The sequence below is a fragment of the Nicotiana tabacum genome, chromosome 15 (assembly GCF_000715075.1).
Source record: "Nicotiana tabacum cultivar K326 chromosome 15, ASM71507v2, whole genome shotgun sequence".
NCBI classification, from domain to species: Eukaryota; Viridiplantae; Streptophyta; class Magnoliopsida; order Solanales; family Solanaceae; genus Nicotiana; species Nicotiana tabacum.
This window is the reverse complement of record NC_134094.1, coordinates 26,629,262-26,701,350: the sequence shown is the minus strand read 5'-3', so window position 1 is coordinate 26,701,350 and position 72,089 is coordinate 26,629,262. Positions and strand designations below refer to the sequence as shown.

Sequence of the window (72,089 nt, the reverse complement as noted above, 5' to 3'; positions counted from 1 at the left end):
TGTTATTAATAAATTTAAAATTGTTTTAAAAATGGATAATATTATTCTAACGTTGGCTTGCCTAGCAAGTGAAATGTTAGGCGCCATCACGGTCCGAAGGTGGGAATTTCAGGTCGTGGCAGTCCTTTAGCAACTCCAACGATCTCCTCTACCTCAAATTTAGATCCTTTTGTTTGAACAAGTGTTAAAGACTCTGATGATCCATAAATACCTCACAAGACACACCGTAGAGATAATGCCTCCGAGTCTTCAATGCATGAACAATGGCTGCCAACTCCAAATCATGGATGGAGTAGTTCTTCTCATGAGGCTTCAACTGACGCGAAGCATAAGCGATCACTCTACCCTCCTACATCACGACACACCCAATATCGATCCGAGAAGCATAACAATACACTATATAAAAACCTGAAGCTGAAGGCAAAACTAGAACTGGAGCTATGGTCAAGGTAGTCTTGAGCAGCTGAAAGCTCTCTTCACACTCATCCGACCACCTGAAATAGACAAGAAATAAGTTGGTATTCAACTACGGACCTCCAAATCATAATCCGGACACTCTCCTAAGTCAAAAATCACCCAACGGAGCTAACGGAACCATCAAAACTCTAATCCGGAGTCGTTTACTTATAAGTCAACATCCGGTCAACCTTTTCAACTTAAGCTTCCAACCTTGAGACTAATAGCCTGTTTGACCAAGCTTCTCCAAGTTGAGAAGCAATGTTTTTTCAAATTTGAAGTGTTTGGCCAAGCTTTTATAAGAAAAAAAGTGCTTTTGAGTAGAAGCAGAAGCAGTTTTGGAGAAGTAGAAAAAAGTAGCTTCTTCCCAGAAGCACTTTTTTGAGAAGCACTTTTGAGAAAAATACACTTAGAAGCACAACGCAAATTGCTTCTTAGAAGTGCTTTTCAAATTAATTAGCCAAACAAAAACTGCTTTTCACCAAAAGTAATTTTGAAAAAAATGCTTTTGAAAAAGAAAGCACTTCTCAAAATAAGCTGATTTTTCCAACTTGGCCAAACAGGCTATAAATGTCTCAATTCATTCCGAAACCTCTCAGCACCCGAACCAACTACCCCGACAAGTCATATAAGAACTGTAAAGTACAAAATAAGCATTAAATTGGGGGAATGAGGCTAGAACTCTCAAAATGACCGGCCGAGTCGTTACATCCTCCTCTTCTGAAACAAACGTTCGTCCTCGAATGAGTCTAGAAACGTACCTGGAGTCTCAAATAGGCGTGGATATCTACTCCGCATATCCCGCTCGGTCTCCCAGGTAGCCTCCTCAACTGGCTGACCTCTCCACAACACTTTCACTGAAGATATATTCTTGGACCTCAACTTTCGAACCTGCCAATCCAAAATGGCCACCAGATCCATATAGTAAGTCAAATCACCATCCAACTGAACCGTGCTGAAATCCAAAATATGAGACGGATCGCCGACATACTTACGGAGCATAGAAACATGAAATACTGGATGCACCCTCGACAAACTAGGTGCCAAGGCAAGCTTGAAAGCCACCTATCGAATTCTTTGAAGTACCTCAAATGGCCCAATATACTGAGGGCTCAACTTGCCATTCTTCCCGAATCTCATAACACCCTTCATGGGTGAAACCTTGAGTAGTACCTTCTCTCCAACCATGAAAGCAATATCACGAATCTTTTTATCGGCGTAATACTTCTGTCTGGACTGCGCCGTGCGAATCTACTCCTGAATCAATTTAACCTTGTCTAAAGAATCCTGAACCAAGTTAGTACCCAATAGCCTAGCCTCACTTGGCTCAAACCAGCCCAACGGAGATCGACACCGTCTCCCATACAAAGCCTCATACGGATCCATCTAAATGCTCGGCTGGTAGTTGTTGTTGTAGGCAAACTCTGCGAGTGGCAGAAACTAATTCTAAGAACCCTCTGAAATCTATGACACAAGCGCGTAACATATTCTCCAATATCTGAATAGTGCGCTCGGACTGTCCGTCCATCTGAGGGTGAAATGTTGTACTCAACTCAACCTAGGTGCCCAACTCTCACTGCACGGCTCTCCAAAACTACGATGTAAACTGCGTGCCCCGAGCTGAAATGATGGACACTTGCACACCGTGAAGGCGAACAATCTCGCGGATGTAAATCTCAGCCAACCGCTCTGAAGAATAAGTAGTCCCAACTGGAATGAAGTGCGCGGACTTGGTTAGCCGATCCACAATCACCCAAATAGCATCGAACTTTCTCCATGTCCATGGGAGCCTAACTACAAAATCCATGGTGATACGCTCCCATTTCCACTCTACAATCTCTAGCCTCTGAAGCAATCCACCCGGTCTCTGATGCTCATACTTCACCTGTTGACAGTTAAGGCACCGAGCTATAAAACCCACTATATCCTTCTGCATTCTCCTCCACCAATAATGCTAACTCAAGTCCTGGTACATCTTCGTGGCACCTGGATGAACAGAATACCGCAAACTGTGGGCCTCCTCAAGAATCAACTCATGTAGCCCATCTACATTAAGCACACAAATCTGACCCTGCATACTCAACACCCCATCATCTCTAATAGTAACATCCCTGGCATCACTGTGTTGAACCGTATCCTCAAGGAAAAGCAAATGGGAATCATCATACTGGCTCTCTCTTATGCGATCATATAAGGAAGACCGAGAAACCACACAAGCTAGAACTCGGCTGGGCTCTGAAACATCTAATCTCATGAACTGGTTGGCCAAGGCCTGAACATCAACTGCAAGTAGTCTCTCGCCAACAAGAATGAATGCAAAGCTACCCATACTCACCGCCTTTTTACTCAAGGCATCGACCACCATATTGGCCTTCCCAGGATGATACCGAATAGTGATATCATAGTCCTTTAGCAGCTCCAACCATCTCCGCTGCCTCAAATTTAGATCCTTTTGTTTAAACAAGTGCTGAAGACTTCGATGATCCATAAATACCTCACAAGACACATTGTAGAGATAATGCCTCCAAATCTTCAATGTATGAACAATGGCTGCCAACTCCAAATCGTGGATGGGGTAGTTCTTCTTTTGAGGCTTCAATTGACGCGAAGCATAAGCGATTACTCTACCCTCCTGCATCAAGACACACCCAATATCGATCCGAGAATCATAACAATACACTATATAAGAACCTGAAGCTGAAGGCTAAACTAGAACTGGAGCTATGTTCAAGGCAGTCTTGAGCTTCTGAAAGCTCTCCTCACACTCATCCGACCACCTGAAATAGACGAGCTTCTGGGTCAATTTGATTAAGGGCGATGCAATAGACGAGAAACCCTCCACGAGACGATAATAACCGGCCAAGCCGAGAAAGCTCCGAATCTCCATAGCTGAGGACGGTCTAGGCTAACTCTAAACTGCCTCTATCTTCTTTAGATCTACCTGAATCCCCTCACTGGACACCACATGCCCCAAGAACGCCACCGAACTAAGACAAAACTCACACTTGAAGAACTTGGCATAAAGTTTCTCCTCCATCAGCCACTGCAGCACAATCCTCAAATGTTGGCATGTTCCTCCTAGCTACGAGAGTACACTAGGATATCATCAATGAATACTATGACAAACGAGTCGAGATAAGGCTGAAATACACTATTTATCAGATACATGAATGATGCTGGGGCGTTGGTCCACCCAAAAGACATCACAAAGAACTCATAATGACCATAACGGGTCCTGAATGCTGTCTTTAGAATATCCGAGTCTCGAAGCTTCAACTGGTGATACCCAGACCTTAAATCAATCTTAGAGAACACCCTCGCTCCCTGAAGCTGGTCAAATAGATCATCAATGCGCGGCAAAAGATACTTGTTCTTCATTGTAACTTTGTTTAACTACCTATAATAGATGCACATCCGCATAGTGCCATCCTTCTTCTTCACAAATAGAACTGGTGCACCCCAAGGCGTCACACTAGGCCTAATAAACCCCTTATCAAGAAGTTCCTAAAGATGTTCTTTCAATTCCTTCAACTCAGTCGGTGCCATAAGATACGGAGTAATAGAAATGGGTTGTGTGCATGGCACCAAGTCAATTCCAAAGTCAATATCCCTGTCAGGCAGCATGCCCGGCAGGTCTACAGGAAACATATCCGGAAAGTCTCTACCAATGGAACATAATCAATAGTAGGGGTATCAGTACCAACATCCCTCGCAAAGGTCAAATAAGATAAACAACCCTTCCCAACCATCCATTGGGCCTTCAAATATGAAATAACTCTACTGGGAACATAGTTTAGAGAACCACTCCACTCGATCCTTGGCAAACCCAGCATCGCCAACGTCATGGTCTTAGCGTGACAATCCAGCATAGAATGATATGGAGAAAACCAATCTCTACCCAAAATCACGTCGAAATCAACCATACTAAGCAATAAGAGATCAACTCTAGTCTCCAATCCCCCAATAGTCACTACACATGACCGATATACACGATCCACAATAATAGTATCGCCCACTGGCATAGATACATGAACAGATGAGACTAAGGACTCATGGGGCATATCCAGATAATGAGTAAAATACGATGATATATACGAATAAGTGGAACCAGGGTCAAATACAGTAGCATCCTTGTGGCATAGTGAGACAATACATGTGATCACTACATCTGAAGCAACATCATCTGGCCTGTCAGGAATAGCATAGAATCGGGCATGTCTGACACCTGATCGGCCTCCCCCTCTTGGGCGACCCCTAGCTTCCTGAGCCCTACCCCGAGCTGGCTGGGCGGGTGGTGAAGTAACTGGTGCTAAAGTCGTGGCCTGACTCCTCTGCTGAACTTGACCTCCGGTAAGGCGGGGACAGAACCTCTTAACATGACCCAACTCTTCACACTCAAAACATCCCCTCTCAGAAAATGGTGGAAAATATTGAGGCGGACCCCAAGAACTAGAATAACTACCAAAAGAACCTGGTGCAAATGAACCCTGAACTGAAGGTTCACGAGATAAACTCTGAGCTGGGAGGGCATTGAGGGATGGTTGGCTCGGTCTAGCACTGTATGAACCATGGTTAGATGATGCACCATGATGGACTGGACGAGCCATCTGAGTAGGCCTATAAGGACGACCCCTGTGGTGGTAGAACTGACCCCTAAAAGGAACACTACCGAAACCACCTGATCCACGACGCCTCTTGGCCTCCTTCTCCTCGTGCTCCTAACTATGGACCATCTCTAATCGTCAAGCAATATCAACCACCTCATCGAACTGAACACCAGATACACTCTCCCGAGTCATAGAAAAATATAACTGATAGGTGAGGCTATCAATAAACCTTCTAATCCTCTTCCTCTCGGTGGGAACCAACCAAATTGTGTGACAAGCCAACTCTGAAAATCTCATCTCATACTGGGTCACAGACATGTCGTCCTGGCATAGCTGCTCAAACTGCCAGCGCAGCTCCTCCCTACGGGTCGGTTGCACAAACTTCTCCATAAAGAGAGCAGAGAACTCACGCCATGCTAGTGGTGTAGCATCGACTGGCCTTCTTTTCTCATAGGCCTCCCACCATCTGAAGGCAGCCCCAGTGAACTGGAATGTAGTGAATGAGACCCCACTGGTCTCCAGAATACCCGTCGTGTGAAGTATCCGCTGGCACCTATCCAAGAAGTCCTGGGCATCCTCAGACTCAGCCTCACTGAATGATGGAGGTTGGAGTCTACCAAACCTCTCAAGTCTCATCTGCTCATCATCAGTCATAACGGGACCCACCTAGGCCTGAGCAGCTGCAACCGAATGGGATGGCAATATCCCCGGCATCTGAAGTCCATGCATCACCTGCTCTGGAGTACGGGCGATGGGAGTCTGAGTACCTCCCCTGGCCTGAGAAGTGGATGGCGCGGTCTGAATAGAAACTTCCTGAGCAAGGCTAGTGCACACCGTCAAAATCTGAGCCAAAGCCTCCTGAAGGACTGGGATCACAATGGGCACAGCTGGTGCCTGAGCTGGCCCCGCTGGCTCAACCATATATCGAACCTGCTCCTGAGCTGGAGCAACTGGTGGATCTGCATGTGCTGCTCTAGCTGCTGTACGAGCTATACCTCTACCCCTACCATGGCCCCACCGCGACCTTGGCCTCTCGTGGCCCTGGCTACTAGTACTGGTGGCAGTCTGTCCTGTCTAGTAGCACGTGTCCTCACCATCTGTGAGAGAATAAAATAATAGAAGTTTTGATTTCCGGAATCAACAAATTCACACGACAAGAATACAAGAATGTGAAGTTTTCTAAGGGTTCGGCAGTCTCTTGAAGATAAGTACAGACGTCTCCGTACCGATCCGCAAGACTCTACAAAACCTGCTCATGACTCGTGAGACCTATGTAACCTAGGCTCTGATACCAACTTGTCACAACCCAAAACCAACCCGTCGTGATAGTGCCTATAATGGTACTAGGCCAGCCGACTATTCAGACATTTCCAACACTTTAAATCCTTGAAAGATACCAAAATAGTTTAAATAAACGAAAATCTCTTAAAACGGGATAGGAAATAATCACTCAATACATAAATTCTACCCAAAACTGAAGTGTCACTGAGTACATGAGCATCTACGAAATAACAAAGTCTAGTACACTGTCTAGAAGTAAAACTGAGTAAATAAATAGAAAGATAAGGGAGGAGAGTCAAGGTCTGTGAATTCCAAGCAGCTACCTCAATGATCTCCGAAGGTCTGGCCTTTGAAAATCAACAACCGCCGAAACCGGAAGCACCTGGATCAGCACACGAGGTGCAGGGTGTAGTGTGAGTACAAATAACTCAATAAGTAACAAATCTAACCTTTGAACTGAAGTAGTGACAAGTCCAATTATTACGCTCCACTTTCAACATTTAATAGTATGGAAAGTTACAGAAGATATAACAATGATATCTTAGATATTTATATTCTACAAGTGGAGGTACAAGAATTTAGACATGCTTTCAACAAGAACTTAGACATGCTTTCAGATTTCACAACAAAACTTAATACATAACAAGGTAGATCCAGCCCACGTGCAAATAAAACAGGGAAGATCCAACCCAAATGTCATAACTGCTAGTATTGCGCCCACTGTGGATGTGCAGACTCAGGAGGGGCCGATCCATCCCAAGCGCTATAATAAGCCAAATCCTAGCATCAATCAATAAAGCTTGTTGCGGCATGCAGCCCGACCCCTTAACTATCACTCACAATAGGCCATCATCCCCACTCAATCTATAACCTCTCCAGTCTCTCGGGCTCACTAAAAATCATGATAATCAGTCCACAATGATGATATGATATAAAATGTAAAGACAATAGAGACTGAGACATAATATGCAAGTTATAATCGTGACTGAGTACAAATTGACAGATTAAGCAATTAGTCCTACAGCAAAGAATGACCACTATGGGTCCCAATAGTACCATCATATAGCCAAAGCAGGGTTTCTAACATGACTGACACCTCACTAGAACTAGCACATGGTGAAAATACGAGTAATAGCAAGATTTAACAACTATTCAGTTCCATGGAATTGACCAAGTCACAATTCTTACTATTCACGCCTACATGCCCGTCACTTAGCACATGCGTCACCTCAACACCAATCACATAATACGAAATTCGGGGTTTCACACCCTTGGAATCAGTGTTTTAAAAGGTGTTTCGGGGCGAGGTGCACTAAAAACGCCCCGAGGAGATGGTATGGGGAGAAAGTCTCAAGAGGTGTACACCCAGCATTTAGGGGCATACGCCCGAGTGTTTGAGGCGTATTTTTTTAGTGAGGCGTAAGCCCTAGAGACCTTTTCAAATTAAAATAAAATTTGTTGGATAAGTCCTTCATATAATACCCAAATTCCTAAAAGTCAGCTTGGTAATTACTCAAAAGTTTTAAAAAGGAACTAAAATGTATTAAATTTAAAAGTCAAGACCTTTTTTATTGATTGAAGACCTAATTCATAGTCTTTCCCAATTCTTTATCTTGTCCACTAGTTTACTAATATCTCCCAAAAGCAACGAATATTCAATTTTGTTTTTACAAATACAAAGAGAACTTCATTCTCCTTCATAGCAACAAGTTCAAAGTTCAAATTGTAGGTTAGTCATCCTTTTTGTTCCTCCATGTAGAAAACTTTATTCTTTTAGACTCAAGTTACTTGTGCTTATAAGTAGCATATAATAGATTATTTTGACTAGTTTTTGTGGGGATGGAGCACATCTATAGCATATAATAGATTGCTTTGACTAGTTTTTGTGGGGATGGAGCACATCTATATATATACACCACATATTTATAATTTTCTTTAATTTTTATGTAATTTTACATGTTTATAAATATTTACTCTCCGCTTCTGCGATCCCACACGAGCAGGTGTGAGTCCGCACCTGCGAAAATCCTTCTGCATCTGCGCTCCACAACCCCCAGTCCAAACTCCGCTTATGCGCCTCCCAGCTCGCACCTGCGACCAAAGCTCTGCATGTGCGATTACCCCAGCAGACTCCTAGCTTCAGCAATCATCCAAACTCCAAATTCGATCTGTTAACCATCCGAACTCCACCCGAGGCCCCGGGACCTCAACCAATTATACAAATAAAATCCTAAAACACGATACGAACTTAGTCGATCCCTCAAATCACATCAAACAACATCAAAAACACGAATTGCACCCCAATTCAAGCCTATTGAAACTAAGGAAATTCCAACTCTATAAACGCTACCGAAACCTATCAAATCACGTCCGATTGACCTCCAATTTTGCATACAATTCACAAATGATGCCACGAACCTACTCCAACTCCCGGAACCCCAATCCGAGCCTGGTAACCACAAAGTCTAACTCTCAGTCAAACTTCCAAATTTCCAACTTTGCCATTTCAAGCCTAATTCAACTATGGACCTCCAGATCACAATCCAGACCCGCTCCTAAGTCCAAAATCACCCGACGGAGCTAATGGAACCATCAAAACTCCAATCTGGAGTCGTTTACACATAAGTCAATATCCGGTAAACCTTTTCAACTTAAGCTTCCAATCTTGAGACTAAGTGTCTTGATTCATTCCGAAACCTCTCCAGACACGAATCAACTATCCCGGAAAGTCATATAAAAACTATAAAGAACAAAATCAGCAGTAAATGGGGGAACGGGGATACAACTCTCAAAAAGACCGGCCGAATCGTTACATGTTACTTTGAGATAAAGTTACTGTCTTGTAAAGACGCACAATCATCATCCTCGAGGAGCTGGTCCTTAACCCTGAGGAGCTGGTTCTTAGAGTGGTTAAGCAGCTAGGTTGAGGACCTGGTTCTTAGAACATTTCATCTGAATAAACTTTGTTAATCATCAAAATCTCAATACTAAACAAATTCCTCCTTTTTGATGATGACAAACTTTGTTCATACTAGAACCAAGTACTCATACCAAATCATGATCATCAAACACATCACATCACACAGACAGACATATCCACACCAACACAACATCCCCAACTCTATATTCCCCCTTTTGGCATCATCGAAAAATAACAAAAAGATGTTAGACATATTAAGCACGCAGTTAATGAAAGATTCATGGCCACTTAGGCTACATCACAAGCTCAATATTTATCAAAGCAAACAAACTAAGTTGATGATCTAACCATGTGCGAAGCATTAAAACATTATAAGAGAAGTCATTTAGCAGTGCCAAAATAAGCCCAGGGCCTTGTCTTAAACTATTAGAACAAAATAAACTAAACATGTTGCAACCAACTCAGACTGGAACAGAAGAAACAAAAACTAAAGCATCACTGGATAACACAAGAAAATAAGGACACTGGAGAAGGACCAGGTTCGTGGGTGAGAGGCAGAGGGGCTCAATGCTTTCACAAGGGTGGCAATCTGTTAGGCATGAGCTTCTCTTTGCCATATGAGCTCTTCCCTAAGCTGCCTGATTTCTTTTTTCAACTCATCATTGTATTCTCGAACCTTGGCATTCTCTTCAACAGCCAACTCCAACCTCTTAGTGAGCTCTGTTGACTTGCTACTACCAGGTAGAATAGAAGAACATGTTAGTCCTCTAGCCTTGATCTCCTCATAGCCACACTGCTTGAGGGTAACATCATCCCAAACATCATTGTGATTTCCAAACTTAAGCTCGTGCAAGGCAATATTGAGCTTCTCAAACAACTCGGTCAATATGAAGCCATAAGGCATAGCATGCTTAGGCTAGGAAGTGTTTGCAGCTCTTGCCATGTGTTGAATCATCAGACTAGGGAGATGGGTAGGTTTACCAGTGTCAAGCAGTTCCATCACAGCCATATTCAACAGGGTAGCCTTGTGTCTTCTCTCAGACCTCTGCAAAATACAGGAATTGACAAAGTGAAACAACTTGTCGAAGGGGGTCATATCAGTCTTATACACCTTATGGGGAGCATCCAATTTAAATTTTTAAGAGAACTTCCTTGTGACCACAATTTCTGTGTCCACATCATTATCTATGGCTAGCCACTTTTTCTTCAAGTAATTGTCAAAACCTAAAGAGGGAATATTCAGATGCATCCCCATCCCCTCAGCATCAAACTCCATCTCAAACCCCCTTACATTACTCTTGACCACCGTTCCATCAAACTGGAAGTTTGCATAGAACTCCTCCACAATAGGTACACACACAGGAGGGAAAGCCTTGACAAACATGTGTTTCCAGTTTTTCAACTAGTTGAGCCATCCCTTTTTCATTAGTATTTGCAAGAATCTTCCAATTCAGTACATTTATGTTCCTGAACTCAGTGAGTTTATCAACCACAACAAGCACACTTTTTCTCTTCTTTCCTCTACTGGTACTTGTAGATGGGGTATAAGTCTTTGTAGATTTGACAACCTTTCTCTTTTGTGTTGATGACTTTTCTAGCAGAGCAAAATCAGACTCATCTTCTCCATCCAACTCAACAACAGGTTCCACAACTGAAACTTGCTTCCTTGGTTTCTTGGCACCTCTGGACTCTTTCATGATTTATTCATCAACAAACTTTCTTTTACTCCTTGTGAGATGAGTTCTAGCAGGAGGAGTCATTTCTTTCCTTGCAGGGATAACAGGCTTTGTTGCTTTCACAGGGGTCTTCCTGGTTTTTTTTCCTACTGCATACAAGGGCAATTTATCTTCATCACTACTGACCTCCTCATCTCCAGTGAAAATAGTTAACAAGGGCCCAGTTTCTTCAGTCCTTTTCTCTCCACTTGCTTCCTCTGAAGGGGCTATGACAGTGTTCCCAATAGTCATAGAGCCTTCTGATTCCCCACTTGTATTATCATTCTCTTCCTCACTCTCTTCATCCTCTCCTTCACTCTCACTTTCTTTTTCTTGATCCTCACTTTCACTCTCAGAATCACCTTCTTCCTCACTATTCTTTTCTTCCTCTCCAGAATCATCCACTTGTTCATCTATCTTATCTTCTATCTCACTCTCCTTCTCTTTACTAGAATCTCCCTCATTCTCACTCTTTTTCTCTTCATTAGCCATGTCCTGAGTCTGATGTTCCTCATGACTGGCCACTATTCCTCCTGCTTCCTCACCTTCATTATCATCCTCATCCTAAGTCCAGCTGAAAGAAAGACCATCAGATGCATCCTTTTATACTGGTTCTTTACTACCTTCCCCCTGAACCATAAGCATAACATCAGTGGAATCTACCCTTCTTCGGAGTTGCAATGTTCGTTTCTACAGTAGGTTCCTCCACTTGTGATTTATCTCTTTTGGGTGGGACATTATCTAAGGGTACAACATCTATAGCAGATAACACAATATATAACTTTGATGGAGGGAGTTTTACCTGACTTGTTGTAATTGACATTGATTCCCCCTGAACCACATGCTTCATTAACTACTATGTCTACTTTAGCAGCAGCATCAAGCAATACCTTGTCACTCTTTATAGATTTTCTTAGAGTAGTTTTGATCTTGGTTGACTTAGAGGTGTTTTTCGAAGCAAACACATATGCATGGGTGGTTGGTATTAGAAGTGAAGGCCCAGTATAATTAGGAACGGTGAGTGCATCAAGAACAAGGGATGATGGTATAGATACAGTGGAGGATATTGATGGAGAAGGAGCAGGTGTGGGTGCAGGTTCACTTGATGGTTTGACATTTTTCTTTGATTTGGGCTTCATGGTCTTGGATTTGTCTTCAGTCTTGGATGATGATTTTTCTTTAGAAGAGGTTTGGCTGGATTTAGGCATGATGATGAGAGAAGAGAATCGATGAAGGGAAAGAGAGAATTATTTCTTGATTCTTGCTTAGGGTTTGAGAGGAACAGTGAGGTCTGACAAATTGATCATAATGTGCTTTTAAAGACGTAACTCCTGATTTGACTAGAAGAGAGAGTAACCAAATTTGACTTCTAACGGGACTCTAATAACGGTTACTTTGACTGTTAGGATTTCAGGAGTAATTAAACTCTAATTGCTCTAGGATTCCCCCTTACTCTTTGACTAGATGACAACTAGAAGTGATGCTAACAGGATTAGAAAGTTTAAGCATAGCAGTAATTTAAGGTATTAAGCCTCAATGAATTAAGACAAGATGGCACGTACCTGAGTCAAAGAACCAACTCCCTAGTAACTCCTTAATCATTTCTGCAATAAAGCTTCACCACTACAAGTTAGTATCATACAACGTAGTTATCAGCTAGACTTTTCTAGGCAAGTGTGTGTGCTTAATACAAGCATGAGACTGAATCAAACACATTGTACTTGACTATCTACATCTAATTATACTTTTTATAGACAATCATTGGGGTTCGATCTAGTTGGAAGTATTAGTTAGACCTAGTTCCAGTTCATTCCTTTCAAAGTGATCCCTACTCAAAGCTTTAGTAAATATATCAGTAATTTGGTTTTCAGTTTTACAGAAGTTAATTGAGATATTTCTTTTTTCAACATTGTCTCTGAGAAAGTGATGTCTAATGTAAATGTGCTTGATTCTCTTGTGTTGACAGGGATTTTTAGCAATGTTTATGGCACTAGTGTTATCACAGAAATTAGGAATACAATCAATAAAAATATGATAGTCTCTTAGTTGTTGTCTTATTCACAGCAACTGAGCACAACAAGATGTTGCTATCATATATTCAGCCTCAGCTGTGGACAAAGCCACCGAGTTCTGCTTTTTTTTGTTTCCCAAGACACCAGACAAGAACCTAGAAAATATGCTATTCCTGAATTGCTTTTCATGTCAACATGAAAACCTGCATAGTCAATATCAACATAACCAACTAGATCAAAGCTATACCCTCTAGGATACCATAGACACAGATCATGACTCCCTTTAAGATATCTAAGTATCCTCTTGATAGCCTTCAGATGCGACTCTTTTGGATTTTCTTGAAATCTTGCACACAGTCCCACACTTAATACAATATCAGGCCTGCTTGTTGTGAGATACAACAGTGACCCAATCATTCCTCTATATAGCTTCTATTCAATACTTTTCCCTTCTTCATTAAGGTCCAATTTTGTTGCAATGGCAATGAGAAATTCTATGGACTTAGAGGATTCCATGTTGAATTTCTTCAGTAGTTCCTTGATGTATTTTTGACGATGTATCATGGTTATAGTAGGTGCTTTCTTGATTTGCAACCCCAGAAAGAAGCTCCATTTACCCATTATGCTCATTTCAAACTCATTCCCCATCATCTTAGCAAATTCATTGCACATTGCTTCATTAGTAGCTCCAAAGATAATGTCATCCACATATACTTGTACAATGAGAACATTTTTACCTTTGCTCCTCAGAAATAGTGTGTTGTCCACCTTTCCTCTTACAAAGTTATTAGTTAAGAGGAATTTTGAGAGTCGTCCTACCAAGTTCTTGGAGCCTGTTTTAGTTCATACAGGGCTTTGTCTAACTTGAACATATAGTCAGGAAATTCTTCACTCTCAGACCCAGGAGGTTGTTTAACAAACACTTCCTCCTTCAGATAACCGCTGAAGAATGCACTCTTTACATCCATCTGATACAAGTTGAACTCCATGTGTGTAGAAAAGGCTATTAGCATTCTTATAGCTTCCATTCTAGCTACATGTGCAAATATCTCATCATGGTCAATGCCTTCTTCTTGATATTATCCCTCAACCACTAGTCTAGCCTTGGTCCTTGTGATATTTCCTTATTTATCCAGCTTGTTTCTGAACACCCATCTTGTACCTATGATAGTTCTGTTCTTGGGTCTTTGTACCAAGTGCCAGACCTTGCTTCTTTCAAACTGATTTAGCTCATCTTGCATGGCTATAATCCAATTTTGATCCTTTAGATCTTCCTTGATGGTCTTAGGTTCAACCTGTGAGAGAAATGTTGTGAGTGCACATAGATTTCTCAGAGATGACCTGGTTTGCACTCCTGCATTTGGATCAAAGATGATGTTCTCAAAAGGATGTGAACTTTGATGTTTCCATGGCCTAATCTGCATTCCTAGAGATGGTTCACCCAAGGAGTGACCCAAAGGAATAGGGTCAGTAGGTATAGCTTCATCAGACTAGTTAGCAGTCAGAGTAGTTCTCTATTCTTCTTGTTCCTCATGATCACTCTCAACTTCCTTAGGATCTCCGGATCCATCTTCAAGTTGAAGTTTAGGTTCTTTAGGATCTCCTTCATCAATGAGTCCTATGTCATAGTCTTCAACCTACAGACCTTTCTCAGCCAAGTTGTTAGATTCATCAAAAATAACATGAACATTTTTTTCTACACACATATTTCTTTAATTAAAAACTTTGTAGGCATTACTATGTGGAGAGTAACCCAAAATAATTCCCTCATCACTTTTGTCATCAAACTTACCTAGAGCTTCTTTGCCATTATTGTGCACAAAACATTTGCACCCAAATACTCTTAGGTGAGTGATGTTGGGCTTTCTCCCTCGAAGTAACTCATAGGGAGTTTTCTCAAGAATAGGTCTGACCATGCATCTATTTATCAAGTAGCAAGCAGTATTGACTGCCTCATCCTAGAAGCTTTTAGGAAGTCCACTAGCAATCAGCATGGTCCTCCCCATGTGTTCTAGAGAAATATTCTTTCTTTCTACAACACTATTTTGTTGTGGAGTTCTAGGTACAGAGAAGTAATGGTCAATACCATGTGTGTTACAAAACGCAAGGAATTTTGAATTTTTAAACTCAGTTCCATGTTCTATTCTTACACTTAACACATTACAGCCCAATTTCTGTTGGATCATTCTGACAACAGAAAATATCAAAAGTTTCATCTTTAGATCCCAAAAACAAAGTCCATGTATACCTGAAAAAGTCGTCTACAATGACAAACACATACCTCTTGCCTCATCTACTCCTCACTATCATTGGTCCACATAGGTCCATGTGAAGGGGTTTCAGAGGTTTGGAGGTGCTGACAACCTTTTTATATTTGAAAGGTAACCTTAAATGTTTCCTCTAACACATGCATCACATACCTTGTCTGAGTAGAAAAATCTTTTAGTAGGCCAAGGACCAGGTCCTTTGCTGCTAACTTGTTAAGTTGAGAAAGACTGTCATGACCAAGTCTTATATGCCATAACAATATATCATCTTACACTATATTTAAGCATGTGTTCTCACTCTTTGTTATGTCTCTTACTTTTTAATACAACTTCATCAGTATCAAGTTTAGTGACAGTGCAGATTTTGGAATTGAATTTTACCTTATTTCCTTTATCACACATTTGAGAAATGCTAAGGAGATTATGTTTCAGGCCTACGACATAATACACATCTTCTATAGTTTGAGAGAGTAACTTACCGACCTTACCAATACCAGTTATCTAGCCTTTTTTCCATTTCCAAATGACACACTCCATCCTTGGAAGGCTGTCAGTGAGAGGAAGTGTTTCTTTTCTCCAATCATATGTCTTGAACATCCACTGTCTAGATACCAGACTTGATTGTTCCCTCTCACTTTAGCCTGCACCAGAAATCACATGTTAGTCTTGGAAACCCAGACAAGCTTGGGTCCTTTTTTATTTGAAAAATGATGAATGAGATCTCTTCTTGCCCAGAAGGGAAGAGGATTAATAGGTGTTTATTTGTTAACCTTAATCCACTTAATTTAGACAAGAGGCTTGCCTTTTGGTTCCTCTTCATTCTTCATATTTTTAGCAAGATAAAAGGTATTCTTAAACTGAGCATGAATTAAGGCAAGGCTGGTATCTCTAAAGTTTCCTACCTTTCCACAATGAGTGCACATTTTGTTATGAGAAATTCCTACATATTTTGGATCAAATTTGGGAATAGGTTTTCTATAGCCAATTCCTGATTTGTTAGTGCTGCAGTTTTCATTCAGCCAATTCAAAGCATCTGAGGATCTATGCCATTTGTTTAGTCTAGATAGTTCATAATTATCCTTTTCTAGATTTTCTTGCATAACTTTATTCCTACATTCAGCATTACAAAGATTATATTTAGCCCCTTTTAGTTCCTTTTCAAGCTTACCTTGCAGATCACTCATTTTTTCCTTACCATGTGTATCAGGTGACTTCTCATTTTTAGAAGTGAGCTCAAGAACCTGGTTCTTAAGGTCTTTGACCCGTCCTTCAAGATCAGCTTTGTCAGATTCAAGTTCTTTGAGATCAAGTTTGACACACAAAAGATTGCTTATTAACTAATCATTTCCAGCACTCACTTTGTCTATTTCACTCATCATGGTCACAATTATAGTCATCAGTTATTTTTTAGACATAGCATGAATGTTTTCTTTCAAGTTAGATATACTTACCTAATTTGTTTCATCTTTAGTCTCTGATTCACTCATGGCCATCATTCTTATCACTTCTTCTGTTTGACTTTCTTCAATTGCCATCAGTTCCACTTCAATGTTTTCATTTCCAAAGTCATATTCCAAGGTCTTCCATATATCATGGGTAGATACAAGAGGACACCTTGTAGAGAATACTTCTGGACAAACTTCTGTAGAGCAAGTCCTTTTCTTTAGCATTTTTTTGAATTAACTGACGATCTTCATCATTATATTCCTCTTCTATCTTGTTACATTTGTTACCTTCACCATCCATTTTGGTCGGGATGATAGGTCCATGACTGACAATTACCCATAGGTCAAAGTCAGTGGCCTGAAGGAACGTTTTCGTACACATCCTCTATTCATCATAGTGATGTCCATCAAATAGAGGAGGTCTTCCGATGTGCATTCCAAGCTGTACTAGAGGTTCTGTCTTCACTGTCTGATGTCAATCAATAATAGCATAAAGACTTATGGCCTCATCCTCCTTCTATTCCTCTTTATCACTTCCAGTGTCCTCATATGCTACTAGAAAGGCCTGCTTAATTGCTTCAGTAAATTCTTTATCTAGGATTTTGTAACGATCCGACCGGTCATTTTGAGCTCTAGTACATTGTTCAGTGGTTTGAGGCCTTGAGTAGTTTCACTTCAGGTATTATGACTTGTGCGTATGGTCAGAATTTAATTTCGGGAAATTCGGAATTGATTTGGAAAGAAAATTTTAATTTCGGAAGCTTTAAGTTGGAAAAATTAACTAAGGTTTGACTTTTAAGCAAAAGACCTCAGAATCGGGATTTGAAGGTTCCAATAGATTCGTATGATGATTTCGGCCGTGGGCGTATGTTCGGGCTAAGTATTGGATCACCCGGGAGCATTTCGGCGCTTATTGAAGAAAGTTGGCATTTTGAAGGTTTTAGAATTTCCTAAGTTTGGTTTGAGGTAAAATTTGGTGTTATTGATTTTTTTGGGGTTTTCGAGCCTTGGAATAGGTTCGTGTCATGATTTATGACTTGTGCGTAAAGTTTGGCATCATTCCGGAAAGTTTAAGTGTAATTCGGACGCGTTCGGCGAAGTTTGAATGTTTGAAAGTTTAAAGAAGGTTTCGATCGTCAGTTCATAATTTTGATGTTTTTTGACGTGGTTCGAGGCATTGACTAAGTCTGTGTCATGTTTTGGGGTGTGTTGGTATGTTTGGACGGGGTCCTGGGGGCCTCGGGTGCAAATCGGACTGGAACGGAACGAGTTTGGACTAGGAAAATTGCTGAGGTGCACCAGGTCTGGTGCGACCGCACCTGCGAAGGAATTGGTCGTAGGTGCGAGACCGCAAAAGCAGGCAAGGGGTCGCAGAAGCGGTCCTGAGAGAGCTGGGCAGTGGTCGCAGGTACGAGAAGGATTTATGCATCTGCGAGCCCGCAGATGCGACAAGGCTCCGCAGATGCGGAGTTGGAGAGGTGTGGCTGGCCCCGCAGAAGCCGAAGGGTTTACGCAGGCATGGAAGCATCAAAGCCAGATGAGGGCCACATAAGCGCCCTCATAGGTGCGAGATTTGGGCCGCAGGTGTGGCTGGTCGGGGCCTAAGCGACTTCCGCAGGAGCGGATATTTTTTCGCAGAATCGGAGTCGCAGGTGCGAACACGCTGGGGCGGAATATATGTTGCTCAATCGGGATTTTTGCTCATTTCACTATCTATGGCAAGGTAAGTTATTTCCACCTATTGTAAGTTAAATACATGGATTCTATAAGGATTTGGACATGGAAATTAGTAGAAATTATGGGAGTTGGGTAGAAAGCCTAGAATTTGGTATTTTTAGATTTTGGCAAAGAAATTGGATATGGAATTAGGAATAAATCATATAATTGAGTTAGTATTGTTATGGGTAATATTTATCTTTAAAATTTTCAGAATCCGAGCACGTGGGCCTGAAGGTTGACTTTATTGACTTTTCGAGCGAAGTTGGAAATTGTTATGAATTGATTTATTATGAGTATTAGAGTACATTTTTATTGGTTTGCACATTGTTTGACTAGTTTTGGAGAGACAGACATCGGTTTGAGGTGTTTGAGTGGCGTTGGAGCCGGTTATGGAAACTTCGGAGCGAGGTAAGTCTCATATCTAACCTTGTGAGGGGGAAACTACCCCTTGGTGATATTTATTGTTATGTACAACTAGTTGTGGGTGCTACGTACGCACGAGGTGACCAGAGTCGGTACATATCTAAAGCAAGTTTATGTTCGGGTAGACTTAGGACCTTATCATATAATATTTGAATTACTTGAACTCATTCTGCTAGCTTAATTAATTGAAGTTATAATTGAAATTGATTTAGAAATAAATATATGTATACTAGGCCGAGCCTTATCACTTTGAGTTGTGGGAAAGTTATTTGAGAAAGGGTAAAGATTATATTCACTTTGTGCTCATGTATTGTATTGTAAGCATGTGTCTCGTAATTTAGTAACTCCCTTCCTTTCTTGTGGAGTGGGCCAAATGCCTCAGTAGTATAATAGATGCATCTATGGTTCATGCCGCTCGACCCTCGGCAGTGTACATATTATTATGGATCGGGTCGAACGACCTTGACAGAATCATGCGTTATATCGCTAGTAGTCCGAATATTCACGAGATAATCTTTCCACTAATGCCCAGCATTTTATATGGTATTCGTTATTTATTTGATAGTGGCACTTGGTATTTTCTGAGTTGTTAAGGTAGAATACAAGATCAAGAAATTCATACTTAAAAAGAAATATTTGGAAGATTATGTATTTTACATATTTACCCCACTATCGCTGTGCACTTCATATCTGTTATGAATTATTATATTATTTTATTGAACCTCTAGTAAGCGTCGATGTCAACCCCTCGTCACTACTTCTACGGGGTTAGTCTAGATACTTACTGGGTACGCGTTGATTTACGTACTCATGCTGCACTTCTGCACTAAATGTGCAGGATCTGACAGGTTCATTTGGCGATCATCTTGGCGCGTAGGCGCATCTATTGAGGAGACTTTATGTGAGCTTCAATCCAGGCTATGCATCGCAGTCCACCGAGTCTCCATCGTACTATTTATTTTATCTTGTCTTATTTACATTCTGGACAGATGTATTATTATTGTACTCCTTAGAAAATGCACATGCGCTTGTGACACCGGGTTTTGGGGCTATATTAGTTGATGCTTAGGGTTTCGTACATTATTATCGCCTTTCATTTATTTTATAAATTACAAATGTTGTACGTTCCCGTGATTTAGAAGTGTAAATCTCCTTTTCTTATTAAAATTTGTGATTTCGAAAGTAATAAAATGAGTAATCAAATTGGTGAAGCATAGTTGGCTTGCCTGACGGCAGCGTTAGGCGCCATCATGACCAATAGTGGATTGTGGGTCGTGATAGTAGGGTATCAGAGCATTAGGTTCACTTAGGTCTCACGAGTCATGAGCAAGTCTAGTAGAGTCTTGCGGATCAGTACAGAGACGTCTGTACGTATCTTCGAGAGGCTACAGGGTTGTTAGGAGCACTTCCCTCCTTGATTCCTCTTCGTGTAATTTGATCCCATTTGAGCTTATGCCTTTATTTCCTCTCTACTCAATCTTATACAACATGGAGCACTTGTTATCAAGTGGGAATTGAGGAGTTGTAATGGTACTGCAGATGTGGTGCATGATATTTTTCCCTGCGTACTCGAGCGAGTTATTATCGTCGTCTTGTGAAAGGGAGCTATGCCGTTTCATGCCCTGTATCAGTAGTGCCTATGGTTTTGAGGCTATGCACAGGTTGTTGTGATGTTCATGCTTTATTATCGCACAGTATTAGTGTGATGGTAGGGTGCTTATCTATGTGATGAGGCAGTGAATAACTCGAAAGGAGGATTTCTCTAGCGGAGAAAGACAATCGGTCTATGAATTCTTAGGCTTTGGTTGATGGAGTAGCGAGACTTGATATTTTTGAGTGTGGTGGAATTCTCATTTGTGATGAGGTGTCGTCGTCCTTGTTTGAATGCATTAAGGTTCGCCGGTGTTATGGTCTTCTTAAATTTGCCTTTGTGGCAGGATGTTGGGAAGTGGCACCTAAGAAGTGGTTGTCAGAGGTAGCAGTGTGTAGCGGTTCAGAATTGAATTAGTATTTCTAATGTTGATGGCTCGAGAAAGATGATCTTCTAGGAGGTTTAGAGTTGGTAGCAATTTATTAGTTAAGGTGCTACAGAGATGGGTTTTGATTTGAGGCAGCATTTGGACAACGAAGGATGAGGAAGGACATGGTGGGAGGTGTCTCGTGGTGGTTGAATTACTAAAAGGTCAAGTATGAAAAGCATATGTCGAGAAGTTGCTTAAAGAAGATGGCTTAACTGAAGTGGGAGTGGAAGAGTAGCATATGGATTCTGTGGTAGGATAGCCAAATGTTTAGAGCGATTTGGGGATCAAGGTAGACGGTGACTAGGTCTACGGATTTTAGTTGGAATGGTGGCTACTGTATTAAGGAACACTGAATATGGTAGAAAGGAGTTTGCTTGAAATGAAAAAGGGTGGGTGTGAAAACTTGATTATTGTTTGGATGCAACATGACTTCAAGTTTGGAATGTATTGTCGCACTTTTAGTTGATGTCAATGGGGAATGAACGGACTTGTACAGGTGGTGGATGAGCACGGGCTCAGGAGGGTTTACTGATTTCGTGGTAGTTGTACCCAGTGCAGCGTCGTTGGTAGATGTCGGTATGGAATTCCACAGGTGGGCTATCTCTTGTGGACAGGTCAGCGGTTGTGTGATTTTGATAAAGCCTCTTTGAAGAGTTCTACTTACTACGAAGCGGGAAGTCGAGCATACGATTATGGCTGATAATTCGGAATATTCATGAAAATTTAGTAAGAAAATACAAAATATTTGGCGGGTTGACGGTGCGAGATCATGGTAATTGAGAAAGAGGAATCATTGTGGGATCTACATTATGGCAAGCTAGCTTAAAGCTAAGTGGGGGAGCCCCACCATCTACGATTGAATCGTGTGGTTGTCTGCTAGTGTGGTTTCTGGTTATCGGTGTATTGGTGGGTTATTATGACTAAAGAAAGAAAACACCAGGGATAATTCGAGGAAAGAAATTGATAAATGTGCACTATATTTCGCCTTATCGATTGATGTGCATGTTTTGGGAAGACTCAGAGTTTATGCTTCTTGTGGATGTGATGTACAAGGAAAAGAAGTCAATCGGTTGCTTCTTTGAGAGGGTGTTCATGTGCTAGCAGAGGGTTGAATTTTGGTTATATTCGGGATTAAGTTAGAGTGGGTGACTCTTAACAACAGTCCTAGTGGGTTCAAGAAATAAAGTGCAATGCCTAAGGATTTCGGGTCCATTGTGTGGTTAAGGATCGAGTTTTCACAATGGATTACGAACGGGACTTGGAATATTTTATGTTATCATTGGGTATGCGGTGTAGTATTGGAGGAAAGGAATAAATATCTTCGGATTTGCGGAAGGTCTTGCAGAATGGGTGCACCAATTGTAGATGCTATTGTGCACATAAGGAGAGTATGAGATGGTTCGTGAGTATTGAGATGATATGGTCTCGTGATGCGGGTCACTCGGGATGAGTGAGGAATTGGTTCGTTACACTTCGAAATGGATCTATTATTAGTTCTAAGGCAAGTCGAGAGTAAATTAGAAGAAGTTGGGTCGGCTAGTAATGGCCGAATCAGCATGATTGTGGCAAAGATCAGCTCCTTCAGCGTGTGAAGTTACACATGTGGTTTGTGGTTGTACGTGCGGGCTTGACAGCCACCATAACTTGATTGATTTGGGAGGTATCTGATTCAAATGGCCTTGTGGGTAAATGGATTCCAGAAGAGCCATGGCGGTTTAGATCACGACTTTAGGTTTGTATTTTCTGCGGTTTGGGAATTCAGTTGCGTGTGCATTGGCTCTTCTGAAATGAGCTAAGTGAAAGGTTTCTAGCCAATGAAGTGTTTATTCTACTGGTAGTTCAGGGGTTATGATGAATTCTTGTATTCTCGCATAGCGGCATGATAGGTGCAGTGATCAGCATGGGAATTGAAAAGTTGAGGATCAAGGTTGCAGTTCAGTGTTGACAAAAATGTCACGATCTCGGGTGAGCCGGGAAGAATTTAGATGTTCAGAGTAAGCTGACATTATCCTCGTGTCGCATGGGAGTGGTGTTTTGTGGAAGGAGCATTGTGTATTGACTTGCGGATCCTTGAATTGCTTTACAGATTAGTCCGGTTGGTGGTATGGAGGTACAGACTTTGCTACCTAGTGCGGAGGGTCATGGGAGTGTATCCCATGGGGAAACTTGTATAAGAGAGGCGTGTTAGTCACCTGATTGTTAAAGGGTTGAAACCAAGTACAGAGATTTTTGGTAATATCATTAATGCGAGAGTTTATGCCTGGGAGGCGCTCTTTTCCCTTGGTTGTGAACTGTGGAGTTGGTCCGGAGTGGACGGCTACTCGCGTGTGTCATAAATGGGGCCACTGTGGATCCTTGGAAGGTTATTGGCCCAATATGGTATGATCAGAATCAGTTTGAGGTCCGTTGGTGGGTCTAATGTGAATGTGTGCTCTACGTCAGGTTGGATGTGTTCATTCGTCATAGCATTGCTTATGGAGGATTTGTCGGGCATTAGATGGTATTCTCGTCATCATCTATTCCATGTAAGTCTCTATTGTACCATGTAGGTTGTGAGACGGCTTGATTATTCGCACATGTGTTGAGGTCCCGTGTAGCTTGTGGTGTTATATGAGCAGGATGGCTCTCGAGATGCAGGTCATTTATTGCACCTTAGTTGTACTTGGGTTTCGTAGCATATGGCGCTATCCGTCTCCCCAGGATTTGTATTATGCACTTGGCGTGCTCGTGGTCAATATTTGGGCATTTGGTAAGTATAAGCGTTATGGCTTGATGTGTGTGTTTTCTTCTTGATTGTTATGTGCGGATCGGGTGGCACGCCGCCACGGGTATATTGTTTGGATCGGGTGGCACGCCGTCATGGGCATATTGTGTGGATCGGATTGCATGCCGCAACAGTGTCATATTGGATCGGGTTGCACGCCGCAACAGTGAGATGTTGAGCATAGTTCTTTACACTCATTTTGTGTGTCTTGTTTTCATCCCTGAGGTAGGTTCACAGCATTATTTGGCCGTTTTATTCGTTACGCGGGCTGGGTAGTCTTTTTTTTAGTGTTCGTTTTTCCTTATGTATCACATTCGAGTTCGTAGCTTGTTGGCGCATTCTGGGCGTCATATGAGATTTTTGGCAGTGTTTGAGGTGACTTATTGCCTGAGCAGTTTGTATTGGGTGAGACGAGATTATTGGACCTGAAATTAGTGCAATCAGATCTATATAAGGTACATTAAAGAGAAAATATCATTATTCAGTTCAGAATGAGGTAATGGTTCTTGTCAGGAGGAGAGACTCTATGATTTATTGTTTCAGCAGGTGGTTATGAGTTTCTACACATCTCTTTCGTCGTGGCAGTATTGCGAGAATTGGGACAGGGCTCACATGTATTATGAGGCGTATTGTGGGCATCAGATTCGTGAAATTTCAGTTGTTGTGGTCGGATGATATATTATGGGCATGTGAATTATGCGTTGCATGGTGTGAATTCAGCAAAGGTGTACGATCATGTTTTGGTACAGTGTGTGGTGATTGATATGGTGTTTGTATGTTAGAATCAAGTCTTGTAGAGAAATTCTGAGGTTGGAATTTGGTTTTAAGGCTTATTGCCAAAATAAGAGGGGGGATCTTCAGTCTGACTCGAGCTAATGTGTTCAACTGGGTTGTGGTGGCATGGGTAGGTGCACGAAGTGTTAAACAGTGATTTTGGACGACCCCGCAGCAGTTCTTCGCACGTTCAAGGATGAACGTATGTTTAAGTGGGGGAGAATAAAATGACTCAACCGGTCATTTTGAGCTCTAGCGCGTCGTTCAGCGGTTTGAGGCCTTGAGTAGCTTCACTTCAGGTATTATGATCGGAAATAAATTTCGGAAAGTTCGGAGTTGATTTGGAAAGAAAATTTTAATTTCGGAAGCTTTAAGTTGGAAAAATAGACTAAGGTTTGACTTTTGAGAAAAAGACCTCGGAATCGGGATTTGAAGGTTCCAATAGGTTCGTATGATGATTTCGGACTTAGGCATATGTTCGGATTGAGTATTGGATCACCCGGGAGCATTTCGGCACTTATTGTGGAAAGTTGGCATTTTGAAGGTTTTAGAGTTTCCTAAGTTTGGTTTGAGGTGGACTTTGGTGTTATCGAAGTCTGTTTGGGATTCCGAGACTTGGAATAGGTTTGTGTCATGATTTATGACATATGCGTAAAGTTTGGCGTCATTCCGAAAAGTTTATGTGTAATTCGGACGCGTTCGGCAAAGTTTAAATGTTTAAAAGTTTAAAGAAGGTTTCGATCATCAATTCATAATTTTGATGTTGATTGACGTGGTTCGAGGCTTCGACTAAGTCTATGTCGTGTTTTGGGATGTGTTGGAATGTTTGGACGGGGGCCTCGGGTGCGAATCGGATTGGAACGGATCGAGTTTGGACTAGGAAAACTGTTGAGGTGCACCAGGTATGGTGCGACCGCACCTGTGAAGGATTTGGTCGTAGGTGCGAGACCGCAAAAGCAGCCAAGGGGTCGCAGAAGCGGCCAAGGGGTCACATAAGCAGACCTGGGAGAGCTGGGCAGTGGTCGCAGGTGCGTGAAGGATTTACGCATTTGCGAGCCCGCAGATGCGACGAGGCTCCGCAGATGCGTAGTTGGAGAGGTGTGGCTGGCCCAGCAGAAGCGGAATGGGTTATGCAGGCATGGAAGCGCAGAAGCGAGAGGAGGGCCGCAGAAGTGCCCTCGCATGTGCGAGCTTTCGGCCGCAAGTGCGGCTGGTCGGGGCCTAAGTGACTTCCACAGGAACAGACATTTTTCCGCAGAAGCGGAGCCGCAGGTGCGGCTAGGGTGCCCGCAGGTGCGAACACGCCTAGGCAGAATATATGTTGCTCAATCGGGACTTTTGCTCATTTCACTCATTTCTCTCTTGGTTTGGGCGATTTTTGGAGAGCTTAAAGGGGATACTTTCATCATCTATGGCAAGGTAAATTATTCTCACCTATTGTAAGTTAAATACATGGATTCTATAAGGATTTGGACATGGAAATTAGTAAAAATTGTGGGAGATGGGTAGAAAACCTAGAAATTGGTATTTTTGAATTTTGGCAACGAAATTGGATATGGAACTGGGAATAAATCATATAATTGAGTTCGTATTGTTATGGGTAATGTTTATCTTCGAATATTTTCAAAATCCGGGCTAGTGGCCCCGAGGGTGGATTTTATTGACTTTTCGAGCGAAGTTGGGAATTGTTATGAATTGATTTATTAAGAGTATTAGAGTACATTTTTATTGGTTTGTCACATTGTTTGACTAGTTTTGGAGAGACGGACATCAGTTTGAGGTGTTTAAGTGGCGTTAGAGCCGGTCATGGAAACTTCGGAGCGAGGTAAGTCTCTTGTCTAATCTTGTGAGGGGGAAACTACCCCCTAGGTGATAATTTATTGCTATGTGCAACTAATTATGGGTGCTATGTACGCACGAGGTGACGAGAGTCCGTACGTAGCTAAAGCATATTTATGTCCGGATAGACTTAGGACTTTATCATGTAATATTTGAATTACTTGAACTCATTCTGTTGGCTTAATTAATTGAAGTTATAATTAAAATTGATTTAGAAATAAATATATGTATACTAGGCCGAGCCTTATCACTTTGAGTTATGGGCGAGTTATTTGAGAACGGTAAAGATTATATTCACTTTGTGCTCATGTACTGTATTGTAGCATTATATCGCTAGTAGTCCGAATATTCACGGGATAATCTTTTCACTGATGCCCAGTATTTTATATGGTATTCCTTATTTATTTGATACTAGCACTTGACATTTTCTGAGTTGTTAAGGTAGAATATAAGATCGAGAAATTCATATTTTTAAAAAACTATTTGGAAGATTATGTAATTTACAGATTTACCCCACTATCGTTGTGCACTTCATATCTGTTATGAATTATTATATTATTTTATTGGACCTCTTGTAAGTGTCGATGTCGACCCTTCATCACTACTTCTCCGGGGTTAGACTAGATACTTACTGGGTACGCGTTGATTTACGTACTCATGCTGCACTTCTACACTAAATATACAGGATCTGACAGGTTCATTTGGCGATCATCTTGGCACGTAGGCGCATCTGTTGAGGAGGCTTTATGTGAGCTGCAATCCAGGCTACGCATTGTAGTCCACCGAGTCTCCATCGTACTATTTATTTTATCCTGTCTTATTTATATTTTGGACAGATGTTGTATTATTATTGTATTCCTTAGAAAATGCCCATGCATTTGTGACACCGGAATTTGGGTTTATACTAGTTGATGCTTAGGGTCTCGTACATTATTATCGCCTTTCATTTCTTTTATAAATTACAAATGGTGTACGTTCCCATGATTTAGAAGTGTAAATCGTATTTTCTTATTAAAATTTATGATTTCAAAAGTAATAAAATGAGTAATAAAATTGGTGAAGCACTGTTGGCTTGCCTGACGGCGGTGATAGGCGCTATCACGACCAATAATGAATTTTGGGTCGTGACAGATTTTTTCTTTGTTGGGACCCTTTTCTCTCATTTTTTCTTGTTTCTCCTTTTCAGCTCGTTCTTTCCTACACTCAATTTTCCATATTGGGCAGTCCTTAACCATGTAGTCTAGCTTGCTACACTTGTAGCGCCCATCATAAGTAGCTTTGTCGATCTGCTTAGGCTTACCGATGGTCTCTGTTAGATGCATTTTTGGAGTTCTTCATGAACTTCTTAAACTTAGAAAACATTGCTAGGTCAGGATCATCACTGTCAGATTCATCTTCCTCAGACACCTTAATGACCAACGTCTTATCCCTCTTTGGTTCTTCCTTGCGCAGTTCTATCTTTCTCATTTCATGAGTCTTTAAGTTTCCAACCAACTCATCAAGTGAGATTTTATCCAGCTCCTTGGCTTCTTGAATAGTTATGACTTTTGATTCCCTTGAAGTTGGAAGGATCCTTAGAACTTTGCTAACCAACTCTTCTGAGGTGAAACACCTTCCTAAGTGACATCAGTTCATTAGTTATTATGGTAAACCTAGTTATCATCTCATGGATGGGCTCAGACTCCTTCATAGAGAAAAGTTCATAGTTTCTCAGAAGTAATTTTATCCTTGATCTCTTCACTTGGTTTGTTCCTTCATGAGCAGTTTGGAGTGCATCCCCGATCTCTTTTGCCTTGGAGCAAGCAGATATTCGGTTGTACTCATCAGGACCAAGCCCACAAATAAGAATTTTCTTAGCCTTTGCATTCTTCTCCATCATTCTGAAATCTGCTACCACAAATTCAAAGGGGTCCCTAGGAACAGTTTCATATTGCGCATTTTGTTTAAGAGTTAATGGACCTTAGTTCACTATGGTCCATAGTTCATAGTCTTTAGCTGTCAAGAAATCTTCCATTCTTACTTTTTACCAACTGTAATATTTTTTATTGAACATGGGTGGCCTTGTAGTTGATTGTCCTTCATTAATTCCAGGTGGAGCACTCATTTTGCTTCCAAGATCTCTCTAGGTGTTAGCCGTGTGTGAGAGAACCCGCTCTGATACCAATTGTTAGTTTGAGTTCTTTTATGGATTACTAAAGAACTTGATTTTTTACCTTACTCCTTAAACGTGAAGTAAAATAAGCAGTAAAGTAAACAAAACAAACTTTACGTGGAAAATCAACCGGCTCAAAAGGTGCAAAAACCATGACCTACTACGTAGGATTTTCAACTTCAACTTCACTAAAATAATGAGCCAAATGTATTGATTATAAAATTGTAACTCAATACTCTCCAGTACTCCTATTTCAACTATTTGATTTACAAGTTACTCTAATTTGTAAAAACAACACTCACTACAACTCAATAATTATTTGTGACACTTTGATTACAACTCGATTTCCTAAAACACATTCACTAGACTGACTCAAGAAGAACACAACACTGGTATCAACTTGAGTGTAGAAAAATGTAGTTCTTCAGTTGATGTGTAAAAGGATGATCCCAGCAGTCCAAAAGGATAGTATTTAAATTCCCTGGACTCCGAGATCTTCTAAGAGTCCTATGCGTAGTCAGCTTCTCGTTTGATAAGACTCCTATTCCAAGGATTCCACAAGTCTTGGGACTCTTGTCTCTCACTTATACATGCATATCTTCTTGGGCAACAACCCTCATCAAGTTTAGCAGTCTTCTTCCAACAAACTCGTACCTAGGTAACTTTGAGATAAAGTTACTGTCTTGCAAAGACGCACAATCATCATCCTTGAGGAGATGGTCCTTAACCCTGATGAGCTGGTTCTTAGAGAGGTTAAGCAGCTACGCTGAGGACCTAGTTCTTAGAACATTTCATCTGAACAAACTTTGTTAATCATCAAAATCTCAATACTTAACATATATGTTATGCACTGTTGTTGCTGCTAGAGATCAAATATTGGAAAAAGCTGGAAGAGATAACAAAATTGACAAGCTAGTAGTCTATCATCTGATCAAACCCATTTTTCTTTCCAAAAGGCTGTTAAGATTTCTGGAATCAAACTTGAAAATTTTCGACCTATTCCACCAACAAATTAAAGGCTACTGAGTTTTCCCTATGCCAAGAACGACTACATGGAGAAATTCAAGAAGATATAAAAGCTGAATTAATACCCTTATTCTTGTGTGCAACTATTGGAACTACTTCAACAACTGTTGTTGATCCATTGCAGCCACTTTGTGAAATTGCTAAAGAATATGGAATTTGGGTACATGTTGATGCAGCCTATGCACGAATTGCATGCATTTGCCCAGAATTTTAACATTTTCTTGATGGTGTTGACAATGCAAACTCTTTCAGGTATACCATTTTATTTTTAGGTTACTAATTCTGCTTTTTTTATGGATGTACAGTTAGCTCTAGTTATAATTTAAGTGCATGATTTGCAAGAATTTCCACATTTTCTTGGTGGTGCTGAAAATGCAATTTTCCAGTCTTAATGCACACAAATGGTTATTTTCCACCTTGATTGTTTCTGCCTTTGAGTGAAAATTCCAACTTCTCACTATTAGAAAAGTGCCTAAAACCGTCCAGAAATATCGACCGAAATCGGTCGGAATACTGGAAAAAATGACTGATTTCCGACCGACTTTAATCCGTCGAAATTAAGTTGGTCGATAAAAAGTAGCGACCGAAGTCGGTCGTAATTTTCCGACCGATTTCGGTCGGTAAATTAATTTTCACAAACGACCCAAAAAGAAAAATTTGCAGAAAAAAACGACCGAAGTCGGTCGGTATTTTTAATTATGCACTTAAAAAATGCACCGTCTGGGACTCGAAGCAGGGTCTGTACTATGGCGGGATACTATTCTACTACTAAACTATTGGTATATTTTAGTTTATGACTTTCTTTTAATTTATTTGTATTCTTTAATTGCATTTTCGCGCGAAAATAACCGACCGATTTCGGTCAGTTTTATTAAGAATATAAAATTACCGACCGAAGTCGGTCGGTTTTTTAAAATGACCGACTGAAATAAATGACCGATTTCTATCGATTTTTTGAATATTAATTTTAACTTATTTTATATTAAAAACCGACCGATTTCGATCGGTTTCTTAATAAATAAATTTCGCAGGATGCTAAAATAGTTTTCCGAATTTTTGCGCAAAACAACAACCGACCGAAGTCGGTCGGTTTTGCAAAAAAATAAAAAATAAAATATTTTAGAAAACCGAACGACTTCGGTCGATTTTTAGATCGATTTTTTGACCGACCGAAGTCGGTCGGTTTTGGCCGAATTTCTAGTAGTGTCTCTCTCAAAGGCCTTTTCAACACCACCTGAATACTTAAAAAACAAACCCAGTGACTCCCAACAGGAACAACTGAATTATTTAAATTTGATGGATTCAACCTTAGTCATAGCATTTTTTAAAGGCGAAATGCATAAAACGCCCATTTAAGTTGTCTTTAACGATCAACTAAACACCTGAACTGGCCCCTTTACCATTTTGACACTTCAAGTAACTATTAAGTATATCAAGCAAATACCCTAGTGCAGCAGACCATATGCGTGAATTACACTTGCCTAATAAACCAATTAAAAAGTAATACGTGTCATTTTGATTTAAAAAAAAACATCTGAACCCTTCCCCGCACTCGCCCAACCTAGCTACCTCAAGACTTAATCAAATTTTAAGGGGTTTTGGGTTTAACTGTACGCATTTCGCAGTAATAAGATCCCGAAACTTCCCTTCTTATTCACCTGAAATTGAAACACAGCAGCAGCAATGGAAGCTGCTAGAGTTTACGGTTCTTAATTGCTTTTGTTCCTCCTCGCTGGCGCCGACAATGATGGAGGAATTCGCTATTTTTTCCTCCCGAAACTTTCTGTTATTGTTAATTTCTTAAATCCTAATGCTTTGAAGCTTTAATATCTTCTTATACTAATTGAGAGAAACTTTTCAGCTCAAAACAAAACCTTTTTTTCATTCTCCACCGTTAATTTCTAATTTTTTTCCTGCTTTCTTGTTCAAATTTTTGTATTCAATTGCAAGTTTTTGAGCAATAAATCCGGAAATATCAACAATCCTCAATATCATCTTCTTCATTGTAGAAACCAAGTTTTGGTTTTTCTGGGTGTTAATGTTTCCTTCTTCTTCTTCAACATCTTTTGGCGTGGGCCACACAAAAATAAGGTATGGACAGCTAGGCCAGGCCATACACAACAGCTCGACCAATGTGCATGTATATTGTTTTAGATTACAAGGGAAGGGAAAATCTAAAACTTAATAAACTGGAAAAATTGAGGTAAGAACTTTCAAATAAGATTTCCATAACATCTTTTGCGCCTAGTGCTAAGGCCTTGAATATATTTGTTCCTCGCCTCACTCCTCCATCAAAGAAACCCAGATTTGATATTGAGAGGAAAAGGAGGCGTGAAAATTGGAGAAGGAGGTGTGAAAATTAGGTTGGGTCACTCGCAGACTGTCACGTGTTGCTAGTACGACTTCGATAAAGGCATGCCCAACGTCAAAGTAATCTCTTAAGAAGTGAAGGGCGGGGCCGATAAAGCTATTGAAGACTAAGGTCGAACTGTCAACAAATATCGAGATCGATGAGTCAGCGAAGATCAGGGTCGTGGTCGAGCACTCATAGTAAAAAGAGTGAATAACGGCTAGTTTTAGGATAAGACATCAGAGGAGAATATTCTAGTGGATATTCTCTATACCTGTACTATTAGGGTATTCTAGGTATATGTTCCCTACAAATAGAAAGAGACAAAAGGATATGGGACATAAGATATTCACTTATAAGAAAATACATTGACTTTATAAAGACAATCTGGCTTTATTGCAAGCACATGAGAAATACCTTTTTACTAAGATTCTTGCATAACTTTTCCACTCGATCCAAGAACTACTTGAATATTCGAAGGCTCATCAACCATTTATCATTGTCAGAAGGAATATCCACAATTCTCACCCATTTTCGGGTGACTCGCATGTTCTTATTTACTTAAATGTCATTCATTACTATTTATTATTATTTAATATTATCTTTCGCCTTTTGGGTCATTGAATATTGTTAGTGTTGTCCACATTTATTATCATCCGGTCAAACATACATATTATCTACTACAAAATCAGTTATCTTGTCTTTTGGATATTAATATTAGCTAAGATTGACTCTACTTTATTTAAATTAATTGGTTGGACCCGGATCTAAATTTTGGGTCAAACAGTTTGGCACCGTCTGTAGGGACTTCTTAGCTAATCTTTTAGTTTCCTTTAGATCTACAACTCACGTGAGTTGCTAACCTAACAAACCACAAGGTTTTTCTCTTTCTCTGCACATAAGGAAACGTACATGGTAGGTAACCAAGGAGATAGGACTAAAGCGATAGGTGACTTCCCTGGCAATCTCATGAATGCTATCAACAAGAGCTATGAAACTCTAGGTGATGACGTGACACCCACTGCCTCCCCTGGGCGAGAGAGGTCGCCTCCCTCCATTGAAGCAAAACAAAATCAAATGGAAAATGGCCTCCACGTCCACAGGAGAAGGAATGCCATCAGCTAATAAAATTCTCCTCGAAGCGTGGTTGACCGACACATTAGTAAGCGTGCTCAATAAACCTGCTCCATACATGACCATAGAAGCATGCACAGTGCAACGAGCAGACGAGCAGGGCGACCAACCAGACCCTTCAACACGAGGTATAACTCACAATGTTACTAACAATGCAGGTGACAGCATCCTCGTCGTTGTTCTAAAGAGGATGGAAGAAATGGAGAATGAAAACAAAACACTCAGAGATCAAATAAAAGAACACCAAGAACTAGTCAACAAGATACCGGGCGCCCCTAAGCTACGCCAAAGAGGACACCGACAGATTCATAGAGCAGTCTTATAGCGAGGAAGTAGCCCCACATACCATACCAAAGACCTTTAAAATGCCTTCATATCTCAGGATATATGACGGAACAACTGGCCCCGAAGATCACGTGACTCATTACATCACCGCCGTGAAAGGCAATGACCTCATCAAGGAACAAGTGTCCTCTATTTTGCTGAAGAAATTTGGTGAAACCCTTACCTTAGGAGAGGGACTGGAGGACTTCCTCGCCCGATTCAACATAGTAAGGATAACCCTACCAAACGTGTCTGAAGGGATGGTAGTCACAGCCTTTTAGAACGGGTTGAGTAGAGAGGGTTCAAGAGCGACTAGAAAATTGTTGAGTCGGTTGATGAAATGCCCTCCAGCCACTTGGGATGAAATCTATAATGCTTATTGTGCCGAAGTCCGAGCAGATGATGACGACCTAAACGGACCAACTCAATGGCTCCTCTCGGTACAAGTCGAGTAGGAAAGAAAAAAGATATAACATAAGGAGCGATCACCCGATCTCACGGCCAAACAGGGAACGACGTCAGCCATATATCAGGGGCCCCGCCCCGTCTTCCTTCCGCTATGATGATGGCCCATCTAGGCCGAGGACGGGGACTCACCGAAATGAGAGAGGTATGCCTCCTTGTTATCTGCTCATAACTTTTGTATGTCGCCTATAGAAATAGTCAATGCCCTGGAGAAACTCGGAACGAAGGTGAAGTGGCCGCCAAAGATGAGGTCCGACCAAAGCACCAGAAGATCCGACGCCCTTTTCGAATTCCACCAGGAATACGGACACAAGATTGAAGACTGCATCACCCTCAGGCAAGAGGTTGTGAACATGTTGCAGCAAGAACACCTCAAAGAGTTGCTTAGCGGCAAGGGGAGGAACAACTTCGCCAAAGGTCATGAACGCCAAGGCCCGCCGAAGCCGCCGTCACCAGCTCATACCATCAACATGATCATCGGCGGCAGTGATGATGCCTCCATCAACAACGTTAAATTCAGTGCCACTCACAATCTCAAAAGATCTATCACCCACGAAAGGTATGACGAACTCAAAGAAATTATCATCTTTGATGAGTCAGATGCCGACGTTTTGACTTTCCCTCATAGTGATGCTCTCGTCATTACCTTATGAATTTTAGATATTGATGCCAAATGTATCGTGGTAGACGATGGGAGTAGAGTGTGCATTATCCATCCCCGAGTCCTCGCCCAGAGGAGACTCGAAGACAAGATAGTGTCATGCTACATCACACTAACCAGTTTTAATAATGCAGTTGAATAGACATCGGGTGAAATTACACTCCCCGTCTTGGCTGGCGGCATAACGCTAAAGACAATGTTCCATATCATGGACCAGGACACTGCATATAATGCCATAGTAGGACGACCATGGATACATCCCATGAGAGCCATCCCCTCCAACCTATAAAGTGATCAAGTTCCCAACACCTTGGGGGATATTCAGCATACGGGGAGAACAACGCACATACCGGGAGTGCTACCGCATTGCCTTAGATAGCATGACAACCCAATAGAAGAAAGACAAGGAAAAAGAGGCATAGCAATCAACAGGGTCGAGGTCGATGCAAGAATAGACTAGGGATGTCATCATGGACCCGAAAACGGTCGAAGCCGCTGACCCAACTATAGAGTACCTCGACCCCGTTCAATTAGACCCCAGTGACTCCAGCAAAAAGGACTACATCTGTCACGACCCATTTTCTGAACAAGCCGTGACCGACACCCGGTCAATAAACTTCACCGAGCGAACCATATGCGCTTATCAAATCTATTATAACTTAAACTTTATATGCAATAAAGCAATACTTGAACCAAATAATTTTAATTAATTTAAATATCTAGAATAAACTAACTCCAAAACTTTATTCGTAGTAACGACAGAAATACTGGTAAGTTATTATTAAAAAACTATCTGAATCTTAGCCCATCGACTATGTCTATGAAGCCTCTACTGATAAACTGATACACTGCTTAGGACATGAGATTTCCTGGCCAGTTCTCTAAGTAAACAAAGAAATAGCTAAATAATAACGACTCAACGGAGTACTCCACCAACAAAAGGGGAGCTCACCAATAGCACTAAAAGTGAGGGAAGTCCTAACTTGTAACCTGCTCGCCTGCAAAACCGGTTCTTGCATTGTACCGCAGACCAACGTAGGTTCCCAAAAGAGAATGTTAGTACCATCCATTGTACTCAGTGAGTCTCAACAACAAGGGACGAAACTTTAATAGAATATACATTACAAATAAAGATTTTGAATGCATGGAAAACATAAAGCTTCTAAGAACAATTCTAAAATAATTGCATAGTACTCCCTCCGTTTCAATTTATGTGAACCCATTTAACTGGGCATGGAGTTTAAGAAAAGAGAGAAGTCTTTTGAACTTGTGGTGTAAAACGAGGCACATATATTTCTGTCTTAGTCACCGTGTGATCGGCAGTGGTCCGATCCCAACTTGATCGAATAGGCCCAATCTACGAGGTGCCACTCGCTTCATGGTTCTCAGTGCTCATGTATCAGACCTTAGCCTGGCTAAGTAATTTCTAAGCAACGAGACCCTCGGCTCGTGTGCTCCATGCTCTAGCACAAGTAGTTTCAGGAAGTCAACACCTTGGTCAGGACCCTCGGCCTTGACGATGACCCCTTCTCAAAATAGAGGATACTCCCAAAAATCTTTTCTTTCTAATACTTCTCCTTGTGAATTTTCAAGTCTAAATCTTTTCTGAAACATCCTATACATACTCATATTTGTATCCTTAAATGTAAAGCATGGCATAAGAATGAAATAAATATTTAAAAGTATTTCTAAAGATTCTTGCTTTTTCATGAATTTTCAACATGAAAATGGAATATAAGAATAACATAACAATCTGAAACTTTTGTGGACATATATCATAATAAATCATCTAAACTTTAGCTAGAACAGTTCTAAGTTAATAAGTACTCACTCGCTCCGATTAAGTACATATTAACTCTTTTAAGCAATTCATCGAACACCTTGTATGCGTGCTTTTGTGAGTTAACCCACTTTAGTAAAGGGTTATATCAACTCACCTCAAAACTCCTCGAGCCAATACGTAGGCCCCATTCAAATTTATACCTGTCAAACAATCGATTCTACAATAACCAGTGCATTTTAATTAATTTCAAAGTTTCACACCTAAACATGGAATCTACTATTGATACAGAGAAAGAAGGGGATTAACTATCTAATTCTTATACTGTAGGATAATTGGAAATAGAAAATTTTATATATCTGCGTTCAAGAACTAGTTATTTGTAATGAAGCCTAAAACTTTCGTTGTTTGCGTGAATAGTCACCGGAACTTGTTGCCTCTGTTTCTGTCCTTAAAAGTCTAATTATTGAATTTGTTGCTTTGTATTCTTTGAAACCCAATCCCTTGTCCCCTTTTCGTCCAAGGCATTTAAGCCTTTTTCCTTGCCCTTACGTACAGACTACTCTATGGGCTTTAGGCCCAATTTTAAGTGTCTTACTTTTTCTTTTTTTGACTTAACTAGTATTTAATTATACTACTTTTAATAATTAATAATATTAAAATTATTAATATTTCCTTAATTATATATTCAATTATTTATAAATAGAGAAGTAACTCAAAAATCAATCACAGGGGTTTAAATCTGTAATAGAAGTATAATTTAAGATTAGAAAAAATTAAATTCTATGTTGAGCGTGTCTTGAAACTTTTATAGATTTGAGGAGTGTTACAATCTTCCCTCCTTAAAAATATTCGTCCTCTAATGTTGACTCACTTGAACTTATTAAGTTTTCTTAGCACTACTCACTTTCCCAATGGACTCAAAATTTTGGCTAACTCCCTAAATTTTCAAATATTTTGGCAGAGTCTCCCCTGTAAATTGGACTATCCAAAAATTATCCCTGTCACCAATACCACAACTACACCAACAACAACCTAATATACCATATCAGGCCATTCATAGGCACCATACACAGCTCATAAATTAATTACTTATACTCTGGCAAGGAGGTACCACAATAACTAACAAGAATCTAAAGTGATTTAGAAAAAGTAAATCACTTTAATGAATTAAATGTACTCTGGCATTGTACTAAATTATTTAATAACTAAATATACTCTGACAGAAACTAAATTACTTCAACAACTAAGTATAATCTAGTAAGGACATAAATACTTGCTAACTTGTATTTAATAAATGAAATATAAATGTCAAGCCAAACCTAGGTTCACATACCTTGTTCATCAAATAAATAAGGATACTTCTTCTTCATATCTTCCTCGACCTCCCACGTAGCCTCTTTTGAGTTATGATTACTCCACAAAACTTTTACCGATGCTATATCTTTTGTTCTCAACTTTCTTACTTGCCTATCGAGGATTTATATAGGTACCTCTTCATAAGTCAAGCCTTCTTTAATTTCGATGGTATCGGCACGTATTATATGCGACTCATCATGAATGTACTTTCTAAGCATAGACACATGAAAGACGGGATGAACAGAGGACAACTCAACGGGCAATGCTAGCTCATAAGCCACGTTTCCCTTCTTTTCTATAATCTCATAAGGTCCGATAAATCTAGGACTAAGTTTTCCTTTCTTACCAAACCTCATAACTCCTTTCATTGGTGAAACTTTCAAAAATACCTTGTCACCAACCATGAACTCTAAGTCATGATGCCTCTTGTCAGAATAGGACTTTTGACGACTCTGAGCCGTTTTTAGTCTTTCTCTGATTAGCTTGACTTTCTCTAAGGCCTCACAAACAAACTCTGGACCAATCAACGACACCTTTACTAGTTCAAACCAACCGAATGGAGACCTATATCTTCGCCCATATAACGCTTCATAAGGAGCCATACCAATGCTGGCTTGATAAATATTATTGTAAGAAAATTCTATAAGTAGCAAGTGATCATCCCAATTACCTCCAAAATCTATAACACATGCTCGCAGCATATCTTCGAGTGTTTGAATGGTCCTTTCTGCCTGACTATCGGTCTATGGATGGAAAGCGGTGCTCAAATTGACCTTGGTACCTAATCGTTTCTGAAATGCCTGCCAAAAATGCACCGTGAACTGAGGGCCTCTATCAGATATGATTAAAACTAGAGTACCATGCAATCGGACTATTTCTTTGATGTACAATTGTGCATACTGCTCTGCAAAATCTGTCGTCTTTACTGGTAGGAAATGCGCGGACTTTATCAGTCGGTCTATAATAACCCAAATTAAATCATGCTTACGGTATGTGCGAGGCAGACCTACTACGAAATCCATATTAATCATCTCCCATTTCCACTGTGGTATCTCTATATCTTGAGCTAGGCCACCAGGACTCTGATGCTCGGCTTTGACTTGCTGGCAATTCAAACATTTGGCCACATGATCTGCTATTTGCTTCTTCATGCCTTTCCATCAATACAACTCTTTCAAGTCCAGATATATTTTGGTAGCACCTGGGTGGATAGAGTACCTCGAACTGTGAGCTTCTTCCATTATGGCCTTCCTAAGCCCATCTACATTAGGCACACATAACCGATCATTCAACTTCAAAACTCCATCACTTCCTAGAGTGAAAGCAGTGATTTCTTTGTTTCTAACTCCTTTTTTTAACTTCACTAAGTACGAATCTTCGTCTTGCTTAGCCTTAACATGTGCAACTAGAGAGGATTGCACTAAGGCATAAGCAGTTATACCTCCTTCTTCGGTCTCATCCAATCTAATTCCATCATTTGCCAGTTTTTAAATTTATCGACACAAAGTTCACCTTTGTACTGCAAGATGGGCCAAGACACCCATTGACTTCCTACTAAGTGCATCTTCTACCACATTAGCTTTTCCCGGGTGATAAAGGATATTGATGGCATAATCCTTCAATAGTTCGAGCCACCTTCCCTGTCTCAAATTTAATTCTTTCTGCTTGAAAATGTACTGGAGGCTTTTGTGATCTGTAAACACTTCAGAATGCTCGCCATAAAGGTAGCGTCACCATATCTTTAATACAAACACCACTGCTGCAAGCTCCAAGTCGTGTGTGGACTAGTTGTTTTCATGATTCTTTAACTGGCTGGAAGCATAAGCAATAACTTTTCCATTTTGCATCAGAACACAACCGAGACCAACTCTGGAGGCATCACAATATACTGTGAACCCTCCTCTAAGTCAACGGCTATTGGCCTTTCTCCTCTCATGTCTACGGCTCTCCTCTTATGGGTCATTAGACCACTATCATCAGGGGAGACATTATCGTCCTCATCAACCAGCAAAAAGAGTTGAGGCGCAGAAGCAGCAGACGGAGCGGAGACAAGCTCTTGGAATGCGGTAGCCAAGGTAGGGGCCGGTACGGAAGGTGCAGTAGTCGCAACAGGGGAAAAAGCCAAAGGCACAGCACCCTTCCTATGAAAAGAGGTCACCGGTACCCGACTCCTCCAAGAAGAACCCATGTCTGGGAAAGAAACAAAACGTCAAGTTAGTAAAATGAATCGACATACAACGGGAAGTAAAACGACCACAGCCAAAGAGAAGAAGTTACATGTCGAAGGAAGAGCCAGTTTGAACTTCTTGAAGAAGCTCGTCCTGTCGCGGATTCCTACTACATGGGGGAGGATTTGCTCGACCCAATCGGAAATGCACGTGACTAAAAGGGGAGGTTGGTTGTTAGTTGCAAGAAAAGGAAAATCCTTTAACTAATTCCGAGCAAGTAAAAGAATGAAAATAGAAACAAGGCACTTACGTGTGTAGTTCCAAGCCTCAGGAAAGCCATTGACATTAGCCACAACGTCCTCAGTTCTGACGCAGAAGAAGTTGAGCCAGAACTGACGACTGGCCTTATCGTCGGTCGTCACCACTAAGCATTTGCCTCCACGGTGGTGAAGGTTCAGCATCGTTCCCCTATAAAAGCTAGCGGTGAATAGATGCACCAAATATTGCAACGCCAGTTCGACCCCGGCCAGCTCGGCAAATTTAGTCAGCATTCTAATAATCTTGCAGACGAATGGCACATGCTGAGCAGTACAAACATCATAGTGACGACAAAATTCTTCCACCAACAGAAGAAGGGGGAACAAATAACCGATGAGGAAGGAGTAGGCGTATAGAGCGCAATATCCAGGGCGATGAACCTACACCACGTCCCCTTCGGCCGGGATCAATTCGACGTGATTTGGAAGTCCGAGCTTGACTATGAATTTTGCCAATTCTTTGAACGTCATCGTCGATAGGAAAATCCTGGGTGCAGTGTCCGGTGATCGGGTAAGATCAAACCTAACGTGGTCGTTACGGGGGATTATTTCCTCCACCGACGGGAAAGCTTCCATCCTTAGCAATGGCAAAAACACTCTCCCTATGAGAGTGAAACACAACTGCCAAGGGAGCAACGCGACTCCCTTCACCAGCATCTGAGATTAAGTTTGACATGATTCAAGGTGATGAAGAAGAATAACAAATGGGAGAGAATGGAAAATAATGTAGTGCAATAAAACAAGGAAAGGAGGTTCATAGAAGAAAAATGCAGAGAAGAAGGTTGGTGCTCCAAAACGTTAGAAGAACCAAACTTCAAATTAAGGTCCAAGAACTTCTATTTATATAAATCATGGCACTAAACGCGAAAATGGCTCGTCATAATTGGCACCGTAATCGAAATGGCTAATCTAATCAAGGGTCACGCACAAATAGAAGCAACGCATCGGGAATATGCATCATAATGAAGCATGATGTCATGACATCACTCTAACCCTTGGACAAGGTAACTCCAACAAATTACCCGGGAAACCTGAAGTATTTGAAATATGTGGCCCACAGAGGGCCACGTTGTCTGTTCGCCATGACGACTATGACTTTAGCAGCCTACTCGATAAGCTCGAACACGAATGACATTATCTGCTCATTGAACTCACCTGCGAGGACGACCTCAATAAACGGTAGGACTAATTGTATGGGTCAAAAATTACCCTTGACATGATCAAACTATGTTAAAATTAAAGAGGCACTCGCAGACTGCCACGTGTTGCTAGTACGACTTCGATAAAAGCATGCCCAATGTCGAAGTGATCTCTTAAGAAGTGAAGGGCGGGGCCGATAAAGCTATTGAAGACTAAGGTCGAAGTGTCAACAAATATCGAGATCGATGAGTCAGCAAAGATCAGGGTCGAGGTCGAGCACTCATAGTAAAAAGAGTGAATAACAGCTAGTTTTAGTATAAGACATCATAGGAGAATATTCTAGTGGATATTCTCTATACCTGTACTATTAGGGTATTCTAGGTAAATGTTCCCTATAAATAGAAAGAGACACAAGGATAGGGGACATAAGATATTCACTTATAAGAAAACACATTGACTTTATAGAGAGAATTTCACTTTATTGCAAGCACACGAGAAATACCTTTTTACTAAGATTATTGCATAACTTTTTCACTTGATCCAAGAACTACTTGAATATTCAAATCATTCATCATTGTCAGAAGGAATATCCACAATTCTCACCCCTTTTCGGGTAACTCGCATTTTCTTATTTACTTAAATGTCATTCATTGCTTTTTATTATTTAATGCTATATTCCGCCTTTTGGGCCATTGAATATAGTTACTGTTGTCCACATTTATTGTCATCCGGTCAAATATATATATTATCTACTACAAAATCAGTTATCTTGTCTTTTGGATATTAATATTAGCTAAGATTGATTCTGCTTTATTTAAGTCTAATTGGTTGAACCCGAATCTAAATTTTGGGTCAAACACAAATCTTGATAGATTGTCATTTAGTGGAAGTTTCATTTTTCAATATCCTCCAATTGAGAAAGGATACCTTAAAAATAATTCCTCTACACCACAAACTAGTGCAGGTGTCATTTTTTTGTCTCTTTTGCCTGAAGAAGTACTTTCTTGCAGAGGAACAAGAAAATTCTCCATTAGCATTAAGGTTCCAGAAACACTGGTCATCAGTGCCACTGGAAAAATTTGAATCTGCTCAATATGTCTCTAAAGAATAGGAGAAACAAAACTGAGTAGTTTAGCAGACTCCCATTTCCTCAACTGTATCAATGTCTCATAATCGGCTTAATATTAAAAATAGGCGGATCTGCCTATACCAACAGGTATTGATATCAAAGACTGGAAAATTGCTTTAAGTCGAAGGTTTAGATCATTCAAGTTATGGCTTGTCTTAAGAATTCATGGTGTAGCCAACCTAATTTCATAAGGATCTATATCCAAATGGATAAACAATTTGAAGGAGTTGTAGCTATGGATGAAAGGTTCGAAATTATGGCCCCTGGAAGATTCTCTATGGTGTGTTTTTCACCATTGGCAATGCATAAAAAGCTTAAAATTGTTGATTAAAGACCAAGTGAGAAAGTACAATGCCAAGCTCTTAGAGTCCATTTAGCAATTGGTGCAACTCTCACTGGTTATCAGCATATTGGTATGGCTTGGGACGTTATTCGAAACCATGTGAATGTCATGCTACAGAGTTTAACTTCTGTTTACGCTATTAAATCACCTAAAAAATAATTATATGTGACCGTTCATCAAAAGTGTGATTAACATATTGATAAATAAGACAGGTTACATGTTATACAACATGAAACACATAGTAACCATGCGAATGCCATGCTAGACAAAGATGGATCCATGATACCCGAGTTCTTAATTGTTTTTGACTTTCTTTTGTATGATATGTCATTTTTATCATGTGTACTTTTTAATGCAATATTTGTTATGTTAGGCATATTTTTATATATTTTAATGTTACTTTACTCATATTTTAATCACTTTTTGGTACTATTTGATCTTTAAAATAACCAACATGTGTTAATTATTGGTTTTATGACTAATTAAGTTGTGTGTGATGATTTACGATGTTTGGAGTGCAAAAATATGAAGAAAAGGTGCCCCAACTATAGGAGAAGAGGGTAGATGCGTCGCATCCTAACCTAGGAAAAAAGGGTATTTGGTTCATCCTTGGCAGTGAAGTCGGGAGAAGGCAGATGCCTTAGCATCCGCACCTGGGCGCAGCAAAGTTGACAGAACAGAGGGTGGACGCGAAGCATCCACCCCAGCATCCGATGCTGAGAAGTTCAAGCTGAGGTGGACGCGAAGCATCCACCCCAGCATCAATCCCTGAAGCTGATTCGAAATAGGAAAAGTAAAACTTTGGCCCATGACTTTTGTACGCAATATATAAGCAAAAACGCCTCTTTTAGGTCATCTAACATAATTGGAAGCGGAGAAAAGCTATCACAGAGTTTAGAAATCACGGAATTCGTCTTGAGTTCCTACTTTTTTCTTCTTTTATTGATTTGTATGTATTCTTGAGAATTATTTAAGATTGCTACCATGACTATGGGTGGCTGAACTCATTCGTTCTGGGTTATGGTTTTACATGAATGTTGATATTCGAAGATTGATTTGACGAGTTAATTTATCAGATGGGGTTGTTTATTCATATCCTAAGTTTAATTATTTTACTGCCTAGCTAACAGTGAAATACTATATATGAATCTTGAGTTGAACTTAAAAGAGGTAATTATTGATTGCAATAGGATTGAATAGAGCGCGATCTTGAACCTAGTCATTGGGGAATGGATTTGCGAATACGGATAGAAATATACCTATTTGCCGTGCTTAGCCAGTTGTGCAAGAAATCATTAATGCATTCTTTTTATCTATAATCTCGTAGAAATATAGGGTTTAGAATAAATTGAATAGGCGAGTAGAAATTGTCAAATTTCTACGAGTATTATTGCCCTTGCAGGTTAATAACCCAGATAAATTAATAAGTTGAATCGATTGAAGAATTCAACAGGATTGTTAGCCAGCCATAACCCTAGAATATTATTTCTCAGTGAATTAAAACCCTTCGTGCTAAGTGTGCTAGTTCATTAGTTTTTATTTTACTTGCAATTATAATTATTAGAACTAATCAAACAAAAACCACCTTGAAATTATTTTTGACTCGATAAATTAGAATTCGCTTGATTTAGTTGATAATTAATCACAAGTCCTCGTGGAAACGATACTCTACTCACTCTTTATTATTTGATTGACCGCGTATATTTGAGTGTGAAATTTAGGACAACAAGTTTTTGGCGTCATTGCTGGGGACTTAAAAATTAATTATTTTACTACATTAAGCTTTTACTACTCATCGAGTTTAGTTTTTAATCTTCTTTTTGGATGGGTGTTTGATCTCAGGTACTTTGCTTGAATACTACGGGTTAGAAGCCGGGATAGACTACAGGATTTTGACCCAGAACTTGAGAGAGCACTTTGTAGAAGGTTGAGAGAAGCTCGAGAAGCAAATAATCTACAAGCACTCATTCAACTTCCTATGGAAATGGCGGAAGAACACCCATTGGTAGTACAAGAGGTGGCAATGCCCAGCATTGCTAATGTCACCTCAAGTATCGTTAAACCGAGGATCACTAGGCATTTAGATCTTAAGCAGAGCATGATCTAGCTACTTCATGCAAATGGACAGTTCATAGGACTGCCACACGAGGATCCCCAATAACATTTTCTAAATTTTCTGGAGATTATTGATACTTATATCACTAAAGGGGTCACATCCGATTATGTCAGGCTCACATTGTTTTCTTTTTCTCTGTTGGGAGAGGCCAGGATATGGTTGAAGTCTAAGCCAGCTAACTCTATTGCATCGAGGAATGATTTGGCTTGCAAATTCTTGGCTAGGTTCTTTCCTTCTAGTAAAACCGCAAAGATAAGAAGTGAGATAGTAGCATTCAAACAGAGAGAAGGTGAATCACTTTTTGCATCCTGGGAGTGATTCAAGGGGATACTAAGAGACTTCTCACACCATAACAAAACCAACGAGGTGCTGGCTCACACTTTTATTGAAGGTCTTCACCCTGAAACAAAAATAGTGGTAGATGCAACAGCTAGTGGTCAAGTATTGGAAAAGAACGTTGATGAAATCTATGTGTTGTTGAACAAGTTTTCCAAAAGCAACCCAGATTGGCACGGGGAAGCAGGTAGACACACAGCCCATAGAGTTATCGGGGTACTTGAATTGGATGTTGTATCAGCACTATCTGCACAGGTAGCATCTTTATCAAATCAAATCAGCACGATGAATGTGATTCAAAACTAGCAACAGTTCCCACCAATGCAACAGGTTCAACCAGTAGAGCAGGTTCAGGTGTTCTGCGAAGTCTGCGGCGAGGGCCATACCAGTGATGCCTGTCCAGCAAATCCAGAGTCAGTTTACTTTGTGGATAATGCTAATAGAGGTCAAGCTAATCATAATCAATATGGTAATACTTATAATCCAAATTGGAGGAACCACCCAAATTTCTCCAGGGTGGAAATCAGGGTGCTTAGAATCAGTTTAAACCACAAGGTCAATATCAGCAGTTTCGCACACAACAAGAAGATCAGTCCACAAATATGATGAGTAATATTGAAGAGATGCTCAAGAAGATTATGGTTGATAATCAGAATCAAGCTACTGCTATTCGAAATTTAGAGCGACAAATAGGGCAACTTGCTAGTGCCTAGAACACCAGACCAGCGGGAGCATTACCTATCGACACTGAGGCAAATCCTAAGGACCCTATTAATGCTGTGTCATTGAGTAATGGGAGAGAATTGCAAGAAGTACCATCGAAAAAGAGAAAGCAAGTGACGTTTAGTGAAAAACAGTCTACCAGAGAAGTCGAATCGGAAACTGCAAAGGAGTCAGAGAAGCCAATTGAAGAGGCCTGGAAAAGCAACCACAACCAATCATTGCGAATCCACAACCTCCATTCCCTCAGAGATTTCATAAAGTGAAAGATAATGCAGCGTACAAGAAGTTCCTTGATATTTTGAAACATGTGCAGATTAACATCCCATTGGTGGACAATTTGCAAGAAGTGTCGAAGTATGAAAAGTACATCAAGGAAATTGTGGCAAACAAGCGCAAACTAACTGAGTTTGAGATTGTAGCACTCACTGAGGAGTGAAGTTCCAGAATTCAGAATAAGATGCCTCCTAAATTGAAGGACCCAAGAAGCTTCACAATTTAAAATTTTCAATTGGGAAACATGTGGTTGGGCGAGCATTGTGTGATCTTGGGGCGAGCATAAACATAATGTCGTTGTTCGTGTTTCAACAACTTGGGTTGGGATATCCTCGACTGACTACGATGGCATTGCAATTGCCAGATAGATCATTAGCCATCCTCGAGGGCATCATTGAAGGTGTACTGGTTCAAGTGGGCACATTCATATTCCCAGCTGATTTTGTCATCCTTGATTACGAGCCTGATCAGTAAGTCCCATTTATTTTGGGATGACCATTTCTAGCCACAGGACGCGCAATTATTGATGTATTTAAAGGACAAATAACCATGAGAGTGGGTGACAAAGTGGAGGTCTTTAATGTATATCGAGCACTTAAATTTCCAACACACTATGAAGATTTGGCCATGATCATAATTGTGGACAATGAATTGGTAGGCACAACACCATACTTGGTGTCTGAAGATCCTCTAGGAAGAGCTTTAATTGACGAAGAATAAGAGGAGGATGATCTGGTAGAAGCAATTGTACAAGTTTTGAACATGACATGCCAGTATGTCAACGGGTTGAGGAGATTTGAGGAAATCGACAGGCCATTGACATTGACACCACCTAAGACATCGATTGATGAGGCTCCAAAATTAGAGCTCAAGCCTTTTCCTTCTCATCTGCGATACGCTTACTTAGGTGTTTCTGAATCCTTACCTGTGATCATCTCATATTCATTATCACATGTGCAAGAGGACAAGTTGTTGTGGGTTCTGAGGGAACACAAAGAGGCCATTGGTTGGACTATTGCCGATATCAAGGGAATTAGTCCATCATTTTTCATGCATAAAATATTCCTGGAGGATGGACGCAGACCAAGTGTGGAGCAGTAGAGACGATTGAATCCTATTATGAAGGAGGTAGTAAAAAAGAATATTATCAAGTGGCTAGACGCCGGTATCATATTTCCTATTTCTGACAGCAATTGGGTGAGTCCTGTGCAGTGCGTGCCAAAAAAGGGAGGCATGACAGTTGTGGCAAACGAGCAAAATGAATATATACCTACCAGAACGGTGACGGGTTGGAGGGTTTGCAATGATTACAGGAAACTCAATAAGGCTACGCGCAAGGACCACTTCCCTCTTCCTTTCATTGATCAAATGTTGGACAGGCTAGCTGGGCATGAATATTATTGCTTTCTTAATGGTTACTCCGGTTACAACCAGATAGTGATAACACCATAAGATTAGGAAAAGACTACATTTACTTGCCCCTATGGTACCTTCGCCTTTAAAAGGATGTCATTCGGGTTATGCATGCACCAGTGACTTTTCAAAGGTGTATGATGGCCATCTTCACTGACATGGTGGAGAAATTCGTGGAGGTGTTCATGGATGATTTTTCAGTCTTTGGGTCGTCCTATGATAATTGTATGAAGAACTTGGAGTCGGTTCTAGCACGCTATAAGGAAACTAACCCCGGTACTTAATTAGGAGAAGTGCCATTTAAAGGTTCAAGAAGGTATTGTATTGGTATATCAAGTGTCCAAGCAAGGAATTAAAGTCGACAAAGCCAAGGTGGAGGCAGTGAAAAGACTACCACCACCCATCTCTGTTAAGGGCATCCGCAGCTTCTTGAGACATGTAGGTTTTTATAGACGTTTCATTAAAGATTTTTCAAAAATTGCTAATCCATAGTGCAAGTTGCTAAAAAAGGATGTCGCATTCAAGTTTGATGATGCCTGTCTGAAGGCATTCGAGGAGCTGAAATTGAAGTGGGTGTCTGAGCCAATCATTATCGCACCTGACTGGAGTCTGCCCTTTGAGTTGATGTGTGATGCGAGTGATGTAGCAATTGGAGTTGTGCTTGGTCAGAGGAATAACAAAGTGTTTCATTCAATCTACTATGCCAGCAAGACCCTAACTAATGCACAACTCAATTGCACCACGACGGAAAAAGAATTGTTGGCAGTTATCTATGCTTTTGACAAGTTTTGGTCCTACTTAGTAGGAACGCATGTGATCTTGTACACGGATCATGCGGTGATCGGTTATTTAATCTCAAAAAATATGCTAAGCCGAGACTGATTAGATGGATACTTCTTCTACAGGAATTTGACTTGGAAATCCGTGATCAGAAGGCACAGAGGATCAGGTGACTGACCATTTGTCAAGGCTAGAAAATCATGAGCATGTGGAAAAAAGAGGGGTGATTAAGGAGACATTCCAAGATGAGCAACTCTTTGCAGTCACACATGATCCGCCACCATGGTATGTGGATTATGTAAATTTCATAGTGAGTGGAGTACTTCCTCCATAAATGCTACCTGAAGGAAGGAAGTGATTCCTACATGACATAAACTACTATTTTTGGGATGAGCCATTCTTGTATCGGCAATGTGCTGACCAACTGATGAGGAGATGCATTTCGGAAAAGCAGGTGGAGCAGGTTTTGTACGATTGTCACTCCTCACCTTATGGGGGACATCATGGTGGTGATAGAACAGCTGCAAAAGTTTTGGAGTTGAGATTCTATTGGCCGACTCTATTTAAATAGGCCCATTCATTTGTGAAGAAGAGTGATCGATGTCAGAAAACTGGAACAATCACTAGAAAAAATGAGATGCCGCTTATGAAGCATTCTTGAGGTGGAGATTTTCGATGTTTGGGGGATCGATTTTATGGGACCATTCCCATCATTTAGAGGGAACAAATACATTCTTTTAGCAGTAGACTACGTGTCTAAGTGGGTGGAGGCCATTTCCTTACCTACTAACGATGTGAAGGTGGTGGGTAATTTTGTCAAGAACATTTTTACATGTTTCGGGACTCCTCGAGCTCTGATAAGTGATGAAGGTACGCATTTTTGCAATAGAATTTTGAACAACCTTCTAGCTAAATATGGGGTCAAGAACAAAGTTTCCACCGCATATCACCCTCAGACGAGTGGGCAAGCAGAGCTATCGAACAGAGAAATAAAGCAAATTTTGGAGAAAACACTTAGTGCAAATAGGAAAGACTGGGCTGCAAGGTTGGATGACGCTCTGTGGTTGTATAGGACTGCATATAAGACACCTATTGGTACCTCGCCTTACAAGTTGATCTATGGCAAAGCATGTCACCTTCCAGTTGAGCTAGAACGCAAGGCCTTTTGGGCCGTCAAAAAGTTCAATATGGATATGGAGTTAGCGGGTGAGAAGAGATTGCCCCAACTCAATGAGCTAGATGAATTTAGGCTAAATGCATATGAGAACGCCAAGCTATCTAAAGAAAAGACTAAAAGGTGGCATGACAAGCACATCAAGCATCGTTATTTCGAGTCGGGCCAGTTGGTATTGCTATTCAATTCTAGGTTAAAGTTGTTTCCTGGAAAAGCAAAGTCGAGATGGTCTAGACCTTTTGAAATAGTGCGTGTGAAACCATACGAGGCAATAGAGTTAAGAGTGCCAAATTTCAAGAGGACATTCTTGGTCAATGGGCAAAGAATCAAGCGTTATTGAGGTGGTGACGTGGATCGTCACAAGTCCTCAATTGCACTGAAGGATACTTAAGGAGTGGTACCGTCGTGCCGCGACGTTAAATCAAGCACTTCTTGGGAGGCAACCCAAGCATTTTATTTTGCTTTCATATTTTACTAACTTCTCCCTTTTGTTTCTGTAAAAGGTTCCAGGTATGGGAAAACAAGGTGGATGTGTCGCATCCCCCTTAGCACCTAAAAGTTTGAGACACAGTGAACTCTGGCCATCGCGACCAAGATTGCCTCCCATCAAAATTTTGGAAAACAAGGCAGACGCGTCGCGTCCCCTTCAGCGCGTATAGGTAAGTGTTTGTTTAAACAATTTAAACATCGTCTCTCCCATTCTTGCCTTTCCCTTTATGCATAAACCCTACCCTCACCGCAGCCCTCCTCCCTCGCACAAACCACTGCCTCCAACTCCAACGTCGCTAGGTATATAGGTGTCACAATGGTGGCAATGAGTAAAACATCCAAGCAACAAGAAAGAGATAATGACAAGCAACCTCCCAAAAAGCATACCGGAAAGGTAGCAGGTGCTCCAAACCCACCGAACAAAAGAAAGCGGACTGAGAAAGCAAAGGCACAGCCGATTAGGCAGTTAATTGATGAGTCGGATCAAGAACCATTGGTGAGGAGGAATGTAACAAGGAGTACCACAAAAACATCACAAAGACCGCCAAGTAAAGGGATAGAGTTCAGAGAACCTGTGCTGAACCAGACCAAATCCACAACGCAGGTTGATCCAAAAGATAAAGGGAAGCAGAAGTCTACCTCAGAATCTGAGTCTGAGTCTGATTCGGACTATGAGCTCACAAATGTCAACATGATCAATGAAGATGAGGGTGAACCAGTTGACCGAGTTGCTTGGGAGAAGAATTTTGTTAGTGCAAAAGCATTTCGGGCTTATGAGAAAATCCTGGATTCTATGAAATACATTCCAAAAAATCCAATCAACATTGGAGCACTGAAGAAAAATTGCCTAGACCTTTTGAAATCAATCTGAGAGGTGCAACAATGGGGACCTATCTTGAAGGGCCACAGCAAGGCCAACCTTACTATTGTTAGAGAACTTTATGCCAATTAGCGTTATTCATGGGGATGCATTATGAGAGTACAAGGGGTGGATATCAATGTCTCAACTGAGGCTCCGAACGAGTTCTTAGGGATGCCACACACACCAACAGATAGGTATGACTCTATATGTAAAGAGCCTGATTACTCATATGTTCAGTCCGTCTTATGCCCTACCAGGAAATATGCAAATTAGAAGAATGGAAGTGTAGAGTACCATTCTCTAGCCAAAGAGTTCATGAGGGCATTGGCACATGTGGTGCTGAATTTCATATGCAATCGCCTGATGTCATGCCAATATAAAACTCATGTCCCTCGATACCGAGCACTAGTGTTTTGTGCTTTATTGGAAGGGATCTCGCTTAACTTAGGAGCCATCATGCACGATCAAATGCAGTACACCAGGATGAACTACAAGTGGAGGTTGTTCTATGAGAATACCTTATCGACTTACTTGACAGAGATCGGAGTGCTATGGGACAAGGAGAATGATGACATCGAGGCTAAAGCTCCCGGACCATATGATTTTACTATTGTACTGGAACCGAACAAGGGGAGGGCTTCTAATTTCACCATTCAACAGTTGTATGAGCAGATGAGAGCTGATATGCAAGTGAACAGGGCTGAGTTAATCGCAACTCGTGCAGAGTTGAGTGCCACTAGAGGTGAGTTGGTTCAGACTCATGCAGATCTAAGCCGAGTCCAGACTGAGCATGCTACGATGATGAGGTAGGTATCACTACTCCTCCGTGCTTTATTCCAACATACAGATATAGTTATTTCATAGTTTCTTGAACCATCCGCTATTGGACCATCCACTTCTACTCCTCCTATAGTCCCGGGGTCTTCATCCACCATACCCACTAAGACCACCGTGTCGCAGGCTACAGACTCATCTCCACCTGGTGATGATAGGACTGTGACCGAGCCTCCTATTCATGAGGATTCTATTTCTATGCCAGAGGGGGCCATGATAGATGTTGTGGATGCTTCGAGTACTCACTTGGTTGTTTCCACTACTTCCGTCCCGGCTTTCCATAGCACTGCTTCTGATGCTCCTCCACAGACTATGGAGGAGCCCTCCACATCGACTTGAGGGAGTTTCTTCTCACCCTACTCTGCTTAATTTGTGTGCATTGTGGACAACGCATGGTTCTAAGTGTGGGTTGGGGGTTATTCATTTTTTATGTAGATGAATGTACTTAACTATTACAATCTTTGTTGCTTTTGATACTATTGGGGCTGTTTTTTCTACAAGTAGTAACTCTCAGTCTCTTGTTGTTTCTATTTATAGTAAGTAGCCTTATAATAGTTGGTAGATACAGCTATTGAAAATGAAAAAAAAAATATAAAACAGTGGACTTTTCCTGACGACGGACTACCTGGACAGTTTTCTCGAGGGATTAAGGTCCTTGGAAACATACAAAAAGATTTTCATTTGATTCTTGGAATTAGTATTAGTATTAGGAAATTGACAGGAAAAATAAAAAAAAGCACAAAAATATTTTATTTGCTTTAAGTAGTTAGCTTAAGTTTAATATATTAGGCAATAATCCCCCATGGTGTTTATTTTGCCATCGGTTCTTTTCTAAGGGATGAAGTTTTTAACCGGGTATTGCTTTTCTTTTTAGAGTAGTGTAGGATATAAAGATTCAGACTGAATTCAGCATATCTAGTAACTTATCTGATACCAACAGAGTTAGACCGGGGCATGTGGATTATAACTTTGTCCATGAGTTTTGAGAACTATTTGTGTCTTGAAGAGTAGAAAATTTTTTTTGTGACGCTTAGGCTCATTTTCTTGAGTCATGTACTAACTGTTGTGCCTTGTGCATTAAAATTGTGGCTTAACTCTATACTTACTTTGATTGAGGGTTAGAATGTAGCCATCCTAATTGAATCATGTGCTATAGTGTAATGAGATTTTTTGTGTTGTTCCATGTAGTAAATTTGTGTCTAAAATTTGCCATGTATGTGAGTTGAAGCAAAATCCTAGGTTTTGCCCGGTTTGAAATATGATTTTAGACCTTCTTGATCCTTTTTAAATTGTAATGCTACCACAAACAAAATCATCCCTAGTTAGCCATTTTGAGCCTGTAGACCTTTTATTTGGCACCCACAGTATGAGCCTATACCTTTTTGTTCTTAATTAAAACTTTTGATCCTTGTACCTCTTAAAGCACTTTAATTATTAAGTAAGTGCTAAAAGAAGTAAGGAGGGGATTTGGGTAGCTTTTGAGTGGAACCAATGAAAGGGAGAAAGGTGCACTTATTTTGTAAGATAATACACCACTAGCGAAGAAAAAATAGAGAGAAAAATCTGGAAAAAGAAAAAGAACAAAAATATAGATGAATAAATTGTTGTTTTGTTCTTGCTAATGGGGTATAAATTAAAGTAATGCTTAAAGAAAGAGGAAATATTTTTGTGGTGATGCTGTTTGTAATGTTTGAAGTTGGGTTGAAGAAAGTTGTGCTTAAAATGATTACGTGACGTGTTAAAGTGCTTAGCGGGGTTAACCATTATTTCTTGTATATATATCCTCCCCGTCCCTTAGCCCACGTTACAACCATAATAAATTCCTAATTAATTTTAGACTGAGCAGGCCTACATTAGTATAGATTGACAAGACGGGCAAGCCTATGGTACCTTTTGTGCGCATGTGAACTTCTTTGAGAGAGCGAGTGATTTCTTCCATTGTTTGAAGCCCTTAAATTATGTTTGAATTTGAGTGTGTGGACTATCTCTCTTTATTTTGTGGTGAGGGCACATGTTTCATGATGGATAGGTGACTTTATTAAGATCTTCAGTCAGATTAAGTAAGTTGGCCTGAAAGTAGTTATGTTCGGGAGTCAGTTTGTGAGGTTGAGATGTCCCGAATTTGCTATTTGATTATTTTGAACTATTCAATATTGATCTAGGAATATTTTGAACATGGGAAGGTAAGTAAATAATGTATATGCAAAGGGCTAATTGTTGGTATCAACCAAAGCCATGGGTGTGCTTGAGCTTAATTGAAATGCTGTGGCTTGATAGTGATAAGCTTAATTTTGTTCGGTCTACAGGTTGATTTTACTTTGCTCGAGGACGAACAAAGGTTAAAGTGTGGGGTGGTGATGTTGGGCATATTTCTATATGTTTTAATGTTACTTTACTCATATTTTAATTACTTTTTGATGTTATTTGATCTTTAAAATGCCCAACATGTGTTAATTATTGGTTTTATGATTAATGAATTTGTGTGTGATGATTTAGGATGTTTGGAGTGCAAAAATATGAAGAAACGGTTTCCCAGCAATAGGAGAAGAGGGTGGATGCATCACATCCTAACCTAGGAAAAAAGGGTATTTGGTTCATCCTTGGCAATGAAGTCGGGAGAAGGCATCCGCCTTAGCATCCGCACATGGGCGCAGCAAAGTTGAGGGAACACAGGGTGGACGCGAAGCATCCACCCCAGCATCCAATGCTGAGAAGTTCAAGATGAGGTGGACGCGAAGCATCCACCCCAGCATCAATCCCTGAAGTTGATTCGGAATAGGAAAAGTAAAACTTTGGCCCACGACTTTTGTACGCAATATATATGCCAAAAACGCCTCTTTTAGGTCATCTAACACACTTGGAAGGAGAGAAAAGCCATCACAAGAGTTTGGAAACCACGGAATTCGTCTTGAGTTCCTACTTTTTTTCTTCTTTTATTAATTTGTATGTATTCTTGGGAATTATTTAAGATTGCTACCATGACTATGCATGGCTGAACTAATTCATTCTGGGGTTATGGTTTTACATGAACGTTGATATTCGAATATTGATTTGACGAGTTAATTTATCAGATGGGGTTGTTTATTCATATCCTGAGTTTAATTATTTTACTGACTAGCTAACAGTGAAATACTATATATGAATCTTGAGATGAACTTGAAAGAGGTAATTCTTGATTGCAATAGGATTGAATAGAGTGCGATCTTGAACCTAGTCATTGGGGAATGGATTTGCGAATACGGATAGAAATATACCTATTTGTCATGCTTAGCCAGTTGTGCAAGAAATCGTAAATGTATTCTTTTTATCTCTAATCTCGTAGAAATATAGGGTTTAGAATAAATTGAATAGGCGAGCAGAAGTTGTCAAATTTCTACGAGTATTATTGTCCTTGTAGGTTAATAACCCAGATAAATTAATAAGTCGAGTCGATTGAAGAATTCAACAGAATTGTTAGCCCGCTATAACCCTAGAATATTATTTCTCATTGAATTAAAATCTTCGTGCTAAGTGTGCTAGTTCATTAGTTTTTCTTTTAATCGCAACTTTAGCTAGTAGAATTAATCAAACAAAAATAACTTTGAACTTGTTCTTGATTCGATAAGTTATAATTTGCTTGATTTAGTTGATAACTTATCACAAGTCCTCATGGGAACGATACTCTACTCACTCTTTATTACTTGATTGACCGCGTATACTTGCGTGTGCGATTTCGGGCAACAAGTTTTTGGCGCCGTTGACGGGGACTTCGAATTTAATTGTTTCACTAGATCAAGCTTTTACTACCTATCAAGTCAAGTTTTAATTTTTATGTGGTGAATAATAATATTAGATTTGTTATGTGATAAATAACAATGTAAATATTGTTAAGTAGTGAATAATAATACATGGTTCGTTACGAGATTGTCTAATTTAATGATATTGTGGTCTTTATCCTTGATTTTTGATAAATGATGAAAAATACATATTTTTGAGTATGTTTGCATATTATTTTTTATGTGAGTTATGGGAGATCACATGCTTATAAACATAAAGTATGCTCATTACGTGTTTATTATGTGTAGGAATGAGTTTGGATGTAAGTTGATGAAAATCGGATGATTTGATGCAAAAAGAAGTTGAGAGGCAAGAGCTGGGAGAGTGCGACAATTGGTGCATTGCATGAAAGGTAGGCACGAAATGGCCTAGGAAGTGAATCAAAACCAGTAAAGTATGGCCCTTTGGCACCAACCCCCAGCATGCGAAAGAAACAAAGAAGTAAAAAACACTGGGAGTGTGCCTAGGGGTTACCCGTTGCACCAACCCCCAGCACGCGACTCAACTTCTCCTTTTCGAGATAGGAGTGCTCAAAACCGTCCCATACAAACCCTAATTGATATAAATATATAATAAAATACCCTTTTGAGGGGGAGACATTACTTTACGGTTAGACAGCACCTAAGAAAGCGAAAACACTCTAGGAGCAAGGAGGAAGATTCAACTACGAGTTTTTCCCCTTCTTCTTCCTATTTTTCATTGTTGGTTATGATTTTTAGTATTTTAATTTTGCGTACTATTATAAGTAGCTAATTTATTATCTTGAGTTTTGATGGAACCTTTTGGAAGATGAATTCTTGTTACGTTTTAATATAATTTTGCTTTTGAATATCCTTACTTGTTCAACTACGTGCTTATTTTAGTTAATTGAAGAGCTCTCAATTGACTGTGCATATTTCTTATGTATTGTTTGAGAAAGAGTACATATTTATATTGTTGTCGAACAATGTCACTCCCAAGGTATATGAGAGATCAATACGCCGGGTTTAAAAGAGGGATTAGAGATAACGAAGCTTTGACGTGATCATAGTGAGCGGTAAACAAGTGTGTGCTAGCGTAATTCCAGAGAATATGACTAGTACATTATTGTAGTAACTCGAGAGAGAATTACAACAATTCGAGTGCTCATGATCATTAGAGAATACTTAGGAAAACTTGTAGGAGATGTAACGGGAAAGATTCCGACAATTGGAGAAATCATAACTCTAGGCTTTTCTAATCTTGTCTCTAACCCTTGGTATCTTTAGTTATTAATTTACTACTTTAATTTGTTAGTTAATTGGTAAGACATAAAAATCTTAATATTTATAACTTAGGAATTGTTTGAACTTGTCTTCATAGTGATAGTGAACAGTTGTAGCTAAACCTTAGTCCATGTGGGATTTGACTTTGGACTCTTAGATCGGATTATATTTGCGCTGACCGCTTATCCTTTTTAGAATTAAAGTTGGGCGTGATCAAATTTTGGCGATATTGCCGAGGAACTAACGGTGTAGTTGTACTTGTAAATATTGCTAGGTTTCAAGTTTGAACTTTTATTTTATTTTATTTATATTTTTTATTTAAGAAATATGACATCTTGCAATTATGGGACTTTAGGTGTTGGTAATTCTACTTTTGATCCTTATAAATATTGTGAAGAAAACCATCCGTGGTAGAATTATCAAAATAATCCGAGCGAGTTATGTGTACCAACTCAATCTTAAGAGTGTAATGTGAGGTGGTCAAGTTGCTCACTTTTATGACTGTGCTTACATATCATATCCTCCCCCAACCCCTTACTATGATGGTTCTACTTTTTTTTGAGAAGTTAATAGGAATAAAGAACCCGGGGATGATGACCTGAAAGAGATTAAGGATATGTTAAGGTACCTTATGAAAAAACATAATGACACGCAACTGCGGATACAAAGGCAAGAGGCAACTATTTGCAACTTGGAGGCTCAAGTAAGTCAACTAGTTGAAGCTTTTAATGCTCAACAAGCTCATATTATGGATAGTAGCCAGGAGCAATGTGCATTAGAGATAGAAATTGAGGTGCCAATGGAGGGGTCCAGAGTATACACCAACAATCTATCCAACTAGAATTTGAGGATGCATATGCTGAATAAGTAATACTAGAGTCAGCCAAGGACATTGAGGATTCAAATTTAGTTGTCTCTAGTGTGATGTATGTTGAGGATGTCAAAAATCTTGAAGTTCGAGTATTTGAGCGTGTTGGACCTCATTCCAAAAACTTCTCTACATTATGTTCGGATAGTGAAATGAGAATTGATCCTTATAAGCATCATAAAAAGGGGTAAAGGGAAGAGGTAGATGAGTCTTATATTTTGAATTTTCAAGATCGTCTGAGCAAAACGAATCTCCTCATCCGAAAGCCAAAACGTGTATAAAGGAATATTTAGTTTTTGGCTTGCATGGATTTGTTCCACCACCCCTAGATCATAGTAGAAAACTTGAAGGAAAATTGGGGGTTCAATTCATAAGCTCGAGGTGGAGGCAGAAAGTGATTCACGTCGTGCGTGCGACGTTAAATCAGGCGTTTGTTGGGAGGCAACCCGACTTTACTGCTTTCTTCTATTTATTTTTTTACTTTTTTTTAATTATTTTTAATTGTATTTTGTTTAGTATTATTTTTAGTTTTGTATAAGTAGAAGCAAAGTCATTGGAAGGAAGCAAAATAAAGCAAGATAGTTAGAACTAAGTGTGGGGTCCCCGCACAAAGGACCATACTCAGGAGAAGTCTGAGTACCCCATGAGGTACTAATGCTTCTGCCTTTGGCCTACCAGGGAGTTTCTTTTACCCTCTTATTATTTATAGTATGGATTAGAGACAATGCAAAATTGTAACTGTGGGGTGAGAAAACTGTCTGGCGATTTTTTGTGATATTTTATGTGTTAAAAAATCAAAAAAAGGATTTTAGGGAGAAATAATCCCCCTTGGTTTTTCTTATGGTAACGGTTCTTTTTCAAGGGATGACTCTTTGAACCGGGTAGTAGTTTTATTTAGGTAGAAGTTTCAAAAAAAATCAACTTTTCCCGACAATGGACTTCTTAAACAGGTTTCTTGAGGGTTTTAAGTCTAAAAAAAATCCAAAAAGACTTTTTGTCTTTTTCTTTTTAAACTGATAATGGAATGGGGAGAACTTGAGTATCTATGCTTTTTGACATGTTTTATATCGAGGCTTAGAGTTGGAGCATTTGCGCTGAGTACCTTAATTTCTTCTTGATTCTTGTGACTATATGCCTTGAGAGTATATGTGACTTATTCTGACACTTGGGCTCATCTTTTGACTCATATTATGTACATCCTATGTGATTGAATTATATTATGATTGTTCTAGTTGCTTTAACTTGAGAGTCGGGTCTAAACCGTCCTGACCGAGTCATATGCATTGTGTGAGGTGAGACTTTGGTTGTACTCTATACCATCCCTTATTAGTCTAGAACTTGCCCCGTGTATGAGTTGAAGCGAAATGATTAAGTCTTGTGAATCGAGGAAATGATATAGGCATTTCTTTGATTGACCCTTGAGCCTATTTATCAACCAGTGATAACATTATTTGTAGTTAACCCTTTTGAGCGTGTAGACCTTTTTCTTTGGCACCCACATTACGAGCCAACCCCTATTTTGTTCTAAATCGTATATTGTTCACCTTTTACCTCCAAAAGAACTTAAGTCACTGAAAGAGTAAAGAAAAATGATTGGGTAGCTTTTGAGTGGAACCATAGGAACGCCGAAGGTGCAATTATGGGTAAAAGCCTTACTAGCCGGAAATACCAAATTAAGGAGAGTGTGGAAAAAAATTGAATGACACCTCTCATATCTTTATCCGGGCTAGTAAGTATCTATATTTTGATGTGCTTAATGAAGAAGGGTTTAAATGTGTATAGTTTCATGGCAAGACATTGAATTGGTCATGATAAGAATATGCTTGAAACTGAAGTGTGGTGTATTAAAAGTACTTTAGAGGGTTAGTCACTATTATCTATACCTATCCTACCCATCCTTAGCCTACACTACAACCCATAAAGTCCTAATTGATCCTAGACTTTGCGAGCTTTAATTCGTAGAAACTTACACTACGAGAAATCTATGGTACGAACTTGGGTGGCATGACCATTTCTTTGCGATAGTGAGTGCATTCTTTCAATATGTGAGTCCTTAAATTATACTTGAATTCATATTTGAGTGTGCGGACTGGTTACTCTCTTTGTGTTATTGGTGAGGGCACATGCTTTACGACGGATTGGTAAGGAACTCGTATCTTTAGTTGGCACAACAAGCGAGTCATTGAGAAAAATATATTAGAGTCACGTTTTGAGGCTAGGATGTTAGAAGAGTCACATAAATATTTTAAATAGTCCTGGTATTTATAATGACCCAACCGGTCATTTTAACTTTTAGAACCCCATTCCCTAAAATACAATTTTCCGTATATGCTTTTAATGATTTATGACTTGCGGGGATGGTTGGTTCGTGATTTGGAAGTGTTTGGGTTGAAACCGGAACACTTGGTTCCTTAAGTTTGCCTTAAAGTGCTAAATTTGACTTCGGTCAATATTTTGAGAAAACGATCTCGGAATAGAATTTTGACGATTCTAACAGCTCCGTATGGTGATTTTGGACTTAGGAGCATGTTAGGAATTTTATTTGGAAGTTCGTAGTTAAATTAGGCTTGAAATATCTAAAATAGGAATTTAAGTTTGGAAGTTTGATCGGGGAGTTGACTTTTTGATATCGGAGTCAAAATCCAGTTTTGAAAATTTTCATAGCTCCGGTATGTCATTTATGAATTGTGTGCACAATTAGAGGTCAATCGGACTTGAATTGATAGGTTTCGGTACATAATGTAGAAGTTGGAAATCTTAAGTTTCATTAAGCTTGAATTGAGGGATGATTCGTGGTTTTAGCGTTGTTTGGTGTGATTTGAGGGTTCGACTAAGTTCGTATGATATTTTGGAACTTGTTGGTATAATTGGTTGAGGTCCCAAGGGGCTCGGGTGAATTTGGGATGACTAGCGGATCACTTTTGACCTTTGGAACACTGCTGATAGCTGCTGGTATTTTCTTCTAGTATCCTTATACGTGATCGCGTAAGTTGGTCTGCGATCGCGTAGAGTAATTTAGGCAGAGGTGGATTAGTTCTACGCGATCGCGTGAATGGGGTTGCGATCGCGTAGGGTTAATATAGGCAGCTGGAAATTTGTTCACTGCGATCGCGTGGATACGCCCGCGATCGCGTAGGATTGGCCAGTGTGTGTATCACGATCGCGTGTCATTGTTTGCGATCGCGTAGAGAGAAATTTGAGAGGAAGCTGGGCCACGCGTTTGTGCTACGCGATCGCGTGAAGAGGGATGCGATCGCGTAGAGTCAGAACCTGTGCATCGCGATCGCGTGGGACTTGATGCGATCGCGTAGGGTTAATGTTTGGGCAGAAAATTTGTGCTACGCGTGAGGAAGTTCGCGATCGCGTAGAAGAAATCACTGGGCAAAGAGTTTAAGTTCTGAAAATGGGACTTCGTCCCATTTTCTATTTTTAACGATTTGGAGCTCGAATTCAGGCGATTTTGGGAGATTTTTAGAGAAAACAACGGGGTAAGTGTTCTTAACACAATATTGGTTAAATTATCTGAATCCATCACTATTTGTATCATTTAATTGGTGAATTGAATTGAAAAAGTTTGAAAACTCTCTTGGATAGATTTGAGGATTTGAGGGCCGAATTGTTGTCGGAATTTAGTGATTTTGGTATGAGTAGACTCGTGGTTGAGTGGGTGTTCATATTTCGTAACTTTCGCCGGATTCCGAGACGTGGGTCCCATAGACGAATTTTTAATTAATTTTAGAATTTTTATTGAAAATGTAGTATTTTCTTATAGAATTGATTCCTATAATTTTTAGTGATTGTATCGATTATTTTTTGCTAGATTCGAGCCAGACATAGTTGGATAATCATAGAAAAGGCCTTATAGTGGATTAAATTGGAGCAAGACGAGGTAAGTCTCTTGTCTAATCTTGTGAAGGGGAAATTACCTCATAGGTGATTTAAATTAAATAATTGTTGCTAATTGTGGGGGCTACGTATGCAAGAGGTGACGAGAGTCCGTGCATAGCTACTATTAATGCTAAAGTCCGGGTAGTTTAGGACTCAAAGCATGAATTACTTGTGCAAATTGTATTCTTTTTTTAATTAATATTATTTGATATATACATATATTGTGAATTGTTAGATAAAAATATTAAAGGATAAAAATCTCATATACTTAATTTTCTGTTTGAATTAATTAATTATTAAAAGAAATTGTTCTTCCTCCTGAATTTATCTTATAATAAATATACTCTCCTTCCGGAGGTACATAAGAAAATGTCCTCCTTTCTTGTGGAGTGGGTCGAACGCCTCGGCAGGATAGATGTATCTATGGATCGCGCCGCACGTCCCTCGGCAGTATACACGACACTCTGGATCGGGCCGTACATCCTCGGCAGAAATCGTGCTTAATAATAATAATTACAGGATATTTTAATAATTTATTTCAGCTTTCGAAGCTAATTGATAAATTGAAAAATCCTTGGAATTTAATGAATTATTATTCTCGCTTGTTAAAGAATTAATTGTTGTTCCTCTAAATGATATTTAATTGATAAATTAGAAATTATTTGAATTGAAGGAATTTGATTATTTCTGCTGATTTAATAAATTATTTTAAATTCTGTAAATTATGCTGATTTAAATATCCTAATTGTAATTCAATTATTATTATTAACCCATAGTGAGTGTCAAAGTCGGCCATCTCGTCTCTACCACTTCGAGATTAGGCTTGATATTTACTGGGTACACGTTGTTTACGTACTCATACTACACTTGCTGCACTTTTTGTGCAGGAACTGAGGCAAGTACTAGTGGGGGACCTATCGTCTTACACCCACGTTATCCAGGGGCTTAGTGGTGAGCTCTTTCTCTGATCCATTTTGCAGCTACTAGTGTCTCTCTTTGTATTTTTCATTCTGTCTATTTTTATTTCAGACAGTATTTGAGGTTTTGTATAATCTACTAGATGCTCATACACTTGTGACACCAGGTCTTGACACACATATTGGTAGAATTTGGGTTTTGTTATTTGTTTGGTTTTAAATTTTGTTAATGAATGATTAATTTATTAAGTTGGCTTGCCTAGCCGTAGTGTTGGGCGCCATCACGACCTATAGGTAAAATTGGGTCCTGACAACATGGTATCAGAGCACTAGGTTCACTTATGTCTCATAAGTTATGAGCAGGCCTAATAGAGTCTTGTAGATCGGTACAGAGACGTCGGTACTTATCTTCGAGAGGCTACAAGGTGTTAAGAAATTACCTTTCTTCATATTCCATCGTGCAATTAATGTAGTACTAAATATCCTTCTCTTATTCTCTCACATATGGTGAGAACGCGCTCGAATGAAGTTCCAGACCAGGGAAGAGCTAGTCCCCCAGTTGCTAGAGGTCGAGGCCGAGGGAGGGCTCCAGCCCGTGGTAGAGGGCTAGGACATCCCAGGACTGTTCCAGTTATGCCGCCAGTGAGTCCAGCGGAGAATCCCATTATTGAGGAGCAGGGTGAGGTGCCTGTGGCAGAGCCAGCTCCGGTGGATTTCACATCTGCACCGGGATTTCAGGATTTCATGGGTCGTATATTGCGGTTCACAGACAATATGACTCAGGCCGATTTATTTCCGGCAGACCGAGCCACATCTCAGGCGGGCGGGGGAGCATAGACCCCTACCGCGCAGGCTCATGGACAGGCGGCTGTTGTATATCAGACCCAGGGTGCACTACCCGTAGGTGGAGCCCAGCCAGTGGCAGCAGCTATACCTAAGCCCAGGCCAGCTGTAGCCGCCGATCCTCAGAAACTATTGGACAGATGGACTAGATTACATCCTCCTGTCTTTGGGGGTGAGCGACATGAGGATCCACAGGACTTCATTGATCGTTACAGGGACAAACTGCACAACATGAGGATATTGGAATCTCATGGGGTTGACTTTGCTACTTTTCAGCTAGAGGGCAGAGCCCGTAGATGGTGGCAGTCTTATGCTCTTGGAAGACCATCAGATTCCCCTCCCATGACTTGGGACAGGTTCACCCGTATCTTCCTGGACAGGTATATTCCACCCTTCCAGAGGGAAGATTTGCGATTTCAGTTTGAGCAGCTCCAGCAGGGTCAGATGTTTGTGACTGATTATGAGGCAAGGTTTTTTGAATTATCTCGCCATGAACTTATGATACTCCCTACTGAGGCGGAGAGAGTGCGGAGGTTTGTAGCCAGTTTACATACTGGTATTCAGGCCACTATGGCTCGAGAGGTTGAGATGGGTACTTCTTATGAGCGAGTTGTGGAGATAGCCCGGAGGATTAAGAGTGTGCGTCAGTGGAGCTGAGAGCATATTATGAGAGATAAGTGGTTCAGGTACTCTGGGGAGTTCAGGGGTGCTCCGTCTGGGGGCAGAGGTCAGTTTGTAAGGGGGCAGTCCAGCAGACCCCCATATCCAGCACCACCACCTCCTTGAGGTGCTCCAGTGTGACCTTATCTCAGTGCTATACCAGAGAGTTCTTACCGCCCACCAGCTATTCAGGGTCCTCCCAGTGGGTATTTAGTTCCCCAAGGCCAGACACTTAGTCAGCACCCCATCGCACCGTAGAGTTGTTACGAGTGCGGGGATCCCAGTCACATGCGGAGGTTTTGCCCCAGTCTTCGGGGTAGACCAGTATAGCAGGGTCAGCAGCCTATGCTTACCAGACCAGTTGCTCCACCAGTAGTCCGACCACTAAGAGGTGGAGGACAGGTGGGTAGGGGTCATCCTAGAGGTGGAGGTCAGCCTGGCGTAGGCCAGCCAGTTGGTGCTCCAGCTCGGTTCTATGCTTTTCCGGCTAGACCAGATGCAGAGGCCTCAGATGCTGTGATTATAGGTATTATTTCTGTTTGCGGCAAAGATGACTCAGTATTATTTGATCCAGGATCCACGTATTCATATGTGTCATCTCTATTTGCTCCATTCCTGGGTGTTTCTTGTGAGTCCTTGAGTACTCCTATTTATGTGTCCACTCTTGTAGGCGATTCTGTTATTGTGAACCGGATCTATCGGTCTTGTATTATTACATTTTGCGGTTATGAAACTAGAGTAGATCTCTTATTGCTCGAGATGATCGATTTTGAAATTATTCTGGGTATGGGCCGGTTATCTCCATATCATGTCATTCTAGATTGTCATGCCAAAACCGTTACCTTGGCTATTCCATCTTTGCCTAGGCTGGAGTGGAAGGGTTCGTCGATTAGTTCATTTAATCGGGTTATTTCTTTTATAAAGGCTCAACACATGGTTGAGAAGGGTTGTTTGACTTATCTAGCCTATGTTAGGGATACTATTGCAGAGACTCCGGCTATTGATTCAGTGCCTGTAGTTCGAGAGTTCTCCGATGTATTTCCTTCAGATCTTCCAGGTATGCCACCTGATCGTGATATTGATTTCTGTATTGACCTGGCTCCAGATACTCAGCCTATATCTATCCCACCATATCGCATGGCTCCGAAAGAATTGAAAGAGTTGAAAGAATAGCTTGAAGAATTACTAGCCAAAGGATTCGTCAGACCGAGTGTATCGCCTTTAGGTGCACTGGTATTATTTGTGAAAAAGAAGAATGGAATAATGTGGATGTGTATTGATTATCGCCAATTGAACAAAGTCACTATTAAGAACAAGTACCCGTTGTCGCATATTGATGACATATTTGACTAGTTGCAGGGTTCTAGGGTGTTCTCTAAGATCGATTTGAGGTCGGGGTATCATCAGTTGAATATTCGAGATTCGGATGTTCCGAAAACTGCTTTCCGTACTAGATATGGTCATTATGAGTTTCTGGTAATGTCTTTTGGTTTAACTAATTCCCCGGCAGCATTTATGAATTTGATGAACAGGGTATTCAGGCCATATATTGATTCGTTTGTCATTGATGACATTTTGATCTACTCACGTAGCAAGGAAGAACATGATCAGCATATGAGAGTAGTGCTTCAAACATTGCGGGAACAAAAGCTATATGCTAAGTTCTCTAAATGTGAGTTTTGGCTAGAGTCTGTAGCATTTTTGGGACATATTGTATCGGGCGAAGGTATTAAAGTTAATCCCAAAAAGATTGAGGCAGTTCAGAATTGGCATCGTCCCACTTCGGTAACTGAGATCAGGAGTTTTCTGGGTTTAGCAGGTTATTATCGTCGGTTTGTGAAAGGTTTTTCATCTATTGCAGCACCTTTGACCAAATTAACCCAGAAGGGTGTTCAGTTCTGATGGTCCGATGATTGTGAGGCAAGCTTTCAGAAGCTCAAGACAGCATTGACTACAGTACCAGTGTTAGTGTTACCTTCCGGTTCGGGAATGTATACAGTGTATTACAACACTTTACGTGTTGGTTTGGGTTATGTATTAATGCAGGAAGGGCGAGTTATTGCATATGCTTCACGTCAGTTGAAGCCCCACGAGCAGAATTATCCGGTACATGATTTGGAGTTAGCTGCGATTGTTCACGCCCTTAAGATTTGGAGGCATTATCTTTATGGGGTGTCCTGTGAAGTTTATACTGACCATCACGGTTTGCAGCATTTGTTCAAGCAGAGGGACCTAAATTTAAGGCAGCGTAGATGTCTTGAATTACGAAAAGATTATGATATTACTATCCTATATCATCCGGGCAAAGCAAATGTGGTCGCAGACGCCTTGAGTAGGAAGGCGGAGAGTATGGGTAGTTTGGCTTTCATTTTAGCATAGGAGAGGCCATTAGCTTTGGATATTCAATCGTTGGCTAACCGACTTGTGAGGTTGGACATTTCAGAGCCAGCCGAGTTCTTGCATGTGTTGTAGCTCAGTCTTCACTATTTGAGCAGATCAAGGCTCGTCAGTATGACGATCCACACTTAATGGTTCTTCGAGAAACGGTACTACGAGGTGGTGCCAAGGAAGTTACTGTTGGTGCGGATGGTATTTTACGACTCTGGGATCGTCTGTGTGTTCTTAATGTAGATGAACTGAGGAAAAAGATCCTGGAGGAGGCACACAGTTCTCGGTATTCTATTCATCCAGGTGCTACGAAGATGTATCGTGACTTGAGGCAGCATTATTGGTGGAGACGAATGAAAAAGGACATAGTTGAATATGTAGCTAAGTATCTAAATTGCCAGCAAGTTAAATATGAGCATCAGAGGCCAGATGGCCTACTTCAGCAGATGACTATACCAGAGTGGAAATGGGAACGAATTACCATGGACTTTGTAGTTAGGTTGTCGCGGACCTTGAGGAAGTTTGATGCAGTTTGGGTGATTGTTGACAGGTTGACTAAGTCGGCACACTTTATTCTTGTTGTGACTACGTATACTTCAGAGAGGTTGGCCCAAATTTATATTCAGGACTATTATATCAGATAGAGGCCCTCAGTTTACTTCACATTTCTGGAGAGCAGTACAGAGTGAGTTGGGGGACCCGTGTAGAGCTCAGCACAGCCTTTCATCCGCAGACCGATGGGCAGTCAGAGCGGACAGTTCAGATTTTGGAGGATATGCTCAGGGCATGTGTGATTGACTTTGGAGGTCAGTGGGATCGTTTCTTGCCTTTGGCCGAGTTTGCTTATAATAACAGTTACCAATCTAGCATCGAGATGGCTCCATTTGAGGCTTTGTATGGTCGGCGATGTCGTTCGCCCATCGGGTGGTTTGAGCCCGGTGAGGCTAAGTTATATGGTACTGATTTGGTAAAGGATGCCTTGGAAAAGGTAAAGTTGATTCAGGAGCTACTTCGTACAGCACAGTCCGGACAGAAGAGTTACGCGGATCAGAAAGCGCGTGATTTATTCTTTATGGTAGGTGAAAAAGTTTTCTTGAAGGTTTCACCGATGAAGGGGATTATGAGATTCGGAAAGAAGGGAAAGTTGAGCCCAAGGTTTATAGGCCCATTTGAGGCGTTGAGACGAGTTAGAGAGGTTGCTTATGAGCTTGCATTGCCTCCCAGTCTATCGGGAGTTCATTCGGTTTTCCATGTATCTATGCTCCGCAAGTATCATGCTGACCTATCACATGTGTTGGACTTCAGCACAGTTCAGCTAGATCAGAGTTTGGGTTATGAAGAAGAGCCATTTGCCATTGTTGATAAACAAGTTCGCCAGTCGAGGTCCAAGAGGATTTCTGCAGTAAAGGTCCAGTGGAGGGTCCAACCAGTCGAGGAAGCGACTTGGGAGACCGAGGAATACATGCGGAGCAGATATCCACACTTATTCAGCACTCCAGGTACAATTCTGGGTTCGAGGACGAACGTTTGTTTAAGAGGTGGAGAATATAATGACCCAACCGGTCATTTTAACTTTTAGAATCCCGTTCCTTAAAATAAAATTTCCCCTATGTGCTTTTAATGATTTATGACTTGCGGGGATGGTTGGTTCGGGATTTGGAAGTGTTTGGGTTGAAACCGGAACACTTGGTTCCTTAAGTTGGCCTTAAAGTGCTAAATTTGACTTCGGTCAACATTTTGAGAAAATGACCCCAGAATAGAATTTTGACAATTCCAACAGCTCCGTATGGTGATTTTGGACTTAGTAGCGTGTTCGAAATTTTATTTGGAAGTCCGTAGTTAAATTAGGCTTGAAATGGCTAAAATAGGAATTTAAGTTTGGAAGTTTGACCGAGGGAGTTGACTTTTTGATATCGAAGTCGAAATCCAGTTCTAAAAATTTTCATAGCTCCGTTATGTGATTTATGACTTGTGTGCAAATTTTGAGGTCAATCAGACATGAATTGGTAGGTTTCGGTACATAATGTAAAAGTTGGAAATCTTAAGTTTCATTAAGCTTGAATTGAGGGATGATTCGTGGTTTTAGCATTGTTTGGTGTGATTTTAGGGTTCGACTAAGTTCGTATGATGTTTTGGGACTTGTTGGTATAATTGGTTGAGGTCCCGAGGGGCTCGGGTGAATTTTGGACGACTAGCGGATCACTTTTGGCCTTTGGAACACTGCTGATAGCTGCTGGTATTTTCTTCTGGTATCCTTATACGTGATCGCGTAAGTTGGTCTGCGATCGCGTAGAGTAATTTAGGCAGAGGTGGATTTGTTCTACGTGATCACGCGAATGGGTTTGTGATCGCGTAAGGTTAATTTAGGCAGCTGGAAATTTGTTCACTGCGATCGCGTGGATACGCCCGCGATCGCGTAGGATTGGCCAGTGTGTGTATCGCGATCGCATGTCATTGTTTGCGATCGCGTAGGGGGAAATTTGAGAGGAAGCTGGGCCACGCGTTTGTGCTACGCGATCGCGTGAAGAGGGATGCGATCGCGTAGAGTCAGAACCTGGTGCATCGCGATCGCGTGGGACTTGATACGATCGCGTAGGGTTAATGTTTGGGCAGAAAATTAGTGCTACGTGATCGCGTAGAAGAAATCACTAGGCAGAGAGTTTAAGTTCTGAAATGCCATTTTTAACGATTTGGAGCTCGGATTTAGGCGATTTTTGGGAGATTTTCAGAGAAAACAACGGGGTAAGTGTTCTTAACTCAATATTGGTTAAATTATCCGAATCCATCACTATTTTTATCATTTAATTGGTGAATTGAATTGGAAAAGTTTGAAAACCCTCTTGGATAGATTTGAGGATTTGAGGGGCGAATTATTGTCAGAATTTAGTGATTTTGGTATAGGTAGACTCGTGATTGAGTGGGTGTTCATATTTCGTAACTTTCGCCGGATTCCGGGACGTGGGTCCCACAGACAAATTTTTAATTAATTTCAGAATTTTTATTGAAAATGTAGTATTTTCTTATAGAATTGATTCCTATAATTTTTAGTGACTGTATCGATTATTTTTGGCTAGATTCGAGCCAGACATAGTTGGATAATCGTGGAAAAGGCCTTATAGTAGATTAAATTGGAGCAAGACGAGGTAAGTCTCTTGTCTAATCTTGTGAGGGGAAAATTACCTCATAGGTGATTTAAATTAAATAATTGTTGCTAATTGTGGGGGCTACGTACGCACGAGGTGACGAGAGTCCGTGCGTAGCTACTATTAATACTAAAGTCCGGGTAGTTTAGGACTCAAAGCGTGAATTACTTGTGCAAATTATATTTTTTTTTAATTAATATTATTTGATATATACATATATTGTGAATTGTTAGATAAAAATATTAAAGGATGAAAATCGCATATACTTGAGTTTCTGTTTAAATTAATTAATTATTAAGAGAAATTGTTCTTCCTCCCGAATTTATCTTATAATAAATATACTCTCCTTCCGGAGGTACATAAGAAAATGTCCTCCTTTCTTGTGGAGCGGGCCGAACGCCTCGGCAGGATAGATGCATCTATGGATTGCGTCGCACGTCCCTCGGCAGTGTACACGACACTCTGGATCGGGTCGTACATCATCGGCAGAAATCGTGCTTAATAATAATAATTACACGATACTTTAATAATTTATTTCAGCTTGCGAAGCTAATTGATAAATTGAAAAAATCCTTGAAATTTAATGAATTATTATTCTTGCTTGTTAAAGAATTTATTGTTATTCCTATAAATGATATTTAATTGATAAATTGAAAATTATTTGAATTGAAGGAATTTGATTATTTTCGCTGATTTAATAAATTATTTTAAATTCTGTAAATTATGCTGATTTAAATATCCTAATTGTAATTCAATTATTATTATTGACCCATAGTGAGTGTCAAAGTCGGTCATCTCGTCTCTACCACTTCGATATTAGGGTTGATACTTACTGGATACACGTTGTTTACGTAATCATACTACACTTGCTGCACTTTTTGTGCAGAAACTGAGGCAAGTACTAGTGGGGGACCTATCATCTTACACCCACGTTATCCAGAAATTTAGTGGTGAGTTGTTTCTCTGATCCGTTATGCAGCTACTAGTGTCTCTCTTTGTATTTTTCATTCTGTCTATTTTTATTTCAGACAGTATTTGAGGTTTTGTATAATCTACTAGATGCTTATACACTTGTGACAATAGGTCTTGGCACACATATTGGTAGAATTTGGATTTTGTTATTTCTCTTGGTTTTAAATTTTGCTAATGAATGATTAATTTATTAAGTTGGCTTACCTAGCCGTAGTGTCGGGCGCCATCACGACCTATAGATAAAATTGGGTCCTGACAGCATTGGTCAAAAAATGAGGAAAGTATGAATAGTGCATATGTTAGGTTCTAAGCTCTGATATAAATCATTGTCATTGATATGATGCTTGACTATGTTTTGGAATTGTCTTGCTTGCTGATGTGCTTAATTTCAAGTTGCTCGAGGACGAGCAAGAGGTTACGTGTAGGATAGTGATAAATGATGAAAAGTGGATTTTTTTAGTATGTTTGCATATTATTTTTTATGTGAGTTGTGGGAGATCACATGCTTATAAACATAAAATATGCTCATTACGTGTTTATTATGTGTAGGAATGAGTTTAGATGTAAGTTGATGAAAATCGGACGATTTGATGTAAAAAGAAGTTGAGACGCAAGAGCTGGGAGCGTGCCACAATTGGTGCATTGTATGAAAGGTGGGCGCGAAATGGCCTAGGAAGTGAATCAAAACTACTGAAGTATGGCACTTTGGCACCAATCCCCAACACGCGAAAGAAACAAAGAAGTAAAAAAAACTGGGAGCGTGCCTAGGGGTCACGCGTTGCACCAACCCCTAGCATTCGACTCAACTTCTCCTTTTCGAGATAGGAGTGCTCAAAGTTGTCCCATACAAACCCTAATTGATATAAATGCATCATAAAACATCCTTTTGAAGGGGAAGACATTACTTTAGGGTTAGACAACATCTAAGGAGGCGAGAACACACTAGGAACAAGGAGGAAGATTCGACCACGAGTTTTGACCCTTCTTCTTCCTATTTTTCATTGTTGGTTATGATTTTTAGTATTGTAAATTTACATACTATTATGAGTAGCTAATTTATTATCTAGAGTTTTGAGGGAACCTTTTGGAGGATGATATCTTGTTACGTTGTAATATAATTTTGCCTTTATATCCCTACTTGTTCAACTACGTGCTTATTTTAGTTAATTAAAGAGCTCGCAATTGACTGTGCCTATTTCTTATGTATTGCTTGAGAAAATTTACATATTTAGGTTGTTGCCGAACAACGTCACTCCCAAGGTATACGAGATAAATCAATATGGCAGGTTTAAAAGCAGGATTAAAGATAACGAAGCTTTGACGTGATCATAGTGAGTGGTGAAAAAGTGCGAGCTAGCGTAATTCGAGAGAATATGACTAGTACATTATTGTAGTTGCTCGAGAGAGAATTACGATAAGTCGAGTGCTCATGATCAGTAGAGAAAACTTAGGCAAAATTGTAGGAGACGTAGCAGGAAGGATTCCGACAATTGGGGAAATCATAACTCTAGGCTTTTCTAATCTTGTCTCCAACCCTTAGTATCTTTAGTTGTTAATTTACTACTTTAATTTGTTAGTTAATTAGTTATACATAAGAATGTTAATATTTATAACTTAAGAATTGTTCGAAACTTGTCTTCTTAGTGATAGTGAATATCTGTAGCTAAACTTTAGTTCCATATGGGATTCGACTCCGGACTCTTAGACCGGATTATATTTGCAGCGAGCGCTTATCCTTTTTAAGACTAGAGTTGGGCGT

The 72,089-nt window shown here is 40.3% G+C and overlaps 1 pseudogene; it reads left to right on the top strand.

The window, feature by feature from the left end:
• Positions 1-29,235: 29,235 nt before the first annotated feature.
• On the top strand, positions 29,236-46,202 carry LOC142169563 (phenylacetaldehyde synthase-like; annotated as a pseudogene).
• The last annotated feature ends 25,887 nt before the right edge of the window (positions 46,203-72,089 follow it).